General features: G+C 34.9%; 1 protein-coding gene and 1 long non-coding RNA gene across 3 annotated transcripts; both read left to right on the forward strand.

Moving 5' to 3' along the window:
- The first annotated feature begins 39562 nt into the window (after positions 1-39562).
- Positions 39563-42246, forward strand: LOC148762426 (uncharacterized). The gene is made up of 4 exons (XR_016026535.1): positions 39563-39660; positions 40309-40392; positions 41228-41293; positions 42032-42246. It is a non-coding gene; the product is annotated as an uncharacterized LOC148762426 (long non-coding RNA).
- Positions 42247-42491: 245 nt separating this feature from the next.
- On the forward strand, positions 42492-54392 carry LOC148762427 (uncharacterized). 2 transcript variants are annotated; one of them, XM_088806830.1, is made up of 3 exons: positions 42492-43418; positions 48345-48428; positions 54288-54392. In XM_088806830.1, exons 1-2 carry the CDS (start codon positions 42494-42496, stop codon positions 48392-48394), a joined length of 975 nt encoding a protein of 324 aa, XP_088662956.1. In that variant the 5' UTR covers positions 42492-42493; the 3' UTR covers positions 48395-48428; positions 54288-54392. The 2 variants fall into 2 exon arrangements, with proteins under 2 accessions (XP_088662956.1, XP_088662955.1); XM_088806829.1 differs by lacking the exon at positions 54288-54392 and adding an exon at positions 49470-49626.
- The last annotated feature ends 17697 nt before the right edge of the window (positions 54393-72089 follow it).

The following is a 72089-nucleotide window of genomic DNA, read 5'->3' on the forward strand; positions in this document are numbered from 1 at the left end:
TTTTCTCTTTCCTACGTCAGCAGCTCCTAGATCAGTTACCTCAAATAACCGACCCTCTCTCTATGTCCACCAATAACCCGAATATTCCCCTCTTTCGTTGACGGATCGGCGGTAACCCAAGCTCACCCAAACTCTAATAAAACTCCCTTTAAAGCAGCCGCACACCAACTAAAAATTCCCCAAAAGAAAACACAGCCACTTGCTTTCTCTCATTGTGAATTTTTTTGGTATTTTTTGGTATATTTTTTTTATTTGTGGATTGCGGTTGTTTTGGCTGTTAGAAGAGTAGAGAAAAAAAATTTGTTGTGGTATTCGGTTGCTAAAGGCTAGGTTTTTTTGATTGCCTATTCCCGATTTTTTGGCTCCGAATCCTCTCTAATTTTCTTGGCTCCGGATGAGTGCTATAGTGCCCCATTTATACTGAGTTAAAGGGGCCATGCTCCACTACTCTGCCAAACTCAAATTTTTCGCATTTGGCAAGGTAAGGGTAGCTCCTGGCAAGAAAGATGGTGCCTGGCAGGGTGCGTCCGCACCCTGCCAAACGTGCTACTACTTTTTTTAAAAATTTTATATTATAATTATTTTATGATTCCTAATTAATTAAAATTTTATTATTTATTATTTATTTTAGTGTCTACAGCTACCCCTCTTTGCGCATTTTGAAAATCTGAAATAGTGCAAAGACGTAGACACTGTTTTTAACTAAATTCTTTAATTCTCTTACCAAGGTTCTTTTTTTTTTCTTTTTTTTTTTTAAATGAGATTCCTTAAAGTTGAGGCGACGAAACTTTAAAAATAAACTCCTCAAAATTGAGGCTACGAAACTTTAAAAATGTGGCTCCTCAAAGTTGAGGCAACATGACTTTAAAAATGAAATCCTCAAAACTGAGGTAACGAGACTTTAAAAATGATCTCCTCAAAGCTGAGGCAACGAAACTTCTAAAATGAACTCCTCAAAGCTGAGGTTACGAAACCCTTTTTTCTTTTTTAAAATGGTGAAAAATAATCAATTCCTCATTTGAGGTTCTATGACTTTAAAGATAAATTTCCTTCTTTTTCAGTTGTTTTAAAACTTTGAACATGGCAATTTAAATATCCTAATTATCTTCATCAGTTTTTTTTGGGTGTTTTAAAGCCTTCTCTTTGATTAATAGGGGATGAACCGATCATGCTTTCGATCTCTCGTCTTCCCCAATTCATTGCTCACAACTGTTTTCTTCCTCTATCATATGCATGGTACAATCATTCTTCACATTTTTACTGTTCTCCATTCTGTTGCTATTTCCATTTCTTTCTCTCTTTTCTTAGTCATTTCTCTTTCTTTTTTATATTACCAGACTCCATTTCATTCTCCGTCAATTATGATCCTTTTTCAAAATACCGTAAACATTTCTTTACTTTATCGTGCTCTTTATTAAATATCATTCCAATTTTATGACAAATACAATGCAATGTACTCATATCTCCTTTTTTGGCAAAATGAAAATGATGACAATGTTGGGAGTAAAAAGGCTATTTTTCATTAGAAAAAATGGAAGTTTCTACAATCAGGCATAATGACAAGGAACAGGGGAAAATAAATTAATACAAAAGGGATATAGTTCTTTCTTAATGACTGTTCCGATAGATATTGACAGTAGTCTCGAAATTTTATCCTGAAACAAGCACAATTGTCAGCTCCCTTGTCTTTTGTCTGAACATCTCGGATCATGATTTTCACCCCTTCTGTGTTAAGCCTTTGTAGTACTTGGACCTCCTTCATGTCTAGACTGCCCTTTCGGGTTTTCGCCCTAAACACATCTCCCATATTCAAGCCGCCTTTTCAGGTTTTCAACTTGAAAATTTTTCTTTCTTTCTTTTTTTGTTATTTGATTTTTTATTTGATTTTTTTATGCAAAATATTTCTTGACAACATCGGTATTCACTGGGTTGGAAAACTCCCTTCTGTCCATCTCTACCAAAATTAGTGCTCCTCTTGAAAAAGCTTTCTTCACCACAAATGGTCCTTCCCAATTCGGCATTCATTTCTCTTGAGGATCCTGCAGGTTCGAAAGAATTCTTTTCAATACTAACTCTCCCTCTTGGAATTGACGAGGATGTACCTTCTTGCCATATGCCCTCATTATTCTCTTTTGATATAACTGCCCATGGCAAAGTGCCGTCAACCTTTTTTCTTCTATGAGATTCAATTGCTCATAACGAGCGTTAATCCATTCCGCTTCTTCCAACTGTATTTCTTTAAGGACCCTTAGGGAAGGGATTTCTACTTTAATTGGTAAAACTGCTTCCATCCCATATACCAAAAAGAACGGCATAGCTCCCGTGGAAATTCAGACTGTTGTGCGATAAGCATGCAAAGCAAATGGTAACTTCTCATGCCAATCTTTGTATACATCTGTCATCTTTTCAATTATCCTTTTGATGTTCTTGTTGGCTGCTTCTACCACTTCATTCATTTTTAGGAGATAAGGCACTGAATTGTGATGCTTGATCTTGAACTTGGCACAAACCTCTTTCATCATTGAACCATTGAGGTTACTAGCGTTATCTATGATGATCCTTTCCGGGAGACCATAGCGGCATATTATTTCTTTTTGAATGAACTTACATACCACTTTCTAGGTCACATTGGCATAGGATGCTGCTTCTACCCACTTAGTGAAGTAATCAATCGCCACTATAATAAATCGATGCCCATTTGATGCCTTCGGGGTTATTAACCTAATCACATCCATGCCTTACATTGAGAATGGCATGGTGATGTCAATACATTCAGTGAATTTGGAGGAATGTGGATTTTATCTGCGTATATCTGACACTTGTGACACTTTCGAGTGAAATCTATACAATCCATTTCCAAAGTGAAATCTATACAATCCATTTCCAACGTGAGCCAGTATTACCCTACTCTCATGACCTGTGTTGCCAACATATGCCTACTTGCATGTGCCCCACAAATTCCTTCGTGAACTTCCTCAACTATTCTCCGAGCTTCGGTTGAATCCACACATCTCAAAAGCACTTGATCCCTACTTCTTTTGTACAAGATGTCCCCATCCAAGAAGAAATTCATTGCCAACCTTCTAATGGTTTTCTTATCATTTTCTGAGCTTTGTTTCGAATATTGCTGAAACTTGAGATAATGCACAATATCATGGTACCATGGTTTCCCGTCTACTTCTTCCTCTACACTGGAGTAGTGTGCGGGGCACTCTCGAAGATTAATCATGATGGGTTGAATCTTGACATCGGTACCAACGTTGAACATTGCTGCCAGTGTGGCTAATGCATCAGCCATTTGATTCTCCTCTCGGGGTAAATGGGTGAAGCAAATCTTATCAAAATTTTCAATTAACTTTGAAACATTCTTATGATACCGGATTAACTTCGAGTCACGTGTCTCACATTCTCTTTGCAACTGATAAATGGCCAAAGCAGAATCCCCATACACTTCCAAAACGTGAATTTTCCTCTCGATTGTTGCTTGAAGACCGATGACACAAGCTTCATATTCAGCCACATTATTGGTGCAATAGAAGTTGAGTTTGGCTATGACGGGATAATGATCTCTTTTTGGTGATACTAACACGGCTCTTATGCCATGCCTTAAGGCGTTCGAAGCTCCATCAAAAAATATTTTCCAATTCTCTTTCTCCTCTGATTCCTCCTCATTTGTTTGACAAACTAACATCAGGTCCTCATTTGGGAACTCAAACTCCATTGGTTCATAATCCTCATCCACTCTTTCCACCAAAAAATTTACGATTGCACATCCTTTGATAGCTTTTTGGGACACATATACAATATAATATTCAGACAACAACATTTTCCATCTTGCCACTCTACCTGATAAGGATGGTTTCTCGAAGATGTATTTAATAGGATCCAACTTCGCAATAAGCCAAGTGGTATGATATAGCATGTATTATCTGAGTCGATGCACCGTCCATGCTAAAGCACAACACATCTTTTCTAACAAGGAATACTTGAACTCGTACTTAGTGAACTTTTTACTCAAGTAGTAAACTGCTCTTTCTTTCTTACCAGTTTCATCATGCTGTCCCAACACATATCCCACGGATCCTTCATTTACTGTCAGGTACAAAAAGAGGGGTCTCCCGACCACAGGTGGTACCAACACTGGCAGACTTAACAGATATTCTTTAACCTTGTCAAAAGCAACTTGGCACTCCTCGTTCCATGCCCCAAGATTGTGTTTGCGAAAGAGCTTAAAGATTGGGTCACATTTTTGTGTGAGTTGTGATATGAATCGGGCTATATAATTCAACCTTCCCAAGAATCCTTTAACTTTTTTCTGCATTTTGGGAGGAGGTAAATCACGGATTGCTTGAACCTTATCCAGGTCAACTTCTATTCCTCTTTCACTGACAACGAAACCGAGTAACTTTCCTGAAGTGACTCCAAAAGTGCACTTTGCCGGATTTAATCTGAGTTGAAACTTTTGAAACCTCTTAAATAACCTTTCAAGATTAGTCGCATGGTCCTCTGTTTTGTAAGCTTTTACAATCATATCATCCACATACACCTCAACCTCTCTGTGCATCATGTTATGGAAAAGAGTCACCATGGCTCGTTGATAAGTTACCCCAGCATCCTTCAAACTAAATGGCATTATCTTATAACAAAAGGTCCCCCACATAGTTATGAAGGTAGTTTTTTCTTTATCCTCTAGTGCCATCTTAATTTGGTTATACCCTGAAAAGCCATCCATAAAGGAAAACATGGAATGACAAGCAGTATTGTCAACGAGGGTGTCGATGTGGGGCAAAGGAAAATTATTTTTTGGGCTAGCTCTATTCAAATCTCGATAGTCCACACACATTCTTACTTTTTCATCTTTTTTAGGCACTAGGATAATAGTTGCAACCCATTCAGGGTACTTAGCTACTTCCAAGAATCTCGTGTCGAACTGGCTTTTCACCTCTTCCTTAATTTTTAATAGCATTTCAGGTTTCATTCTTCTCAACTTTTGGTTAATTGGTTTGCATTCGGGTTTCAAAGGCAGTTTATAGGCTACAATGTCTATATTAAGTCCTGGCATATCTTGATAGGACCATGCAAACAAATCTACATATTCATGAAATAGCTTTATTAGTTTTTCTTTTTCAGTCGGCACCAACATCGTACCAATTCTAACTTCTTTCTTATTTTCTTCATTTCCTAAATTAATCGTTTCAAGTGTCTCTTGATGTGGTACAATTTATCTCCCCTCCTGTTCTACTAGTCTTAATAAGTTCGGAGTTAAATCATAATCCTCCACGTTTTATGTATCGTCAAGTTCGCTGACACTTATACCTTTTTCAAAATTAACCTCAAAACCACTGTCACTATCATCTACGCATTCATTATTTGAAATCCTGGAAGGTAAAGGGAATTGAAAGATGTAGAGTTATTGTATAGATAAATAGTCAAAATAAAAGGATGAGATGACAAGAATGAAAATGGTGAATCATGAGGGGAGATATGATAAATGCACTACGCATGTCAATTTATTAGAATGATAAATGATAAAAAGCCCGATACATAAAATTTTCAATGCTCTTGGGCATAAGCACGGATGTTTAGTTTGCATTACTTTGAAATTGAATCACAAGTGACCAATAAACTCATGGTGGTCCAGTTGCTCAACTTCAGCTCAGGTGGTTCGAGGTATGTAGTAGGGATCCCCTCCACATTTCCTAGCTGCTCTTTATCTTCCTCCGTTACACATATTGATAAATCAGAAAAGGTTTCCCCTAATGCTGACACTGATTCTCAGCTCCTAACGGTGAGTGATTTAGGAAAAATGCAGCCTCCAGACCGAAATATCTCGTAGAGATAAGGATATATCATTCTATGATTTTTCAACATGTGCCCCTTAAAGCGAGCCAACCTTTCCCTTCTTCTTTCAGCTATCATTTCTTCTTTTCCTTCTTAGTCGGCCTATATCCCAAGCCAAACCTTTCTTCACTTTTGGTAGCATGTATTGGCCTTTTAATGCCTTGCAGCTCTTTTTCCAGTCCTGCCCTTGCTCGGTATCCTTTCCCTACTATCTGACTGACAGCCATCTTGGTGGTTTTGGAAAGCCTCAGAATAGGTGGTGTGGTTCCTTCTCCAACATATGTGGTATTAACAAACTCGAAGGATCGAAAGGAACATTCAAGCACTTCTTCCGTCGCTTCCACGTAAGGAGTATCCGCTGACTTGCTTATGAGTAAGTCCTCTTTCCCGTTAACACATACAATCTTCCCATCCACGATGAACTTGACTTTTTGGTGAAGCGATGAAGGTATGGCCCCAGCCAAGTGGATCCAAGGTCTTCCCAACAAATAATTGTATGAAGGAGCGATATCCATAACCTAAAATTCAGTGGTAAAGGTACACGGGTCGATTTCTATCGGTATCTCAATGTCTTCTACTACTTCTCTCCTCGTCCTATCAAAGGCTCTCACAATCATCTGGCTCTTTCTCATGTAAGACATATCGATGGGTAAGTGGGCCAAGGTCCTCATGGGCATCACATTCAAGGACGATCCGTTATCAAGCAGCACTTTTGTGATAGTATAGCCTTTACACTTGGTAGTGATGTGCAAGGCTTTGTAGTTTTCCCTACCTTCAGAAGGGATTTCTTCATCGCTCAAGGATATTATGTTACCCACTGAAATGTTCCCAATGATGTAGTCTAAATTTTCAACTAAAATGTCGTGATCCACATATGCTTGGTTCAAAATCTTCATCAAAGAATTCCTATGTGGTTCTGAGCTGAAGAGCAATGACAACAGTGAGATACGAGCAGGCAACCTGTTCAATTGCTCGACCACATTGTACTCACTGTGTTTGATGAACTTGAGAAACTCTGCAGCTTCTTTTTCCGTCACCGGTCCCTTTGAGCCATCTGTCGATTCCTAAGATTGCACTTTTTTTTCTCTTGGATTTTACTCTTTTTCTTTTCCCTTCTCCTTCCTGAGATTCTCTAATGCCTCTGGTGTATAACAACGTCCGCTGCGGGCAATTCCCCCAACACTAGTTATATTCGTAGCATTATCTTGAGATTCGGCCATCCATTTTCCCGCATTTAAAATTTGTACATTGCAATTGTAGTTTCACGGGACAGCTTTGTCATCTTTGTAGGGAAAAGGTTTAGGGACTTCGATGGTCATTTTGGCATGGGTTCTGTCTTCCACCGACTCTCTTCTTGGTTCATAGAAAATGGCTAAAGGTTTTATCTTCATTGAGTAAGTGGAATCTTTGGCCATCATGTTTACTGCTGGCCTTGAGGCTTCCACGTAGAATTCAATCCTTGATTCGTCCATCATCCTTTGCACTTCTTTTCGGAAAGAACTACAATCTCAAATTAAATGCCCCACACATTCTTTGTGATATAAACAATATGGTCCTTGGATATCTCCCGAGTCATTCACATCAGGACATTTCGACCAAACCTCGAGCATATCGACCTTTACCAAGGCTTCCAAGACCTTCTCCATGGGAGTTTTCACTTCCCGAATGCTCTTTTTAACATTCACCTCCCCTTCGATTGCATTTACCCCTGCCCTAGCAAGATTTGGCAGTGGGTTGTTGTTAACATTTTGTTCCAACTTCTTTTCAAAATTCAGGATTCTTGCCTTGATCAACCTTTGCACCTTATGTTTGAATGCTGTACAATTCTCGATCGAGTGACCTTCGATTCCATAATGATAATCACAATGGGCGGAAGTGTCATACCATCTTGGGAATTGAGGTTTTAATGGCTCTATGTATAAAGGTGCCACCAGATGGTTTGCAACTAACTGAGTGAAGAGTTCAGCATATGGGATTGGGATTGGGTCAAACTGCACTTTCTCTTACTTGTTTCACCATCCTCTTGATTCACCGACAGTATGGTTGTTTGAAGTTGTTGTTTTTTGTATGGTTGAAGTTATAACGGGTGTGAAAGTAGGTGGGTGGATATTTGTAAGGTAAGGTGTCCGTTGGATGGAAGCATATGGGTACAGGTTAGAAAAGGCATTTGGCATGGGTGGATATAGGTATGGACTTTGTGAAGCGTTATTCACAACTAGGTAATAGGGGTATGGTGGATATGGCTGGTAAGGGTTGTAGCTTCCTCCTTGGGATTGTCCTGAAGTAATGGCTTGGGCTTCTCTTTCTTTCTTCTTAAAAGTTCCCCATTTTTTCGTGTGTGCCACATCACCTCCTTCTATCTTCCCTTACTTAATGGCAATCTCTATCATTTTTCCTAAAATCACCATATCAGCGAAGTTCTTTGTGACGCTACCTGCCAATCGTTCATAGTAAGGGGCTCGCAGGGTGTTAACGAACATCACGGTGGTCTCTTTCTTAGTCAATGGTGGCTGAACTTGAGAAGCCATATTCCTCCATCTTTGAGCATATTCTTTGAAGCTTTTAGTGGGTTTCTTCTCCATGTTTTGTAAAGAAAGGTGATCCAGAGCCATATTTGTAACATGCTTATACTGAGCTATAAATGCCCGAGCAAAGTCTTTCCACTTGTGGATTTGATTGTGATCCAATTGGACGTACCACTTTGTTGTAGCACTAGTGAGGCTATCTTAGAAGCAATGTATTAAGAGCTTGTCAACATAGGCATATGCAGCCATCCTTCTGCAATACATGGTGATGTGTGTGATCGGGCACTTGGTTCCATCATACTTTTCAAAGTCTGAAACTTTGAATTTTGGGGGTATAACCACATTTGGAATGAGACAGAGTTCGATTGCATCCATAGAGCAATACATTCCCATTCCTTTTATCATGCGTAGTCTCTCCTCCAAAAGGTCAAATTTCTGGTGGGTATCGAGATTATCCTTTGATTCAACAGATCCACACTTGAGCTTCTCTTGTTCCTTCAAGTCGTCCATATCAGCTACAAAGATGGGATTTGAAGGACTTGCCCCTCAAATTGGCCTCTGTTGGGCATAAGTCGGTGGTGGCCTTGTAGGCATTGGCATCCCAAAGAACGGATATTGTCCTATCGATGGCATGGGGATAGACGCATTCCTTGCTGCTGGTGGTGTGAATCTTGGTGGATATACAGGGTTTGTATTGGCTTCTGTCTGTTGAACATCTTCTGGTGCACCAAAACTCCCCGCCACTCTCTTCCCTTTATCTGTGGACACCAACTCCAAAATTTTTGATAACTGACCCATAATCTCTTCTTGCTTCTTCTTGATCTTGTCCATTCTTTCCGAGTGTTCGTCCCCCATGATCTTAGAGTGAGCTCTTGTGTTATATCTATGTAGGGTTTGTTTCTCTGAAATTTTGTTCTTTACGGGCCAAATGGATAAGTTAGAATTTTATGTTGATGAATGCATTGTCATTTGTTATTATTTATATGAATCATGCAAGTATGATGCAAGTGAAATGTGTTTGAAAAGAAAAGAAAAATAGGAAAAATATTAGCCATCCAACATTTACCATAAGAAAATCCACATCCATAGAACTGAAATATCCGATTACATCATTGTCTAAAACCATTACATAATTACCAAAAGGAAAAACCAACTTTGTCATATTGGTCCCTAACCATCCTGAGGTGGTCGATCAACCGCTCACTCAATTCATCCCTTAGAAGAATCTCTCGCTTGAGTTCTTCGATATTGTTTGCCATTACTCGCGCTCTAAATGCCACTTCTCTCATCTGTCTCAGTATCCATCGCATTTCAGCTTCTTTCCTTTGAAGGCTTTATGTGCACGAATCATTTCTTTTCCTCATTTGGAAATACTCTTGCCTTACTGCTTCATACTGTGCCTTGTAGCCCTCAATGGCAGTTTCCATCAAGCCGTAGTCATTTCTCAACTCTTGGATAGTTTGTTTTTGTTTTCATACCTTGTGTTGCAAAGCATTGTTGACACTTTGGAGTTCTTGCATTCTAGCTATCAGAGAAGAATTTGCCACGTTCACTTCCTTAAACTTGCTTCGCCACTCATCCCGCTCTTCCAAAGCCATCCATACCTTTCATGCAGTCTCTTTCTTCACTTCTTCTAGCTCATCCTCATGTTTCTACTTCATATTCATCATCTCCTTTTCAAGTCTCTTTCTTGTCAACTCGTTCTCTAGCAAGACATCTTGAGGTTCTGGGTTTATGGGATGTTTTGATGGATTTCCTGGGGGGCATACGACATTTTTCACCCTTTGGTTTTGCCAAGTATCATATCCTATGGTGACTTCATCGGTAAACCTCCATTGATCCACTCGGCACGTTTTCTTCCAATCTTGTGCAATTTCTTCAATTTTCTTTAGCGTTTTCGGCTCTCCATATGTAAACTCTAACTAGTTGAGCTGGTGAGTCATGGGCATAAATTGCTCAAATCCGAACTGTCTCCATACCATTATCGGTGCATAGCTAATGGCTCTCTATGGTCCCATCAGTGGCACCCACGACTTGTCCCCACATTTGTACATCACTTGCATTCACGACATCCATGGAGCTCTCCAAGTCACTTTAACGCTCATTAACCTTCGGAGCCTCGCGACCCACTCTTCTTTCCTCTTGCAGTCGAGCCATTCACTTTCGCAGAACTCAAGGATAGGGTAACTCGTAGATAGATAAGGCTTTCGAAATTTGCTCTCTTTGCATTCGAAATGGCTTTTGATCCATATGGTTAAGAGTTAGGCACATCCGATGAATCGTCCCTTGCCTTTGCGCCAACAGAAATTTAAAGATATGAAGGTTTCAACTAAGATGGATGGGGCCGGGTTGATGCTCCTTGTCACCTGATCGAAGAAATCTATGACTGATACCTCCATATGATCTAGAACCTTTGGGAAAACCACTAAGCCATATATTGCCATCACGAAAGCTAGGAGACCTTGTTCATCCTCCATGTGTTTTTTAATATATCCGTTCAAGAAACTCCACGGAAGGCATTCTATGTCTCATTTCTTCTTTAGGTGCTGATCCACTTCTACCGTAGTCATTCTTAGCAACTTGGCCAACTTTCGCCGGTGTCCCATCTTCTGGGTCCTCCATTAGATCTTGTCAAGCTGCATGTGATCTATCAGGAGTAGAGAGGAGTACTCTTCTATGGTAGGGGTCATGTCCACCTTGTTAAAGACAAAGCAACGGTATGAAGGATCTAAAACTGAACGATGGCTTGGAGCACCTAGTTATCAACAGGTACATATAGGAGCCATGCAATGTGTCTATACTTGCTCTGAAAATTGTCTCGGTGAGAACGTCTCCATTATTCCCAAATTCCTATCATCTCTGTGAAGTCATTTTGCTGAAGGTTCAAGTGAACTCTCTCGGGTAAAGTTGGGATATGTCATTGGGTCAAACAGTCTCTTTTTTCTTGTTGAATCTGCCCCATCTGTAACTCTATCTCATAGTCATTTCTATATATGTTGAGTGGATTTGCTGATGACGATGCCATAGACGTAACCGGGATCTCTTAAGTTGGATGTTGTGTAGCCAATATTTCTCCTATATGCAATTACGATGTATGCGAATGAACATGTAAAATGCACATGACAAGCAAAATAAACTTAAGTTAGTATGGTAAAAAGAAAGAATGGAGTGTTAGAAATAATGAGAGAATAATAAGCAATATCATGGGTATTACTGTCTACTCCACGATACTTTATTATTTCGTGGCAAAATTTAAAATAGAGGGAGTGGAAGAAATTCCTTCATGTGTACCTATTTATAGGGTATACTCTCACGGGTATGGCCCTACCTAGGGTTAAGCTACTCACAATTTTCTATATGCCGAGTTGGGGTTACAAACGAAGCTAAAGGTTCTCAAATTGTTCCTCACTGTCGTCCACGCGGACTAGTAAGGCACCCCGATCCTCACCCATTACAGGCTTCAAACAGACTAGGTTCGATTTGAGTGGGAGTCTTTACTAGCCCGTGCGGAGGTTATCACCTCACGAGAGCGTAGCTACTAAACTCCCTCATAAAAATGGGCAATGCCCGGGTAGAGGGCTTATGCATGAATGCAAAAATGTGCCGTGTGTGTGAAGGAAAACATCTAGTTCGGAGTAACAATCTCACATCCCTCTATCCTAAATCCCCACAATTATTAAAAACAATAAAGTAACAAATGCGAAATAAACCAATGCACCAAACAAAATATGCAGAGCAAATTATTAACACTAAGGAAACATTGAATTATTTATAGCCTTGGATAACCTATTATTATTTAATGGTTCGACTCTCGACGTCCTCAGTGGAGTCGCCAACTATCGTAACCTGCGGGTCCGAGAACCCGACCTCCAGACGCGAGTGAAAACTCTAAAAAAATTAGGAGTCGCCACCAATTTTTTTTACTAGGTGTGATTGGCCACTTATTGACTCGATTCTAATCGATGAAGCCTTAAATTAATTTTAAGCCCACCGAAAAGAACCTTAAACTGGTTTACATTTTTTGAGATCTAGGTTCGGGAGTACGGTTACTCCCAGAGAAGGATTAGCACCCACGAAATGCCTGTTCCATGAACGGTACCATTTCTAGATTATCCTATTAGGCTTTATTTTTTAAGTTCATTTTATTTCCTTAGTTATGATTCACTTGGTTTATATCCAATTTTATTAAAATGAAATGCAAATGAGAGACATGATGAAATGCATGGCATGAGAAAAAAATGTCGAACGAATAACCTTTTATCGAGGATATTTTCCCGAATCCGCCCATCATACTGGTGGGATTCGGGGTATTCTCTCACCTAGAGAACTATCTGAGAAATTCACCTTCGTAAATTCAATGAATAATTCCCATCATCGGGGTTATCGTACGTTTTTCTTTTAAAAAAAAAATAATGTTTTCGTGAATATGAACCTATTACGAGCAAAAACCTTTTATTAAAGATGTTTCCCAAGCCCTCCCATCATTCTGGTGGGACTCAGGGCATCCTTTCACCTAGGGAGCTTTCCGAGAGAAACTCGCATTCGCAAGATCTTCGAAAAAAATCCCATCATCGGGACTTAACTCGTAAGCAAAAATACCAATATGTCATGATATGCATGGTGCAATATATGTTAGGCTTATGAAGCTTATATTTATTTTATTTTTATTTTGATTATTATATTTATTATTATTATATTTTCTATTTTTTATTCTTCTATATTTTTTATTTTATATATTTTTTATTTTTTTCCTAACTCATTTTTCATTCTTATTTTACCTATATAAATTCACTTAATTATGTATTTTATGATTATGTCTAACATTTTAATTCTTCCTACATTTCACATTCTTTCTTAACCATATTCTAAATCTAACTATATACTCCCTTTTCTATGTGTATATTAAATAAATCCATTCATACCACTAAATGCTTATTTTTCCATGTACAATGTCCCTCTAAACCTATTTACTATATTATTATTATTTAATTAAATGTTCATTTATTTTCCTACATATTTTTATTCTTGGATCTATTTTTATAACTAAATAACCTTTCTACCTAATTTTGCTATTATTTATTACATAATCAAATATATATATTCTTATATTTTTGTCTTATCCCACTTCTTGTATATAAAGTTGTAATTTTATTTCCCTAAAAATAACTAAAATAGATAAATAAATAAAACAAAATTAAAAAAAAACATTCAAAATAGGCATCAAAGATTCAAACCCAATAACTATAGAGCCTAGAACATACCAAGGTCGGGCTTGGGCTAGCCCAAAACTAAACCCACGAATGCCCACAATAGCTCAAGAAGCCCACTTCTCCTCCAGTTAAAGCGCACCATTTAATGCCTTGCTTCAGCTACCCTTTGTGCGCCAAAACGGCACCGTTTGGAAGGATTGGTTAAGTCTATTGATGAGTCTCAAAACGACATCGTTTTGAACCTCTCAAACCCTAACTATAAAATCTTCTTTTTCTCTCCTCTTTCCATTTTCTCTCTTTTGCCTATCTCTCTAGTCGCTAGTTTCTCTTCCTTCTCTCTAAAAACTCCCACTTTTTTTTCAACCCAAACAATCCCGTTTACCCCCACCGGCAGCACCTTTCCCCAAGCCTGCAGCGTCACCGATACCCCTTTTTCTCTTTCTTGCGTCTACAGCTCCCAAATCGATTACCCTAAATAACCGACCTTTTCTCTATGCCTACCAGTAACCCGAATCTTCCCCTCTCTCGTTAACCGATCGACGGTAACCCAAGCTCACCCAAACTCTAATAAAACTCCCTTAAAGCAACCGCACACCAACTAAAAATTCCCCAAAAGAAAACACAGCCACTTGCTTTCTCTCATTGTGAATTTTTTTGGTATTTTTTGGTATATGTTTTTGATCTGTGGATTGCGGTTGTTTTGGCTGTTAGAAGAGTAGAGAAAAAATTTTGTTGTGGTATTCGACTACTAAAGGCTAGGTTTTTTTGATTGCCTATTCCCGATTTTTTGGCTCCGAATCCTCTTTAATTTTCTTGGCTCCAGATGAGTGCTACAATGCCCCCTTTATACTGAGTTGAAGGGGGCACACTCCATTACTCTGCCAGACGCAAATTTTTCACGTCTGGCAAGGTGAGGGTGGCGCTTGGCAAGAAATATGGTGCTTGGCAGGGTGCATCCGCACCTTGCCAAACATACTACTACTTTTTTTTTTAATTTTAAATTTTTTTTAATTTTATATTATAATTATTTTATGATTCCTAATTAATTAAAATTTTATTATTTATTATATATATATTTTTAGTGTCTACAATATGCCTTTGATATCGCTGCTTCATTATTTCAATGTATCGATATTGATGCTATTGGTTTAGGCCACAACGAAATTTCATAAAATAAATCTCAACCATTCTGCTTCTTGGGTGGTAGATGCTAAGGCTATAAATTCAGCTGTCATGGTGGAGTCTGCTCAACAAGATTGTTTCTTAGAACCCCAAGAAATAACATCCCCACCAATTGTAAAATCCAACCAGTCATAAAGTTATGATCCATTTTATTCGAGTTCTAACTAGCATTGTTATATCTTTATAAAACCAAAGGAAAATCTAAATAACAAATGTCATAATTCATTGTACTCTTTAAATACCTTAGAACTCTATGAACAACATACCAATGATCTTGTGAGACCTTGTCAAGCTCGATTAAAAGACGATATTGTACCGAATGGTACAACTAAGTTAAATCGAGCCTTGAACTAGTTCAAATAGAAATTCTAAGAGAAAATTGAAAATTTTGAAAACCCACAGAATGGCTTAAAATAGTGATTTGGAGTTCAAGGTCCAGTTTGGAGTCCATCAGGAAAATTGACCGATTAGGGACAAAACGATCATTTTACCATTTCATGATTAAATGGAGATTTTTAGCCAAGATTTGATCACATTTGACTAAGAGTAATTATATGAAATATAATTATGATTATTGGAGTATAAAATGATGTTTAGCAGTGAAAAAAAATTATGATTTCTGGTATTTTTAGAGCACAAGGGCAAAATGGTAATTTTGCCACTAGAGGACTAAACAAAAATTTTTTATAAAATGAGTTTTTTGCCCCATTTGGTTAATATTGATCAATGTTAGTGTTATTTGAGGTTGAAAAGTAGAAATAATTTAATTCCGGTACATTTCGAAGTATAGGGGCAAAATCGTAATTTTTTTACCTCGGGGGCAAATCGGTAAATTTTTCACCCCAGCACTTGTCAAGGCCATGGGATTTTATTCATCCTGTAAATGGATAAACATGAGAAATGTGTGGTGGAGAGAGATTGCTTAATGGCTAAGTATGACACATGGACCAATGGAATGGTGACATGTGTCAAAATCTCATCCATTCATTATTTTCTTTATAAAAGGCATAAAAATCAGCCCATTTCTCCCATAGTGATCAGCCAAACCAAAAGAGAAGAGAAACCAAGGAAGAACAAGCCCTAGGTGGGAAAAAATCAAAGAAAAAGTGTTGGAATTCAAGGAAACAAGCTAAGTAAGTTCAAATTTCTTTAATTGTCCTTGATACCTAGCTTACCCATGCTTTTGTTCTTGATTTTCATGGTTGAATATTGAGTTATCATGATGAATTCAATTCTGAAAAATGGGTATGGAAGAGGAATTGTTGTTGGAATAATTTGATTTTAGACTATGTTAGTGTTTAGGGATAGTTAAGCATGGTTATGAACAAAAACACAAAAGAAATATTCAATTTCTCTAAGGTTCCTTGTTGGTCGAACCATGAGGGCTGAATATCAATGGGGGATTGTTTTTATTTCAAGGAAAATGGCTTGGAAAATGATGAATTAAGGTGAAACGGTTATGTAGAAAAATTTTTGGTGCTAGTGCACCAAATGACCGAATTTTTCTATAAGGAACTGTGAGGGTTCTAATACTGAATTTGGCTTTATTTAAATGGTATGTGGTAAATTAAGGTATTAAAGGAGAAATGGATTAATTTGGAGTGAAATTGGATGCATTGGCTAATTTATCGAATAAAAAATCGACTTAGGCCACTACCGGGTCTAGATGGCTACCCGTGCATTTTTCATTTCATATCATATATATATATCGAGCCTGAAATAGCTTATGACTGTTAGACACAATTTAATTGGAATATTTGTCATGGATTATGGCTAGGTGGTGAGCCATTGCATACAGGTAAAGGACTATACCCGCAAACTGAAAATAGGAGTATTTCTACTCCTAATACCGGTGAGTGGACTTGCATTTCAAACTTGTTTTGGGGAATATGAAAGATTCTATCCAACTTGTCTTAGAAAATGTACCTTGGGAACAAGCTTTTAGTAAAATGATTTTATATTGTGAAAATGTGCTATACAATGGTTTATGTGTTATCACAATATGATAAAATGCATGATATGCATTGGATGCTTCTTTGCATGTTGATTTGGGCCCGGCTATATGTGAGTGGGAGTGCACATAAGCCGTTGCTGACCCGGCTATGTGCGAGTAAGAGTGCATATAAGCCGTTGCTGACCCGGCTATGTGCGAGTAGGAGTGCACATAAGCCCTTGCTGACCCGGTTATGTACGAGTAGGAGTGCACATAAGTCGTTGCTGACCCGGCTATGTGCGAGTAGGAGTGCACATAAGCCGTTGCTGACCTGGCTATGTGTGAGTAGGAGTGCACATAAACCGTTGCTGACCCGGCTATATGCGCATAAGCCGTTGCATATGAGATGATGATGATGGGATGATGTGCATGATGATGATGATGGGATGGTGTGCATGTTGATGATGGGTATATGGTTGTAAATGCAAATATGTAAGCATTTGTTTTGTTGAAATTTGAAAGTTTACATGTGTTACATGTTGCTATTGTTATCTTAGCAGGATGACTTGTTTTAAGGGAAAAAGGAGACTTTTTCCTTGATGTTCTGGTTCTCGTTGCAACGAGAATGAAGTTCGCTACAGCGAGAAACTTTCTGTCCATTTTGCTAACTTATGGGTTTTTGTCATATTTCCCATTTCTTTGGTACCATAGTTGAGCATGGATTTTTGTAAAGTGATTTACTCATGTGGGGTTTACATGAAGGGTTTAAAGGAGCTAAAACAATTGCATGGTTTTGAGAAAATGAATGCATCATGATTTCGATAAACATTCCTTATGGTATGCTTGTTCCTATCTTCTCACTCACTGAGTATTGTACTCACGTTTTATAAAAATTCATGTTTTCAGATCAGGTGATTGTTGGACCCTAGATCGAGGAGTCCCCATAGTGCATCTCTTGAGTATGTGTCTGACATTCGATAGTAATCTCTTTTATTGTAAATGTCTCCGCTGGAAGTCATGGGTCCTTTTGTATTGTGAATACAATCTAACAATTTGAATATGTGTATGCAATGTAAATTGCTAAATACATGACTGGTATAGTCCATGTATATTATTATCGATAATGCCATTGTGTTTTGGCTATGTTCACACCCGAAAAAAGGTGTGTGTGTATGCATGATATGATAAATTTGTTAAGCAAAGGTAAATGGATAGGCTTGCTTGGGCTTAGTGAACTATGCTCATTGAGCTCATGCGCCGGTCATGGCTCGAGAAATTGGGTCGTGACAGATCTTTACTTGGATTATTTGTAAACCAGCTTAGTATCTCAACCGCAAAAGCAATGTCTGGCCTTGTATACACCATACCATACATTAACCATCCAATCACCCTTGCATATTCATTTTGTGCTATTGGCTTGTCTTTGTTAGGTACTAGCCTTAGATCAGAATCATATGATGTAAATATTGACGTACAATCTAGCTTAGCATATTTTATTACAATCTTTTGAATGTAATGAGATTGAAATAATGTTAAGTCATTATTGTTTTTTATTATCCTTATAGACCAAGAATAACATCTAACACACCCATATCTTTAATGTCAAAATTCTTTGATAAGAACTTTTTTGTGTCATCCACTTGTTCAAAGTCAGTACCAAGTATTAACTTGTCATCCACATATAGACAAATGATGACACCTTTACGAATATGAAACTTACTATAGACACACTTGTCAGATTGATTTATCTTGTACTCACTAGCTAGCACAACTTCATCAAACTTTGATGACATTATTTAGGTGCTTGTTCTAATCCATACAAGGACTTTACAAGCTTACAAGTATTCCCATTTTCCTCAATTGACACCATTGTACCCTAATGTACAATTAGAATGTCAAATTAACAAATCAAGGTATGTATTCAATCACGCACCATTGTACCTTTATTGCACAATGGGAATGTCATGTCAAAGATATTGAATATTATGTTGTACCATTATACCTTTGATGTTAAATAAGAATGCACCATATACTAAGATATTAAATTTACATATTAACACCATTATACCTTCATGTATAATAAGAATGTCATATGTCCATTTGTCTCATGGACCTTGATGGTATTTAAATATTGACATAATTATACCTTAATGTATAACAGAAATGCCACATGTCCATGCTTTGTGACTTCCATCACATGGACCTTCATCAACTTAAGATGGTTAGCTTTAAGATCTTTATCTTTCTCTTCTTGTTTTTTCATTTTATCTTCAATGCAACAATCTTTTTTTATACGAAGATGATTACCAAGGTCCTCGAGAAACATTTTCTCTTTCTTATGCTTTAGAATTTTCTTAATGTTTCTCCATGATAGAAGAAATATGCCAATTATGGAAGACACAACAATAACCTCATCCATATCAAGACCATATATGAATATAACAAAATCCTTCTCTTCAACCAATATAAATTATCTAAGCATAGCAAATATAATATCATGTATATCAAATAAGGAAAAAAAAAAACTTAACTTGTAATCTGATGAGGAACCATTTTGTCACTTTCCTTATCAGCATCAAATTGGTCCAACTTTTGCCTACAAATAAAGTTCCCTCCTTCAAAACGGTCTAGCTTGACGATATTGGTATATCTCTTTTAAGGAAGCCATTGAATTCCAACACCACGAAAATAAGTCTTAAAATTATTGGTGCAAATGAGGCTTAGATGGAATTTAAAGAACTGGCAAAATTGACTTCAAAGCGAGCTTTTCAATAGACGTTATCTTTGATACTTATTTCTGCCCCTCTTCCACTACTCGGTATGTAAAAAGGAAATTATGCTAATAGCTTTAAGGATACAGTGAAGCTAACATCTAACTTCATCTTTGCATTTTACGATAGTAGACCGTTAGATACATTTGAGAGTTTGTAAAATTGTTCGACTTTAAAGCCTACTTTTTACAGCAAGTAGATTATAAGGAATTTAGATTCCTTTGATAGGTGATGAGAACTCAAGTGTTTATGTATATTTTCAAAACATAACACTTCTCTTTCTCTTGATTTTTTTGGCTCTTATTTTATTTTATTTTTTTATGTGTCAAAATGGTTGACAACAAGTCCTTTCTATAAGCTTGCAAGTTTCTCTTATCAAGGTCACAACCCTTTCATCAAGGCACTTATTTGTCTTAAAGATACCTTTACATTTTGTAAGGTACAATCCTTGGATAAAAATATTATTTTAATAATTACCTTATGAAATGACAACCATTCATTCTATAAAATATAATCTTTGAGCCATAATATGAAAAGATAACATTTTATATCCAAAATTTTGAGCTATGGTGTTTTCCTTGTTGTCTCATAATCTTTAGATTTAAAGGTGTTTTTCTAATATGTAACATTACCAAGAGACATAACCATTCACATAAGAAACCCATCTACAATTCAATAGCTACACTATGTCATTCTATATGACATAACTTTTGAATTAAGATAACTTTTCATTATGTGACATAACCTTTTAACTAAGATAACTTTCATTATATGAGACAACCTTTTATTTTGAAAATACACTAACATTTTATTGATTTTTTATGGAACCACATAGCTTTTAAAAAAAAAAATCTTGTAGATCTTTGGAAGTCTTTTTCATTGTTTTCAATGGGATTGTTAGCTACTTAGGTTTTTGATGTTTTTGTGTTAATATGGTCAAAGGTAGGTTTTTGATTGAAGAGTTTTAAGGTGTCAAAGACATTACAGTTTGAAGTTCTTGTTGAGTAATTTTGAATAATATAATGATTAATATTTGCTACTAATCTTTTTCGTTAATTCCATCCACAATCAAGATGAGATTCTATTGTTTGCAAAATACATATGTGCAAATTAGGATTCAATTGTTTTCTTTATCTTTTAGGCCATTGAAGTGTTCTTTTCTTTTTATTATACTCTTGACTTTTATAAAATATAAACTCTCGATGATAAGAAAGAAACCTTGAAGTTTTTATACCTGTGATTGAATGTCATCTTTGATCAAATTTTACATTGATTTGTTAATTTATTTATTTTGTGCGTTTTTTGTTTTTAATTTTACAACTTGATAAAATAATTTGATTCTATTAAGGGTCAATGGATGATTTGATTGTAATTGTAATTTTTACATGAAATTAAACATAATTTTATTTAAAACTTAATTTGAATTTAGACAATAGAATTCTGTTGTGAGAAAAAAAAATGAAATTCTTAAAGAAAAATCTAGATTGATCTAGATAATTTCAAGAAATAATTCATTGGCACTTTCTTTTTCCCCTCACATCAGTGTACAATATTCTTTAGTCGGTTACCGAAAAGGCCAAAATTGAAAGTAATATTGTAGTGTGATGAAAAACTAAATTATATATTTATGGAGTAGCTATCATGGAAAATGACTCTTGAGATTATTGCTCCCCCAATAAATCCAAAGAAAGATATGCAAAGATTAAATTCCATGGGTCAAGGCTGTCACCCTTGCTTTGTTTGAAACGATCCTCGTCCAATTTCATTGGGAGCTAACTTCACATTTATTGCTCTTTAATATATATATATATATATATATATATATATATATATATATATATAGTTTTTTATTATTTAATAATTGCCCATCTTTGAATTGGACAATTACTAGTAAAATATTAAGGAAATAATTAGCCTTGGCCATGAGCCATGATGGGACATTCCTACAATATTTGTGAATATTGAAAACTTGAAAAAAATGTTTATATTGTTTTTTTGTCTTTGAACACTTATGAATGAGAAATCTACATAGAAATTAATTTTAATTGTTATATAATGCTTGATAGGGAATCCAAAATATACTATTCTTTTTGGAATTGGGTCATGAGGCATATGTGAGTGATTACTATGCATAAACCATTAATTAGTTTACTATATAAAATGTTAACACAATAACCAAAATTTTTCTTGAGGTCAAACGTTTTTTACTGGTCTACATTTTTACCTCAAAAAACATTCCTATCAAATAGAGAAAAACCTTTACATCTCTTACTGTAACATCCTCATTGCATTGGCTCTTTTCACTTATAAAAGAGAAGAACTCACTTTAGTACGAGCTTTCATCGACCTAAGAATTTTTCATGAGAGGTCCTACATCAATGAAGATTAGACAAAGTCTCTTATCAATTATCATGAGTTAATATTTTCAACTTAAATATTAAGAAAGACCTTTACTTAAAAGTGAAAGACTCATCCCATCTCTTTCTAATATGAAATTTGTGACACAAATGCATGCTGCAAAATTTTTTTTCTTTCGTTGGTCTATAATGGAATTTGGCTTTCATCTTCTCATTTTCTATCATCTCAACCAAACAAAGTGGTGTAGAAGATTTCCCATAACCTGTTTTTGTTAGAATAATCAGCAACGCTAAATTTATTGCTTTAAGTCAACAAAAACCCTAAACATTTTTTTAAAATATTGAATTGACAGAAATTGAATTAAGATTTTCTTTTTCTAAGATAGAGTTTAATATTCTAAGCAAATATATATTTTTTGATACTGGTGAAATTCCATTAGAATTGAGCTACATAAAGAAAAAAGGTTAATTCTTTCTCATTTCCTCTCATTCCAAAGATTTGAATTTAATATATATTTCTCAAGTTCGAACAATTGAAATAAAAAATACTCTTAACTATTAAAAGAATCTCATCATTTTTTGTTGTTGTGAAAAGTAAGTGCTTTAGGTTTAAAAAAAAAAAGTAGTTAAATTGCCTTTCCATAATGGCACCATGTATCACTAAAGAAAAAAAGCCAAAATTGGTTTGACAATATATTTGGAAAAAAACAACATCATTATATAACACTTTACATCAAACCACACCAACTTGCACATTCAAATGTTGCTATAGCTTATGCACTCCACTGTAAAGTGTCAAACCTTCACACTAATAATGTAACTAATTAAGGATGTCTTAATTTTGCTTTTCTTATACTTCTTACTTATTTAATGTATTATTTTAAATTAGATTCTATACACACTAATTGGTGAGCCCAACAAACTCACCAAACAAACCCCATGCTCATTGCAAGCATGCTAGATTCCTTCTTTTGTATGCTAAACCAAGATCGACACTTATTTAGTTTCATGATAATTGTCTTATTTATCAATGACTTTTACTGGTTTTTTTTTTTTCCAAAATTGACAACTCTTCCTCTTTTAAGTGTTCGATCGAAGACAGTCTTTTTTTTTTCTGATTATGAGACGAATCTATTTTTTTATCTCGATTGAAGGATAAGGAAGCTGCACAATCATGTTTATTATTTCTTATGTAATGATCTATTCTCATGTATTAAGCTAAACCCCTAATTATTTGGTGTTCATCTCCAATTATAATCTAATCCATAATCATATGAGTTTAATGAGAATATTGCATTAGGGTTCATAAAATAACATATTAATCAATGCTAATTAGTAAGAAGCACTTGTTAACAAAGTTTAAAAAAAGAAAAACTCCCCATCATAAAGCACCAATAAAAAGGTGAATACACTAATGAATTTTCCCATATTTTCCACATAAATTATTGAAAAAGAAAGAAAGAAGAGTTAGCGAAGTTCACAAGAATTTTCTTATTTATAGAATAAGAACTTCACAATATTGGACAATTAATAAAAGACAAAAGGACTATGAGAGTAGAACCAAGCCATGAAGCCATTAACAAAGGTGGATAGCACAGGATCTTTCGCTACACCCAAAAAATGCCAGAAAATGTTTTATATATAAATGCTAGAAAAGGTTTGTTGGCACCAATTAAGAAAAGCACCAAAGTGGGCCCGCAAAAAAATTGACAAAATGACAGCAACTTTTTTAAAATTACAATATAACGACGAATAAAAAAACGCCACGTGTTGAAGAAAACAATTCCTGATTCGATGGGATGTCATTGCTTGATGACCGCACTGTAGAGAAAAATTAGCCGTTATTCGCGACGACTCGACACCTCTTTTTTTCTTTAATTTAAAAGTCTTATGGCAAGTTCCGAGTTGTAATAAATAAAATAAAATTATCCTAACATCTATGCTTTATATTTTTTTTCTTTTCGTCTTGAAATTTAAAGAATAATATTTTTAAAAAATTTTAAATTATTTTTATTTTTTATTACGTTTAAATAACTTTTTAAATTAAATAAATATTTATGACATTGACATATAAGATAAAAAATATCACATAATTATATCATTATATTATATTAACACACTATGTTTTTATGTATTACAATAAATCAAAATATCACTTGATATAAAATAAAAATAATATTTTGATTTAATTATAATAGTTAGTTGATATTTAATTATAAAAACTTTTTTTGTCTAAAATAAAATATAAGGATTAAATTAGATATAAAAGAAATAAAAATTTATTTAAAATTTTTAAAATAATTTAGTCATATTTTTAAGTATTATGTCAAATTTAAAATATGCAACATGTCTTGGTTTGGGTTGTATTAATTGACAATTATAATTATAAAAAGAAAAATTATTTTGTTTATTAAGACTTTTTTATATATATAGATATGAACAATGTATGGAACTCATCAAAATTTGAACATAAGATTTCAATAATCTTTCTCATAGTAGTATATGAAAATAAAATTTCAATGAGGATATTTAGCAAATGACCTTCCAATACCTCATTCATTGTCTTTTACTTATATATATATATATAAATCAAAATATTATTAAAGAAGGTGCTACATGGTCTAAAACTAAAAGTAAATGACAAAAATAATGACATTGAGTATAAATAATATAAAATTTAACGTCTCAAATTTGAATTATCAAAGTAATACTTTTTAAAATTCATAATAAAATAATTAAAATGAGAAAATAAAAACCCCCGAGAGCAGCTGTTTATGAGTCAGAAATTCCCTGAAATTATCCCCTCTAGCATTTGAAACATGAGTTGATTGGTTCTTATGCAAAACATATAGACTTTTTTAATCTTTTTTGTTTGGTTTGAGTTCTTTGTTATCTAGTCGTGCTTATTTGTCCTTACGCTGTGCTTATACGAACAACAAGAGAGGGCAAATCATCCAAGCTTTTTGTCAAAAAAGATGCGATTAAGACGTTGAAAAAAAGTTTCAATAATATTTAATTATTATTTTCCTCAAAAGTAAATCCAACAAGCATGTCCTCCAAACAAAACTTTAATTTTATTTCTTTTTAAATTATAAATTCCTTTGCCCAAAATTCTTTCCAAGGGGTATATGCTTTGCCGCACCCCACAAGTTCTTTAAGTTGGTGGGGTGGGTCATTGCCACGTGTCATTCTCATGCTTGGGTTGATTAGCTAATCATCAACTTTGACTAATCCAATCGTGATTAAGCCACAGATTTTTATTATTTTTTATATTATTTTCTCTCTTCAAAAGGAAAAGTTTAAGGAGCAAAAACTTGAAAACGTGAGAGAGCTATATATATATATATAATAAATTTAAAATTTTACATGATGGATGATTAAATAATAATAGTATAAGATAATAAATTTATTTGTTTTAAATTTTATAAATATAAATAATAATAAAAAAAAATTGTTGCCACTATATATATATATATATACACATGCACATGATTTAACTTTTTAAATAATCCACTGACACCTAAACACATTTTACTCTTGGGTCCAAACAAGAGAGGACAAGAGACTCAAATACGAAGGATGCGTGATTAATTTGTTGGGTGAATGGGTGAATAGACGGCACAGCAATTCTCTCTTTCATAACGTCTAGGAAGAAACGAGAGCAGAAAATGCTTGGCGTTATGAGTGTGGAAAGCAATGGAAAAAATCCATGGCTGCAATTGTTGTGAAGAGAAATATATGAATGTCTTTTTCTAAGGCAGAAAGGGCGTTGAAAGCAACGCCAAATTCCAAAGATAAAACCAAATGTGCGAATTAATTGCACCATATATAATCGGACAAAGTTGAAGGGCAGCCACAAAACAAAAACAAAAACAAAACACGCGTGAAGAATGCTCATGACAGGAGATCACACGCCCAAACCGACCGCGATTAATATTTTCTTTTTTTATTTTTATTTTAGAATAAAAAAATATAGCAAAATAAAGAAACAAAAGTGCTGAGCTATTGCATTGCCGCCAAACTGCAAAAAGTCACACACATATATATATATGCAGTCAGCAACAATCCAATTGATTGATATTAATTTATAGCGACGCACACAGCTTACGTTATAAAATAATTATAATATTTTTACATAAAGATTTTTGAGTTACGTAGTTAAATTTATCTCTCTTCCATTTCATATAATTTCGTCCAAATTTATTATGATGTTTTAAAATTTTTTAAATTATTTATAAAAATTTAAATAAATATTTATTTTTTAACCGATCTTTGGTTTTTTTTATTTTGAGTTAAATAGATATTATAATTAATAATTATCTAATTATCATTAGTCAAAACACTTATTATTATTTTTTTATATCATGTGGTGTTGTTGTGGAAGAAGAAAATGTTATGTGATCATGTTATTATGTCACATTATTATCCGTTACTATATTTTAGTTAACATGTCATATTAATAAAAAGTGACATAATTTTAAAAAGAAACACGATGTGATATAAAATGACAAGTGATATTTATTACTAATAATTAATTAACTTTTAGAAAAGAAAACTTATTTGACCCGTAATAAAAAAATTAAAATTTATTTAAATACTTTTTAATAATTTAAGAATTTTTTAAAATAATATGCCTTTAAATTTTACCGACTGATTATATGCCCAAAACACGTTGGTTTTGTAAAATCTATATATCATATCTCGTATAATAGTTTAATTACTTTTATGTTCTCCTTACAACAACTCTATTAGATTTCAGTCTCTTTGTGGCAGCTTGCAGATGGTCCGAAAGCATATGATCAGATGTCAAAGGAATGAACTAAAATAGGGCAAGCATGTCGACACATGTATAATGTTTGAATTATTTCCGTGCTTTGCAGCACTACAAATTTTCGAATTTCGATTCAGCAGACCTAAAAGATAAGATGATCCAGGTATGCTGTTGTTGTTGCAGTATTGCATCATCAAGATAGCATCAAATATTAGAGATCGACTATGACTTCAGCCCCGGCCCTTCACCCATATCCATCTTCTGATGCTGATTAGATACACAGACCAAACCCTGAATTAGGAGTTAGGCCAATTCAAGAGATGGCATCTCTCAACAATGGCGGATTAACTTATGATCATTGCTATTATTTTCAATGAATTAAAAAGTCACTGAAAATGTAGTCGACAATTTCTTGTTTCAATGGCAATATGGAGATCTCATCTTGATCAACAAAGAAAAGAAAAGAATTACTTATTGATTAAAGTGAACTGACTATTAGAGAAAAAAAAAAGTATTGAAGATAAAAATAAGGGTTATTGATTTGCATGCATTTTGAATTTACTTATAGTACAAATATAAGATTGGGTAGATTGTTACAAAAATATACATCTTATCATGTTAACTTATCTCAAAATACGTTGAGTTTTTGAAAAAGTGAAGTAATTTCTCTAATTCTGTATACATCCTCGATGATTATTGAGTTTAAAATTTTAAATCAAAAAGAAGTAAAATATCCTAAATTTTCTCTTGTAACTAACTAGGGTCCTCGGATCAAAAGTTGTAAGGAGGTTGCTATGGAGCAAAAAGAAAAGGAATCAAAAACAATTCAAGTGGCCTCAAGTAACCAAACATTACAATAATATCTTCTGGGTTGAATTATTATTATTTTGCTTTTAGAATTCTGGTTGATATTTGACACGTAAATCAGCAGCTGGGGAAAAAGCTACTGCTTTTGGTTGAAGAAGGAATGATGGGTTTGGATTTTTGACTATGAATATGGCAGGCCATTATGATAATAAGCCATTAGTGGGGAGCTGGGGAAGGCTAATGAGGGCCACACATCAACTCCCACTTTGAATTTCCCCCTTTTTTTTTTTTTTTCTCTCAGGTGGGATTGTAGGGGAATCCCAGGAAACTGATATGCTGACCTTCATACAGGACTAATACACATTTCTCTTTTGGCTACATTTCAGGTCAACTTAGGGGCACTCTGTGCCCTGTCAAACTTCCACCATCACAACTTTAAAGCAAGCAAGCAACCACATTGCCTCCTCTATGTTTGAATATACTTGCAGAAGGTACTAGCATTTTGCAGATGATAGAGAGATAAAGAGGGTCTTATATGTCTAGCAGATTATTGATGATCTTTTGCTCATTTTTCAACATTCCATATATTCCAGAGGTTTATTAATTTGAAACAAAGACTTGAGAATTTGCTCAGATCGAATTGTCGGGCAGACAAAATGATACTAGTTATTTCCAGCTGGTTCCTTCAATCCACTAAACGTTTGCTTCATTGGTCATGAAAAGCCACTGTTTTGAATTGAGAGAAGGGACACAACCTTGACAGAAATGAACAAAAGGATGAAGCACGTTAGGGCCACTCGCTGCCCTACCAAGTGAGTGGAATCAGTAAGGTAACATGTTTATTCAATTTTTGAGGACATGAATGGTTAATTTGTTTGCTTGAAAACCCAGATCAAACAACACATGATGGAAATGGTCGTAAAATCAGGAATTTATTACCTTGGCTTACACCCAAAACCAGCCAAGTTATCCTCTGATGTGACCGAAAGCAATTTTTTTGGAATCAAATTAAATGAAAGAAAAAGGGTTGCTACTGATCAGTCTGAAAGGAAACAAGTCAAAACTAGGAAACATCATTGATGAAGTCACACGTGTTTTGAGTCAGCATCACTTTAGCAAAAGCTTAGTCTAGTGGAAATCAAATTTCTCATCGACCAATTTCTTGAAAATTGTAATGTAAATGACATGGTCATCACACACAAATTGTCAATCTTTAATACCAGCTGAGGCTTGAGGGCTTAATATCTATTGGTTTTGAAGGTAACAATACCATTTCAGTTGATATCAGTCAATTAATCTAGATGTCACTCATAAAGAAATCCTTTTACTTTCTAGATTGCGCAATTAATTGGATTGTATAGTAACTATTAGGAAAGTGAAAGGAAAAGGAAAAGACGTTATTCAAACAGTTATTTCTCGAATAAAGAATGATATATACAAAATATGTATCAACTTAGGCACGTTGTTAAGGGAGAAGAACATGTGAAGCTAATGTTAAGGTAATGTTTGCGCATGCTTTAGTCATCTTTCCTTCTCCAGCTAGGGTTCTGGAAAGGGAGAAAATGTGTGTCAAATTCCTCAAAGCCCATTCAAAGGGTCAATTGTTGTTCCTGGGTCTAATTACGGTAACGCATTTGTTTTTGTATTGGGCCAACTTACTAGACGTTTTGAAATGGAGCCCTTTAGGTTGTATGCGGACTATAGCCCATTTTATGTCCACAGGCTAGGCTAGATAAGTAATCAAGAATGAACTCAACCTTGGGTTTTTAATACCAACAATAATATAACAGCAATGTGTTTTTGTACATTGCAACAATAATTAAAAAATAAATTCAATCATAACTGACATCATTAGAAAGATAATAGTTCAATTAAACGAAGTTAGATAAAAAATATTTGGTTCAATAATTATGCTATTGGATCAAACTCTAGTAACTCAAAAGTCTTGAAATTGGTTTTGTTATAATCTCTTTTGGTTTCTTATACTTACAACTAACGTATTGGTGAATTTTAAGAAGGAGATTGATACTTGATGAAAGTAAAAAATTAATCAGAGTCATTATGTAAATTCTTAAGGGAGAAAAAAAATATTAAAGTGGATATTATATCAAAGGCTTCAAGCTTAATCAATCGCGAGCTTATGAGACCCTTTCAACAGTGTGAGAAACATGTAGCACTCAAGGCAAATGCCACACATGCTTGAAATCAAGGACTAAATATTCTTGACAGCTACCACCAATATCTTACATGGTGTGTTGTTGCAACAAGATGTATTCCCCGTATATAAGAGGGGAAGCACTTCTCTTAAAAGGTATGACCTCCCTCTCTCATTACTCAATTCTCTCCTTTTCATCCCTTTTAACTAACTTAATTTGTGAAGACAAAATCACCTGAAAATGTTTAAGTGTGTAAAACCTCAACTTTTCATTAAAGGATAGAATGGGAAAACTTTAGGTGGGCTTGTAAATTTTTTGTTTTGAACCCATATCTTGAGGTTTTACCTTTGAAAAATCTTGTGATTTAAGTTACCAAGTTGATTTGATAAGTGATAGAGAGAGGAGTCAAAATGGATGTCTTTTAAGTGGATTTTACATTTTGGAAAATTGCTGTCAAAACCGTTTTCTTTCTTTGCCACCACTCCCTTTGTGTGAAAGAGAAAAATTGCTTATGAAGCAATTTTCAAGAGAGGTTCGGCTAAGATTGTGAAAAAGAAGAAAATGACAATTATTGTCCTCTTTGCTAGCACAAAGTATAGTTAAAAACTCCTTCTTTTGTTGAAGGTTCAAGTACAATTGTGTGTACTACCATTGGAGGCCAAGCACTTGATTGGCTAAGGTTTTTGCTCCTTGTGGTGCTCGCGGGATTGCTTCGGAAAGTGCCATCGTGATTACTAAATTACATGGCAAGGTAACTTTCTAAACAATAATTTATTTTGTGCTTTTATGTGTTAAATATCACCAAGGTGATCCATAGGTGGAGGCATATTTTGTTGTTTAGTTATAAAGTTTTTAATTTTCCTTCCGCTGCATATGAGCTCCCTCTCTCATTACTCAATTCTCTCCTTTTCATCCCTTTTAACTAACTTAATTTGTGAAGACAAAATCACCTGAAAATGTTTAAGTGTGTAAAACCTCAACTTTTCATTAAAGGATAGAATGGGAAAACTTTAGGTGAGCTTGTAAATTTTTTGTTTTGAACCCATATCTTGAGGTTTTACCTTTGAAAAATCTTGTGATTTAAGTTACCAAGTTGATTTGATAAGTGATAGAGAGAGGAGTCAAAATGGATGTCTTTTAAGTGGATTTTACATTTTGGAATAGAAGTATCGATACCTATGAACAAGTTATGATACTTGCTACTTATAAAACTTTTAAAAAGGATTTTGAAGAATAAGTATCAATACCTCATCCAAAGGTATCGATACTTGAAATCTAGAAACAAAAGTAGCAATACTTTTTCTTCAAGTATTGATAATTGTTGTTGTTTACACAAAAATAAAATGGGCAAAACAATACTGGCACGTTTTCAAAAATAACTTTAAAAGATAATATGTTTTTGAAAACAACCTCCACATAATTTTAATTGTTTTTGCTCTAAAGAAAGGGTTGCATGAGGTGGTGTTTTGATCGTGTGCTAGTCGACAAATCGATTGAGGTGGGTAGATGTGAGGTTTTAAATTATTTTCTTATATATAAAACTAAGTATGAAACTTAAGATTCTTAGTGTACGTGTAAAGTAGCGTAATAGTAGTGACGTGGACCAAGGGTATTTTCATCCTTTCTCTTAGTAAGTTTTAGCAAATGTTTTAAAATCAAATCTAAAGATATGTCCTTATGAAGATCCATTTTATATTTTATCAAAACAAATTTGAGATTTAAAGAAGAGAAATTTGTAGGAAAAATGTGAACAGTTTACCGAGAGCAATTTTGTATTTTTATTTTGTGGGCTTAAACCTAATACTTTAAACCCAAAAATTTTCAAAGTTTATGTTTTTGGAAATTTGTTCCATTACTATTTAAATACATTTGAAGACTAAAAGAAAGAAAACACAAAAAATGGGTGTTTTGATAGAAAGGGTCAAATAGTCTTCTCTTTCGTGAGTTTTAGCATAAAATTTTTCCAATCAAATCTAATTGTTTTCTTTGAAACCTACCTTCGATATTTATTGGGTTCAATTACGATGTATGAAGGAAACAATAATAAATAAAAATAAAATGTAAAAAGGGAATATTTTGACCTTTGACCTTTGTTGACTTGGACCATTCTTTTTTTCTCTTTTTCTCCTTAGTGGTCGGACATCACTCCCCCCAAAAGGCATTTGTTCCCTTGTTTTTCTTCTTCAACACGAGACCACCTTCCTTCTCAAAATAAAATCACGTTTTTTCCTTTCTTTTCTTCGTCTTTCATTCTTTTACTTTAAATCTCCATTCTTCTTTCTTGTTTACTAAACTAGCAACTCTCAACCCCATTTATTTCTTTGCTTGTCGAACATAAGGAGAGAGAAAATAATTTTTCTCTTCATCCTTGTTTTTTTCTACACTACCATTTTTAAATTTACCAAGGTTATAGACTTTAAACCCTTCAATTTTAAGCAAGATAAGGTGAGATTTTCAGCTTTTAAACTTTCAAATTTATGGGGTTTATAAATTCAGAACTTATTTTGATTTTTTAGGTTTTCTTTTTCTTGAAAATATTAGGTTTTGATGATTTTTACATTTCCAAGCTCACCAAGGTAATGCTTTTCTCTAAATTTTGAATATGTAAATGGGTGTGGAAAATGTATGAAAATGTTGAAGGAGATTCTAGATTCAAGGATGGGGTAAAAAGAGAATATTGAGATGATAAATATATTTTAGTTATCTTTGATGAATGTATGTGAAAATGGGTTTCAAGGAAATACCTAAGCCATGAAAAATGGGTATTAGATGTTTAATACATGTGTTAGTGTAGAAGTTTCAAAGAGAAAAATATATGAAGAGAGGGGCGAATTAGTATTTAAAAATTTCTTTGAAAATTTAAGTATAAAAACTAAAACTTTTTTACCCAAAAATATTTTCTAGTATCTAAAACAAGCTTTTAACAATAAATTATTAAGCTTGAAAATAATATACTAAAGAAAAATATTTTTCTAAGTTAAATGCTAGCTATGAATAATAAAGTGAAAATATTTTTTCAAGTGTAAAACAATAAATCAATATGAAGCTATTTTCCTAAGACAAAAGCAAACAATGAATAATAATGCAAAAAATTAAGAAGAGACACAAGGATTTTATTATGGTTCGGCTTTTTTGATACCTACATCCATTCCCTTGGCAACTTCCAATCCTCTAAAAGGATTTTTCCTTTTTAACAATATCAAGAAATAACCCTTACACTAGCTTTTTATGAGATCAAGAAATAACCTTTACACAATCCACGAAGAGATTCTTACTTTTAAATGGGATCAAGTGGTAACCCTTACAACGGCTTTTTTATGGGATAAAATGATAACTTTTACAACAATGGTTTTTCAAAGGCTTAACCACAAACCCACAAATAGCTTTTCAAGGTTAAGTTAAAACTTTTACAAGATGAGTAGAAGGTATAGCAAGAATGACTCTACAAAGGTTGGATGCCAAAGATTTTAGCTTGGGTATAGTGAGAGAAGAAATATCAGCAAAATGAAGCAAGTATTCAACTTTTGTAAGCTTGGTGGAAGATTAAAATGAAGCTAAAGAGTGAGGATAAGCTTTTAGAGGTCTCTAGGGTTTGAAGCTTTGGTTTGGGTCTTATCTTGCTTCTAAATAGCTCAAATGCGGTTATTTATAACTAGTTTGAAGTTTAGAACTATTAGACACAAGTTTGAATCAAATCTGACTGTTGTTGAAGCTTGATGGTCAACTACAACTCTTTTAGGGTCGACTACGTTCTTCAAACTTCTCAAACTAGGCTCCATAGTTAAGTATAACTGCCTTTTATTTGATTCAACTCTCGAAAGTGTGTTTTTTACAAGTCTGAGCTGCTATAGTTGGCTATGCCTCCTCTATAGGCTACTATGTTTGTGTAGAGCCAACTATTTCATGCTTTTGACTTGTCAAGGTCGACTATACTTGGGCTAGGGTTGACTATGTCTATTTAAAACTTCATTTTGTTGAACTTTCTGGAATAGGGTTGATTATAGACACTTCCAGGTCAACTATGACTTTATATTCTTCAAGTTTTGCATTCTTTTTGCCTTTGGATTGACTCGAGCTTCTTTAGGATCAACTCTTGACTTGTGTCTTTAGGTTTTCTTAGTTTTTTGGCACTTTTATTCAACTATTTCTTCCTTGCCTTGTTCTTACAATCAAATAATAATTCAAGGCATATTTGCTTTTATTTTCTTAGCTAAATATGCATTGTTTGAAAACCTATAAGATGTTTTCTAATGATCCATGGCTTTTCAAACAAATATATAACCTTATGGGATTCAAAATATATTTGAGACAATTTCAAATGCTTGACATTAAGTTCAATATAACATGTGATTTTTATCAAATCAAAATATGATTTAACTCAAAGTTAACAATCTCTCTCTTTTTTATATGAAAAAAAAATAAGCATATTGCATTTGAAATTTCTTGAAACCTCCCTCTAACTTAATTAATCTCTTACATGAGCATATTGCATTTAAAATTTCTTGAAACCTCCCCATAACTTAATCAATCTCTATGTCACGCCCCAGAATTCCCATCGGGCTTGTGACAACCGCCGCGACGTCCCGATAGGTACTCATTACCCCGAATGTCGATCGAAATCCTGCAAGGCTTAGCATCAGCTTCCGCATCTCCTCGGTGAGCGACAGTTATTAAATCTCGCATTTCAAGAAATCATAAGTCGTTTCCAACTCAAAACAATAAAATATTATTTTCTAGCTCACAAGGGCATTTTCATCATTTTTTTTGAAAATTTTGAAATCCGTAAAAATGTAATATGTAAGTGGAAACACATATTTCATGATTTAAATTAAATTTTGAAGTCTTAAACATTCGTTTAAAGTAAAATTATAGCTATTTGAATATAATAAAAACATTAAATACAATATTTTATTTTCTTAAAACACAATATTTTCAAAGTCTTCCTAATATAACTTTTGTAGCTTAAGAGTAAAATAAATTTATTCATATAGTAATAAAGATAATTAAAGTATGAAATTTCGTTTACAGTGACACGTGGGCCCCTAATTGACCAAGAAGGTGTAGGGCTACGAACCCTTACTTTCTAGGATGCACTCCGAGATTAATTCCCGTCTTAATCAACTATCAACAAACTGTCCTGAGCTTGAAAAATGGATAGGGAGAGTGGTGAGATTAAATAATCCCAGTGAGTAAATAATTACTATCAAAAGCATCTAAAACTGAGTAGTTGGAGACAATATAAAAACGTTATATCTCAATAATGTTCATAACACAAAATTCGTTTCAATCTATACCAAACAATTTCTTTTCATCAAAATTTTTCAACTTATGAATTTCTTAAACTTGGCCCCTGCCAGAATCATTCTCGCGGGTACCTTCATCAAGGTATCTCACTGAGACCGCCAAGGCTGTTCAATGACCCATACCCATAAACATGTTTTCACATCTGACACACAGCCATTCCTTGACGTTGGCTGAGTCTCACTCTCACGTGATGGCCCGAACGTGAGGTGCACTCAAATCATACCTCAGGAGATAGTTCACCCAACATCTCCCCCCGGAGGTAAGTATATAATTGGGTTACCGTGCCCCTCTCATAGGCAGTCCACGGTAACCCCCACCACTGCAGTGACCGTTTAATATACCACCAGACCCATAAAATTTTCAGTAGTATAATATGGTGAATAAAATTTAATCCAGTATACCGAGACCAATTCAAAATTGTTCATATATTTCATGCTAACCCCAAAAATTTAGCCATCATGCTACCATAGTGTCATAAGCCCCAATTTCAATAACATATAAAATCATAAATTTCAACACAGTCTCCATATACTCAATTTTCCTAAAACAATATTTGATTTTAAAACCAGTATAAATCTCATTTTTATTAAAAAATATTTTAATTGGAAAACATAATATTTTATAATTTAAACTCACCATTCAATAAAAGCATCAAACAAGTATAATTACTCTAGATATTTAAAACAATAAATTGTCCACTCATAGTTCTAGGAGTCGATGTACTCCTAATCCCAGTCTTCAAGCACAATCCCTGTACTTTTACCAGTGTAATTTGCTCACCACCTATCCATAATGTACAATACATAATTCACCACATCAATGCTTGACCATTATAAAATCAATTCAGGCTCGATATATATGCATGATATGATATACAACTTATCCGACTACCGTTTAAATGCGGTGCTGACCTAATTCGGCCTATTATCTCCAATTTAACTCCAAATCAATTCTTCTCACTTTTTACACTCCAATTATACTTAAATTACCTTAGTGACTGTGAATGAGATTCAATTTATCGGTCTCGATAGAAAATTACAAAAATACCCCTAGTGGGTAAAAATCATATTTTTGCTCCGAAAATTCCCATTATTTTTTCTAGGCTCATAATTCATCATTATTCATCATAATTCCTCAAATAAACATCAAGATCATTAGCCAATATTCCCCTAGAAAATTCGGCCAATAATGGTAATGGAGGAAAATAAATTCTTTTCTTGTTGTTTTGTTCCTAAATATGTTAAACTAACTAAAAACACTAACATAACTTAAAATCAAATTAATCTAACAACTTTCTCTCTCCTAACCCATTTTGATCAGCCATCAATTCATCATGAAAATATGTAATTTAAGCATGGAAAATAAAGAGAAATGCTTAAGGAAGATAGATTTCAAGCTTAAGTTAAAAAATCCTACCTTTTTCACTTGTTTTCCTTGATTTTCCACACTTTTTCTCTTGAAATTCCTCACCTAGGGTTTGTTCTTCCTCTCTTTCTCTCTCTTCCTTGCTTGGCCGAATATTTGGAGAGTAAAGGGCTGATTTATGCTATTTTTTAGTTAAATAATAAAATATCCTAAGCTTGACACATGGCATTTTCTTATTGGTCCATTTTTAAAACTTTTAAAATTTTAAACCTTTTATCTCCACCACATGATTAGTCAAAGGTCAAAAATGAGGCTAAAGGAAGACCTTGTGCTGGACAAATGTTCTGGGGGTGCAAAAATACCGTTTTGCCCCCGGGGTGGTAAAATTATCATTTCACTCTTGTACTTCAAATTATACCAGAATTAAAATTTTTCACTTCTAAACCTCAAATCATACTCCAATAAGTCAAATGGGGCCAAAAAATCTTTTCTAAAACTTCCCATTTTGTCCCCAAGTGGTAAATGATCATTTTGCCCCTAGATAGTGAAAATTTCGGTTTGACTCCAAATTGATCCTCGAACTCCAAATCACCATTTTAAGTCATCCTTGGACCATGAAACTCTTAATTTCACCTTAAAATTTCTATTTGAACTCGTTCGAGGCTTAATCGACTTAATGATACCATTAGGGGCAATATCATCTTTTAACGATTTTCTCAAACTTCTTAAATATGTAACCGTTCTATTGAGCATGTAAATGACGTCGTAATTATTTTATAAAACAGGGTTTGACACTCGATGCCCTTATTGAAAATATTTAAGTGTAAATGAAAAAGGTGTAAGAAATAAATATGAACTTTGAAAATCTTCCCCTCAATTTATGCATGAAGTTCAGAAATATTTTCAAGACAAATTTAGCTAATATAAAAGCATTTCAATGTGCTTATAAACCTTTTCCCCTTTTTGTTATATAAAAAAGGTTAAGAACTGTGAACTTTAAACACTTAAACTCAAAAGATAATGGTTAGTGATAATCATCAAGTATAAATAAGCATTAAGTCCAATAATGATCTCTAACCATCAAAGCAAAACTTTGAGATATATTTCCATACAAATATTCAATCAATGGATCATGAAATATATCCAATCATCATAGTATGAGAACTATAAATCAATTTATATATTCCCAATCAATATATAATCAAGCAAAGCATAGGGAAATATACTCATTTAGCACATCCAAAGATCAATACATATAGATATTTTCAACCAAGATATATTTCCATGGAGGATATTTAGTCAAGACATTATGGAATATATCAATATATTGTAAACAAATCAAGATATATCTCCATTTCATATATTTCCATGTAAGTAAAAAAGGAGTATATCATTCAATAATCAACCAAGAATGCCACACATGGATGTACAGTTATAAACAGAGTGTGAACATTTTATCTTTTAAGTTCAAGCTGGATCTGCATATATGTAGACAAGTATAGTCAAATATAAAGCATTTATAAGTCTACCTATAATGTGAATATGATTTAGTGATATGTGTGCAACTTTATATGCTAGTAGTAAGTTCATATATTCATTCAACTAAATAATCAAGTAATCATGCAATTATCTAAAAACAAACAAATTTAATACATAACCAATCATGCAAATATATTTACAAATTTATATACAAACAAGTATAGTAAAAAGCATAGCAATCACATTCAAGCATGAATGTGAGTCATTATTAAGCATAAATTTAATATGGTGTTTAAGAGATATTACCAATAGAGATGAACACCACTTATTGAGATTTTACTTAGATCATTGTTGAAGATTTTAAGTGGTCAAGAATCATAGGATAATGTCAATGGCCATCTCCCCTTTAAGCATTCACTAGATCAATTCCAATAGGAAGAAAGGATTAAATGGTTAATCATATTAAAGCATAATATTACTTTCCCTTAGATAGATCATAAGGTAGATATGGGGACAATTAATGATCATATGGTAAACGACTGTTTAAATAGAATGTTCAACATGTCAATCTCATACTCATATATTCAAGGAGCTAATAAAGCATGAGTATTTAAATAAATATTCTATATATGCTTCAAATACTCATAAGTTCAAGAAGTTTGTGCACATTTGGTCCAATGCATGCCCAAGATATCATTTCGCATTAAGCACCCTTCTTAATTTTCATCATGCATTATCCAAGCACTATCAATCAAGCATTTTAAAGAAATTCTTTAAATTATATAAGAATGACAATTTAAGAGAGAATTTCCTCAACAATGGCATATCATCATGAAAATATAATCATTTAGCCCTTTTTGGCAATCTCTTTTCAATAATATTTTCAAGTAAGCATTTCAAAAAGAGTTTTCCTAATTGTATATAAGACTATCAAGTCAAGGAGAAGTTTTCTCATCAAGACAATATCATTATCAATGATGCATTGCCAAGTCATTTTGCACTTGTTGTAATCATAAATAAGAAAATATTATGAACAAGCAAGCACAAGCATGATTACAAAAGAATTTTGGCTATCTTCACTAGTCATGATTCCAATTCGTTCCACAAAATGCATGCTTGATTTCAATCGAAAACATGGGCACATGCAAAAAGATGATCAATAAAGTTCAAGATACATGCTATTTCTCAATGTTTCTGTAAAGCCCGACCTTATAAAATACTATTCATGACATACATGTGATGATAGCATGATTGCATGCTAGGAGAGTCCCGAAAAATTTACAAAAGTCGGTATTGTACCTATAGGTACAACAAAGTTTATTTAATCCTCGAACTAGATCAAATAGGAATTTTAAGGTGAGATTAAGAGTTTCACAGTTCATGGATGACTTAAAATGGTAATTTGGAGTTTGAGGATCAATTTGGAGTCAAATCGAAATTTTCACTAACTAGGGGTAAAATGGTCATTTGCCACTTAGGGACAAAATGGGAATTTTAGAAAAGATTTTTTTGACCCCATTTGACTTATTGGAGTATAATTTGACTTATTGGAGTATGATTTGAGGTTTAGAAGTGAAAAATTTTAATTTCGGTATAATTTGGAGTATAGGGGTAAAATGGTAATTTTGCCACCTTAGGGGCAAAATTGTAATTTTCCACCACCAGGATATTTTTTCCAGCACATGGTCTTCCTTTGTCTTCATCTTTGACCCTTAACTAAACATGTGGTGGAGATAAAATATTTAAATGTTTAAAATTTTAAAAACGGGCCAATGACATGATGCCATGTGTCATGCCTTTATTAATTTATTATTTTCCTTTTTAAAAGGCACAAAATCAGCCCATCTTCCACCCCATGGCCGGCCAAACCAGCAAGAAGAGAGAGAAAACAAAAACAAAACCCTAGAGAGAGAAAATCAAAGAAAAAGTGTGAATTTTCAAGGAAATTAAGTGAAAAAGGTGAGTTTTTTCTATTAAGCTTGAGTTTTCTTATTCCCAAGCATTTCTCTTTATTTTCCATGATTAAATTACATGTTTTCATGATGAATTCAATTCTGAAAAAATGGGTTAGGAGAGAGAAAGTTGTTGGATTTATTTGATTTTAATTTATGTTAGTGTTTTTAGTTAGTTTAGCATATTTAGAAACAAAACAACAAGAAAAGAATTTATTTTCTCCCCCAACCATTAATGGCTGAATTTACCATGTAGTGAGTGAGGATGAGTTTGATTTTATTCTAGGAGAATTGGTTAAGGAATGATGAATTATGAGCCTAGAAAAATAATGGGAATTTTCAGAGCAAAAATACGAATTTTTACCCACTAGGGGTATTTTCGTAATTTGCTGTTGGGACTGATAATTTGCACCACACTGAGGGACATTAAGTTAATTTGGGTGCAATTGAGGTATAGAAACTGAAAAGAATTAAATTGGAGTTTAAACGGACCCGTTAGGAATTTAATCGGGTGATAAGACGAATTAGGCCAATACCGGGTTTAGATAGTTACCAGTGCATTTTTGCATTCCATATCATGCATTGGTAGTCTAAATTAGTTTAATTTTGATTTAGTACCAACTTGGTGAAACTCTCGATTTTGTACTGTGTCAAGGTGGTGAGTCCTCCGATAAAGGCAAGGAAATTGCATCCGAGGACCAGTAGACAGAGTGCTTCGAAAGTCTGCATTCTAGACATTGTGAGTAAACTTACTGTCATTTTAATTATCTAGGGTGGTTTTTAGATGCTTTCATGAATTCTATGGAAAAATAAATTTAAAAAGATAAATTTGCATGTTTTATGAATAAATGAGTTTCAATGAAATTAAATTATAAATTGTTTTGAAATTAATAGTGATTTTGAAAAATAGAGTACACGGAGACTGTTAATTGTGGCAATTTGATTGTTTAAATTAACTGGCTTATGATAAATCGAGCATGATTGGCTAGTTGGCAATTGTATTGAAATGCGAATTGTTTGGTTACCTTGAAAAACTACGAATTACAAAATTGCCATATCATGTTATTGAGTTTTATTATATGGTGGATTATATATTAATTAATCACTGCAGTAGGGGGTTTCTGTGGACCAGCCTTTTAGAGGGGCATGGTAAACCCCATTATATTCTTACCTCGAACGGAGAGGGGCGTAGGGTATCTCCTGGGGTAAAGTTTAGGGTTCACTTCACGCTAAACCACCACGTGAGGGGGAACTCAGCCAACGCCAAGGAACGGCTATGTTTTCAAAACAAAAACATGATTTATGTGAAATGTGAATTTTAATAGCCTTGGCGGTCTCGGTAGGATGCCTCGGCCAAGGTGTCCCCGAGAATGGATTTATGGCACAAGCTTAGATTTTTATGAGATTCATAAGCCTTTTTACGTATTTTGAACGAGATGTGTTCTAATTGTATAACCCAGTTTATGATGATTTACTTTATTGTCTCCATGTACTCAACTCTAGATGTTTATGATGATGTCTGTTTACTCATTGGGATTTTATAATCTCACCACCCTCCTTTCCACCCATTTCAGGTTCAATATAGACTGTAGATAGCTGATCTCATCGAGGACTACAGTGGGATCTGCATTTTCCAAACCGTAGGTTCACAGTCCTCTTTACTTTTGTTTATTCGGGGGCACTATTGTTATTGTAAATTAAATTAAATATTTTGGCTTACTGTATTTAAGTATGTATAAATTTATTTAGCTTTTACGCTATAAAAATTATTCACGTATAACTCTATAAATATTGTTTTATAAGAAAATAGGATATTTTACTTAATATTTCTTTTATTCTCTTATTATATTCAAATAACCATAATTTCGTTTTAAATGAAGATTTTAGACTTTTAAACTCATTTTGAATATGAATTATGTGTTTTGTACTTGTATATTACGTTTTAGCCAATTTCAAAATTTTTGAGAAAAATGACCAAAATATCCCTGTGAGACGAAAAATAATATTTTATTTGTTTAAAGTTGAAAACAACTTAAAATCTTTTATAACACGATATTTGACAATGGTTGCTCACAAGGGAACAAAGAAACTGATAGTAAAACCTTGCGGGGTTTCGAGTTGACATTTCGGGCAATAAGTGTCTACCGGAACACCGCGACGGTTGTCACGGGCTCGAGGGGAGTACCGGGTCGTGACAATTCGATTGGTATCAGAGCTTTTGGTTTTAAAGATCAAAGTTTTTAGTTTTAAGGTTGTTTTAAAAATTTACAATATCAGTGTGGCCCTGGATTAAGTTAAGTTAGGTTAGGTTGAATAGAATGCATGCATTTGCATATAGAGCCTAAGGTTACCTTAACTTGCTCGTATTTTTTTTATAGATTATAATGCCTCCTCGACGCGGACGCTCACCTCTCACTAGATCGGTTGGGAGGGGAAGAGGTCGTTCCCAACGTCATCAGTCAGATACAGTAGAGGAGGAATTAGCTGCATCTACCATTCGGGCAGCACCTGCTGCTGAGCAGGCCGATAGTCCTCCACATCCTCCATCTCCTCAGCCACCTACTGGTATTCCCGCCATGCCTACTGAGGCAGCACAGGCATTGGCAGCTTTTTTTGCAGCAATGGCTGGTCAAGCTCAGACTGGTCAAGTTCCACCTGTAGTGCCTCCAGCTACTCCTTTAGTTCCACCACCAATACAGGATGTATCCATTTCCAAGAAGCTGAAGGAGGCTAGGAAATTGGATTGTGTATCTTTCACTGGTGAGTTGGATGCCACTGTGGCAAAGGACTGGATTAATCAAGTGTCCGAGACTCTCTCTGATATAGGATTAGATGATGACATGAAGTTGATGGTGGCTACGAGATTATTAGAGAAGAGGGCTCGTACTTGGTGGAATTCGGTGAAGTTTCGTTCCGCTACTCCTCAGACATGGTCCAATTTTCTCAGGGAATTCGATGGTCAGTATTTCACTTATTTCCATCAAAAAGAAAAGAAGAAAGAATTTCTGAGTTTGAAACAGGGAAATCTAACTGTAGAGGAGTACGAGACTCGTTTTAACGAGTTGATGTTATATGTGCCGGATCTGGTGAAATTTGAGCAGGATCAGGCCAGCTATTTCGAGGAAGGGCTCCGTAATGAGATTAGAGAGCGAATGACAGTGATTGGTAGGGAGCCACATAAGGAGGTGGTACAGATGGCTTTACGGGCTGAGAAGCTCGCGGCTGAGAATAGAAGGATTCGGACTGAGTTTGCAAAAAGGAAGAATCCTGGTATGTCTTCCAGTCAGCCAGTAAAAAGAGGCAAGGACTCAGCGACTTCAGGGAGCACTACTTCTGTTTCCGTGACATCTCCTCGACCTCCATTTCCACCATCACAGCAGAGACCTTCGAGGTTTAGCAGATCTGCTATGACTGGTTCTGGGAAGAGTCTCGGAGGTTCTGACAGATGCAGAAATTGTGAGAATTATCATAGTGGGCTATGTAGAGGGCCAACAAGATGTTTCCAATGTGGACAGACGGGTCACATTAGGAGTAATTGCCCACAATTAGGACGAGCCACTGTAGCTGCATCATCTCCACCAGCTCGCACTGATATACAGAGGAGAGATTCTTCTGGGTTACCACCGAGACAAGGAGTAGCCATACGGTCTGGTGTGGAGAGTAATACCTCGTCACATCCACCTTCGAGACCACAGACTCGTACCGCGACAAGAGTTTTTGCAGTGACAGAAGATGAGGCACGAGTCCGACTTGGAGCAGTGACAGGTACTATGTCTTTATTTGATAAAGATGCTTATGTTTTGATAGATTCTGGCTCAGATAGATCTTATGTGAGTACGACATTTGCATCAATTGTTGATAGAAACCTGTCACCATTAGAGGGAGAAATTGTAGTGCATACCCCTCTAGGAGAACAGTTGATTAGAAATACTTGTTATAGAGACTGTGGGGTAAGGGTAGGTGAGGAAGAATTTAGGGGTGACTTAATTCCTCTAGAGATCTTGGATTTTGATTTAATATTAGGTATGGACTGGTTAACTGCACATCGGGCGAACGTGGATTGTTTCCGAAAAGAAGTTGTTCTTCGAAATTCGGAGGGAGCAGAGATTGTGTTTGTAGGGGAACGTCGAGTATTACCATCTTGTGTAATCTCGGCCATCAAAGCTTCAAAATTAGTGCAAAAAGGGTATCCGACTTATTTGGCATACGTGATCGATACTTCAAAGGGGGAACCTAAGTTAGAGGATGTCCCAATAGTAAGTGAGTTTCCTGATGTATTTCCTGATGATTTACCGGGACTACCTCCTAATCGAGAGCTTGAGTTCCCTATTGATTTACTTTCGGGTACCGCACCTATTTCTATTCCTCCATATAGAATGGCTCCAGCAGAGTTGAAGGAACTGAAAGCCCAGTTGCAAGATTTGGTGGATAAAGGTTTCATTCGCCCTAGCATTTCTCCTTGGGGAGCACCAATCCTATTTGTAAAGAAGAAGGATGGCACTCTTCGATTGTGTATTGATTACCGTCAGCTGAACCGAGTGACCATCAAGAACAAATACCCTTTAACCCGGATAGATGATCTTTTTGATCAATTACGAGATGCTATGGTATTCTCTAAGATTGATTTGAGATCTGGGTACTATCAATTGAGGATTAAGGAGCAGGATGTACCCAAGACTGCCTTCAGGACGCGTTATGGGCATTATGAGTTTTTGGTGATGCCGTTTGGTTTGACTAATGCCCCGACAGTTTTTATGGATCTTATGAACAGGGTGTTCCATCCATACTTGGATAAGTTTGTGATAGTATTCATCGATGACATCCTTGTTTATTCGAAGAATGATGATGAACATGCTGCCCATTTGCGCATTGTGTTGCAAACTTTGCGCGAGACACAACTCTATGCCAAGTTCTCTAAATGTGAATTATGGTTGAAGGAAGTGGTTTTCTTGGGACATGTGGTGTCCGGAGCTGGAATTTATGTCGATCCCAAGAAGATTGAGGCAATCTTGCAATGGGGGCAACCGAGAACGGTAACTGAGATTCGTAGTTTCCTTGGCTTAGCCGGTTATTACTGGAGATTTGTTCAGGGATTTTCTTTGATAGCAGCTCCTCTGACTCATTTGACTCGTAAAGGAGTTAAGTATGAGTGGGATGATGTTTGTGAGAATCGATTTCAGGAGCTAAAGAACCGGTTAACCTCCGCTCCCGTTTTAACACTTCCTGTTAGTGGAAAAGAATTTGTGGTATACAGCGATGCATCTAAGTTGGGATTAGGGTGTGTGTTGATGCAGGATGAGAAAGTAATAGCTTATGCTTCCCGACAGTTGAAGAAGCACGAGACGAATTACCCTACTCATGACTTGGAGTTAGCAGCAGTAGTATTCGCATTGAAGATTTGGAGACATTATTTATATGGTGAGCGTTGTCGGATTTTTTCTGATCATAAAAGTTTGAAGTATTTGCTCACCCAGAAATAGCTTAACTTGAGACAGAGACGATGGTTGGAGTTGATTAAGGATTATGACTTAGTGATTGATTATCATCCGGGAAAAAGCAAATGTTGTAGCAGATGCCTTAAGCGTAAATCCTCATCGTCGTTAGCAACACTTCAAAGTTCTTATTTTCCGATGTTACTTGATATGAAATCTCTAGGGATCCAGTTGAATAATGGTGAGGATGGAACCCTACTTGCTAATTTCGTCGTGAGACCTTCATTGTTGAATCAGATAAGAGAATTGCAGAAATCTGATGATTGGTTGAAACAGGAAGTTCAAAAGCTGCAAGATGGAGAAGCTAGTGAGTTTAGACTCAGCGATGATGGTACTTTGATGCTTAGAGACCGAATTTGTGTTCCTAAGGATGATCAGTTGAGACGAGCTATTTTGGAGAAAGCTCATTTTTCCGCCTACGCTTTACATCCCGGAAGCACCAAGATGTATCGGACTATTAAAGAAAGTTATTGGTGGCCGGGTATGAAACGAGACATAGTAGAGTTTGTAGCGAAATGTCTCACATGCCAACAGATCAAGGCGGATCATCAAAAACTGTCAAGTACTCTTCAACCTTTACCGATTCCTGAATGAAAGTGGGAACATGTGACTATGGACTTTGTATTGGGTTTTTCGCGGACACAAAGTGGGAAGGATGCTATTTGGGTGATTGTGGATAGATTGACTAAGTCCGCCCATTTCTTGGCTATCCATAGCACGTATTCTATTGAGAGGCTGGCAAGACTTTATATAGATGAGATTGTGAGATTACACGGAGTCCCAGTTTCTATTGTGTCAGATCGAGACCCTCGATTTACTTCTCGATTTTGGCCGAAATTTCAGGAAGCTCTTGGAACTAAATTGAGATTTAGTACTGCCTTTCATCCACAGACAGATGGTCAATCTGAGAGAACTATTCAGACCATGGAGGATATGTTACGGGCTTGTGTCATAGACTTTATCGGGAGTTGGGACAGACACTTGCCATTGGTGGAGTTTGCTTATAATAATAGTTTTCAGTCTAGTATTGGGATGGCACCATACGAGGCTTTGTATGGAAGGAAATGCCGAACTCCGCTCTGTAGGGATGAAGTAGGTGAGAGGAAATTGATGAATGTGGAATTGATTGATTTGACAAACGATAAGGTGAAAGTTATCCGAGAGCGATTAAAGATAGCTCAAGATAGGCAGAAGAATTATTCGGATAAACGAAGGAAAGATTTGGAGTTTGAAGTCGACGATAAAGTTTTTCTTAAGGTTTCTCCTTGGAAAGGTAATAATTTGAAATTTCCAAGTATTAAATCTTATTTGATTATACTATTGTGATAATTTGTGGTATTTATTGGATGATGAAAGGTGTGATTCGATTCGCGAAGAGGGGAAAGCTCAATCCAAGATACATTGGACCTTTTCGTATCATTGAAAGGATTGGGCCAGTGGCTTACAGACTTGAATTACCCCCAGAGTTAGATCGAATTCATAATGTCTTCCATGTCTCGATGTTGAAAAAGTATGTTCCCGATCCCTCTCACATTTTAGAGACACCTCCCATTGAGTTGCATGAGGATTTGAAGTTCGAGGTGCAGCCTGTACGTATTCTAGATCGAAAGGATCGAGTGCTAAGGAACAAGAGCATTCCAATGGTGAAAGTATTGTGGAAGAATGCTCGAATGGAGGAGATGACGTGGGAAGTCGAGAGCCAGATGAGAAACCAATATCCACATCTTTTATTCGAATCAGGTAAGTGAAATTTTGAGGTCAAAATTTTATTTTAACGGGGGTAGTGCTGTAAAGCCCAACCTTATAAAATACTATTCATGACATACATGTGATGATAGCATGATTGCATGCTAGGAGAGTCCTGAAAAATTTACAAAAGTCGGTATTGTACCTAGAGGTACAACAAAGTTTATTTAATCCTCGAACTAGATCAAATAGGAATTTTAAGGTGAGATTAAGAGTTTCACAGTTCATGGATGACTTAAAATGGTAATTTGGAGTTTGAGGATCAATTTGGAGTCAAATCGAAATTTTCACTAACTAGGGGTAAAATGGTCATTTGCCACTTAGGGACAAAATGGGAATTTTAGAAAAGATTTTTTTGACCCCATTTGACTTATTGGAGTATAATTTGACTTATTGGAGTATGATTTGAGGTTTAGAAGTGAAAAATTTTAATTTCGGTATAATTTGGAGTATAGGGGTAAAATGGTAATTTTGCCACCTTAGGGGCAAAATTGTAATTTTCCACCACCAGGATATTTTTTCCAGCACATGGTCTTCCTTTGTCTTCATCTTTGACCCTTAACTAAACATGTGGTGGAGATAAAATATTTAAATGTTTAAAATTTTAAAAACGGGCCAATGACATGATGCCATGTGTCATGCCTTTATTAATTTATTATTTTCCTTTTTAAAAGGCACAAAATCAGCCCATCTTCCACCCCATGGCCGGCCAAACCAGCAAGAAGAGAGAGAAAACAAAAACAAAACCCTAGAGAGAGAAAATCAAAGAAAAAGTGTGAATTTTCAAGGAAATTAAGTGAAAAAGGTGAGTTTTTTCTATTAAGCTTGAGTTTTCTTATTCCCAAGCATTTCTCTTTATTTTCCATGATTAAATTACATGTTTTCATGATGAATTCAATTCTGAAAAAATGGGTTAGGAGAGAGAAAGTTGTTGGATTTATTTGATTTTAATTTATGTTAGTGTTTTTAGTTAGTTTAGCATATTTAGAAACAAAACAACAAGAAAAGAATTTATTTTCTCCCCCAACCATTAATGGCTGAATTTACCATGTAGTGAGTGAGGATGAGTTTGATTTTATTCTAGGAGAATTGGTTAAGGAATGATGAATTATGAGCCTAGAAAAATAATGGGAATTTTCAGAGCAAAAATACGAATTTTTACCCACTAGGGGTATTTTCGTAATTTGCTGTTGGGACTGATAATTTGCACCACACTGAGGGACATTAAGTTAATTTGGGTGCAATTGAGGTATAGAAACTGAAAAGAATTAAATTGGAGTTTAAACGGACCCGTTAGGAATTTAATCGGGTGATAAGACGAATTAGGCCAATACCGGGTTTAGATAGTTACCAGTGCATTTTTGCATTCCATATCATGCATTGGTAGTCTAAATTAGTTTAATTTTGATTTAGTACCAACTTGGTGAAACTCTCGATTTTGTACTGTGTCAAGGTGGTGAGTCCTCCGATAAAGGCAAGGAAATTGCATCCGAGGACCAGTAGACAGAGTGCTTCGAAAGTCTGCATTCTAGACATTGTGAGTAAACTTACTGTCATTTTAATTATCTAGGGTGGTTTTTAGATGCTTTCATGAATTCTATGGAAAAATAAATTTAAAAAGATAAATTTTCATGTTTTATGAATAAATGAGTTTCAATGAAATTAAATTATAAATTGTTTTGAAATTAATAGTGATTTTGAAAAATAGAGTACACGGAGACTGTTAATTGTGGCAATTTGATTGTTTAAATTAACTGGCTTATGATAAATCGAGCATGATTGGCTAGTTGGCAATTGTATTGAAATGCGAATTGTTTGGTTACCTTGAAAAACTACGAATTACAAAATTGCCATATCATGTTATTGAGTTTTATTATATGGTGGATTATATATTAATTAATCACTGCAGTAGGGGGTTTCTGTGGACCAGCCTTTTAGAGGGGCATGGTAAACCCCATTATATTCTTACCTCGAACGGAGAGGCGCGTAGGGTATCTCCTGGGGTAAAGTTTAGGGTTCACTTCACGCTAAACCACCACGTGAGGGGGAACTCAGCCAACGCCAAGGAACGGCTATGTTTTCAAAACAAAAACATGATTTATGTGAAATGTGAATTTTAATAGCCTTGGCGGTCTCGGTAGGATGCCTCGGCCAAGGTGTCCCCGAGAATGGATTTATGGCACAAGCCTAGATTTTTATGAGATTCATAAGCCTTTTTACGTATTTTGAACGAGATGTGTTCTAATTGTATAACCCAGTTTATGATGATTTACTTTATTGTCTCCATGTACTCAACTCTAGATGTTTATGATGATGTCTGTTTACTCATGTGATTTGTGACTTAAGAACTTTGGGACTTTGAAATATGAATATATCAACATTTCATAAAAAAGATACGTTTGATTTTGAGCACGTGCATGAATAGCTTTATGCTTTAAAAAAAATTACATGGTTTCAAACTAAAATAGCATGGTTTGTTAAATACTCTTCCGTTAATGCTCGTTTCCTTCATCATCCCTCACTAGGTATTATGTACTCACTCTTTTTTTCTTATAAATTTCATGTTTTTGGTTTTTAGATCTCGAGTTAGATAAAGCTTAGCTTTGAGGTAAATCTTCTTTCAGCAACTTGGGTAGTTATTTACAAGCATTCACTAGCTATACCAACACCACTTAGCTGGGATCTGTTGTCTTGTTTTGTTTGTCTAGTTTGTCGTGTCCCTTTTTTGTTGTTCATAGATATGGGCATCACTATGTTCATATGTGTTGAAAGGTTGCAAAGTTATACTATGAATACATGAAACAATAGTTTGGTACATGGTTATGATGAATGGAATATAAGGTGTGTTTGAGTTATGGATGATGAATTTGTACATATGAATGATATGAATGTCATGCAAATATGCACAGGTTTGTAGGCTTGCGTGGGCCTTGTGGGCTACGTCCATTTGGCCTTCGCATTGGTCATGATCTGGTAATAAGACGTGACATAAGTTGTTTCTAAGGTGTCCTAAATTTGTTTTTCATTTTCACACATAAACACTTTATTAAAACTCACTAGCTCTTAAAGCATAAAGAAAAGTATTATAAGCTTTGCAATTTATTTGAATTAATTTCTTGTCTTTATCATCCCATTTTTTCCTAGAATTAATCATTATTTTGCCATATACCTCGTTACTTGGAAAATGTGGATCATTTAGTATGACATTCCAAACATCTAATTCCATAGATTGAATAAACATTTCCATACGTTTCTTTCAATAAGATTAGTTAACATTATAGCTTTCAAAGTGATCCCATGTTTTGAAATGACAGAAGAAAATGATCAAAATTTCATTTGTTTTGAAATATCAAGTCTAGGCATCTCTTAGCACTTTCAAATGAGTTTGAAAAGTAGAACTGTCACGACCCAAACCCAAGGTTTTGTGATCGGCGTACGAGTTGACAGGTGATGCCTGCGAGACCTAAACAAGCCTTAAAAATTTCAAATCATACACACATAGCCAAGTTTTTCTGAATCCACATATACATATAATATTTACATTTAAATACATCAACGTTTCCCTTTCGCACATAATTTATACACAATATTTAATACATTATCCATAAGGCCATACATTGACCAACAAAGTGGGTTCGTAGTTAACAACCTTTAACACAAGTTCAAATGGCACGTTGTGCCTACATACACAATAGCTAAACCAAACTCCAAATGCAGAAGCTCATGACAAACTCAGCGGAGTGGACATATCAGGATGGGGACTTAACAGATCCCAAAATTGGTTGGTCAATGGATGACCCTTGTCACATAATCCTATGACCTATTTATCTACACATGGTACAATAAAATGGATGAGTCATCTAATACTCAGTGAGGGGTGTAGATATATGAAACATATATATATATATATATATATATATATATATATTAGACAAATATATATTCACTATATATGCAACTAAATATTCTAGAAAACATATCCAATATTAGGGGTATATCAATCATCCTTGAAGAGTCTTCACAAGTAGTGTATATCACTAGGCTTATCGTTAAAGCCATTCAAAGTTATTCTCCATAGGCATACCTTAGTCATCGAAGTATCATAAAAAAATCAAATCGAATTTATATAAGCCTATCCATGGCTATGTCATATCACTCACAAATTCAATAACAATCATAGAATGGTCTTCCCCTAAACATCATCAAATCACGCATAGTGCTAATCGACGGAGTCAAATCACTTTCAAGGCTAAGCTACTAGTGGAGAATCAAATCACACATGTGCCAAGGCAATAAGCGGAGAATCAGAGTCATCATCTAGAGTAATCTCCCAATAGGTGACATCACTCGAAGTAGTCTCAGACGGGTGGCATCATAAATAGAGTCATCATCCAGAGTAATCTCAACAAATGGCCTTAAAGCCTTGGAAGCAAGAATCACAAGCGGGTCTAAACCACTATCGCTGAAATACCCCATACTTTGATATGATGATAAATAAAGCTTATCGGATGCTAATTGAGGCCAATTATAATGTTTAAATGTGATGGAAGACAAAAGGAGTAGTTTAGGATAAAATGATCAGCACGCGATAAAATAATAATAAAATAATAATATTTTATCATAGGAGAATTTGTAAGATAAAAGGGTAGTTCGGAAGTCAATTGAGACATAATAAGGTATTTTAGGTACCAAGGAGACAAGATAAAATTTTTAGAATAAAATAATATTAAAATATTAATATTTAGCTGGATGTCGAAATCAGTCATGAAGAAGGATCATATGGTTGATCCAAGTGGGGGAGAAGAAATACAAGTGAATTTTTGTAGAAATAAGCGACAAAAGTGAAATACGCATGTTTTGTTAAGTCGAACCAACGCGGATAAGTAAATATTTAAATATTGTGGTAATACCGCGTTGAGGTGTAATTTTTATATTTCGGTGGTACACGCACCGAGAAAGGAAGTTAGATGAAAATTTAAATTTTTAGACATATTAAAAGGATCGAATTTAACACATAAAAGTTAAAGGATATGTAGTGGAATTAGCGAGAGAAATAAAATGAACATAGAGTAAAATAATAATAGTATGCAAAAATAAAATAAAATATAAAAATATATATTAGAAGACCAACATGGGTAGCCGCCCATGTGGTCAATAAAACGAGTCAAAGACTCTTTACTTGGTTAAATGGAAGGGGCCGACCATGTGGAGCAAAAAGATGAAGGAAGAAAAAATTTTTGGAGGGGTTGGTCATGTGGAACAATGTGGAAGGTTCATGAAAGAATAAAATATGTATATATATATATATATATATATAATTGAATAAGCTAAGTAAAGAAGACAAAGAAGAAGAGAGAGGTCGGTTGTAAGAGAGAGTAAAAGAGAAACAAAAGAGCAAAGGAGAGAAAGAAGAAAAAAAAGAGCCGAGAGAGAAAGAAAAAAAAAAGGAAAAGAGAGCTGAGTTAAGGGGCCGATTTTGACAACATTTAAGAAGGAAAAGAGAGCCATTTAATGGCTGATTTTGGAGGCTGAAAAGAACTATTTTTCTGCTGATTTTGGGGGCCAAAAAGTGCAAAATTTTACAGCAAAATTTGAAGGTTGTAAGGTGCTATTTTAGTGGTTAATTGTTGTTGTTTTGGCTACTGATTTTTGGAGAGAAAAGTGCAGCTTAGCTGCTGAATTTTTGAGAAAAAATAGAGCAGCTTAGCTACTGATTTTGGAGCCAATATAAGCAGCTTTAGCTGCTGAAAAATTTAAAGATAAAAAGCAAGAAAATGTGGCTGGTGGAGAGAGGAAGAGAGTGAAACGATTTGTGCACGTGAAGAGAAGAAAAAGAAAGATAACAAGGGCTACTGGACGGTGGAAGAAAGAAAGAAAAGAAAAGAAAAGAAAAGAAAAGAAAAGAAAATAACAAGAAAGGAAAATGGGCATGGCCCAACAAGCAAGAAAAATGGACATGGTCCAATAAAGGAAGAATGGGCATGGTCTAATCAAAAAGAAATGGGAGAAGTCCATAAATAAGGACCCAAAAACACCAAAGGAAGAAAAGTCCAAAAGAAAAGGAAAGTGGAAACTTGGGCCAACCTAGCTTAATTGGGTAAAATTCTTTACTCTTCTCCATGACTTATTGTGAAATTGGACTATATGGAGGCTAGCTTATTTTATTTAATTATGCATTGATTAGTTGGTGATATGAAATAAATCTAAGTTGCTTAGAAGGTTGAAATAGGCACTTAGTACCATAAATAAGTTACCGGTGTTAATAATCTAAAGAATTACGTGCACGAAGGATGCAATTAATTATAGTAAAAAAATATATTAAGATGTGAATTACGTGAGTGGATTTATAATAGAATGAGAGAGAGAAGTGGAATTGATGCACTAAATATATTGGATTCAAATTGTTGTTAGGAAAGTTGTTGTGGGAGTGCGTTGAACGAAGTATAGGATTGGCAATTAGGAATAATTGTACGCATATACGAATCAATAGTGATGTAGAAATCCCGCTATTGTGAGGTGAGTAACCTTACCATCATTTTAATTATCTAAAGTATGTTTTTATTCGGTTTTGGCGAAATTTTATGAAAATGAGCTTTAATAGTAAATCTTTGTATTTTACAAACAAAATGTGCTTACATGAAAAGATTTTATAAATTATCTTGAAATTAAAAATTGATTTTGAAAAACAGAGTAATTGGAAACCATTTATTATGCTGTAAAATTTATGATTTGAATCGAATGGCTTATGACAATATTTGCATGAATGGTTGAATTGCTAAATGTGATGAAAATGCATGAATTATTGATTTTCCTTGAGAGGCTGTAAAATAAAATAATTGCCATGTCATGCTATTGCAAATTTTATTGAATTGGTGGATTATATATTAATTAATCACTGCAGTAGAGGGTTTCTGGGGACCAGCCTTTTAGAGGGGCACGGTAAACCCCATTATATTCTTACCTCGAACGGAGAGGCGAGTAAGATATCTCCTGGGGTAAAGCTTAGGGTTCACTTCACGTCAAACCACCACGTGATGGGGAACTCAGCCAACGCCAAGGAACGACTATGTTTTTAAAACGAAATAAAAATATGTTTTACGTGTATACGAAATTTTTAATAGCCTTGGTGGGCTCGAGTGTACGCCTCTGATCAAGGTGTCATCGAGTACTATTTGATGGCATGAGCCAAATGTTTATGAAAGTCATAAGCCTTAATGAGAAATTAAATGAAATACAACCATTTGCATAGGTTGGGATAAATTTTCAAATTGTTAAATACGTAATATGATGGGATATTTTGATTGTCTCATTTTACTCGGCTTTAGCTGATTTAAATGATGTTTGTTTACTCACTGGGATTTTATAATCTCACCACCCTCATTTCTACCTATTTCAGGCTCAGAGTAGGCTGTAGATAACTGATTCCATCGAGGGCTTCCATTGGACTTGCTTCCTCCAAACTGTAGGTTCACAGTTTTCCTTGTAGTTATTTGTGGGTCCACTTAATATTGTAAATTTAAATTAATTTAAATACTCTAGTTTATTGCGTTACAGTATGAATGAATTTATTTTGTTTTTACGTTTTAAAAAGTATTTACGTATAACTCTCAAAATTACTGTTTATATAAGAAAATAAAATATTTTATTGAATATTTTGTTTTATCATCTTACTATATTCAAATAATTATAATTTCATTTTAAATAAAGGTTTTAGATATTTAAACTTATTTTTGATTATGAATAAGGAGTTTTGTACTCGTACACTATATTTTAACTGGTTTCGAGAATTGTGAGAAAAAATGATCAAAATGCCCCTGTGAGACAAAATTTTTTTTTTTTATTGTTTGATTTGGAATTAGGTTATAACCTATCAAAACATGTCATTTTACAACTGTTGATCACAGGGGAGGTGAGAAAACTGATATTAAAGCCTTACGAGGTTCCGATTGGTATTCCTGACGATGAATGTTTATCGGGAGATCGCGGCAGTTGTCACGGGCTCGATGAGAGTACCGGGTCGTGACAAGTCGCTGCTTACTACCATCCTTGCAGGCACACATAATCTTAGGGCATAGGACTCCACTCAACCTTAAATCATATCAATGTTTGGTATTCTCAGCATCAGAGGAACACATATCCACAATGAAGCCATCATGCTGTAGATATCTCATATTCCACATTCAACACAAAGGATTACTTTTATGGACTCTAAGCATCTCTAGCTCAATATCTCATTTAAGAGTCCTTAACTTTTCAAGACATCAAATATTTCTAACCCTCCATGGGGTTCTGTGTCTAGAGTGAACTACTCCTAGACGTTCATCATATCCACTAGACCTCCTAGTCTAAGCTCAAATAATATAGACCACTATGTGGCTTCCACTAAGGCACACAATACACAACACATATAATTCACATATATATTTTGTTCTCTACCCTTGGCACATTCATCTAGGCAACTATATATATATATATAAATTATTCAATGCGTTATGTATCACATGCATTTCAAATAAAACTCACTCATAATGACAATTGAAGGTGCGTTCCACCGCCAAGCTCCAGTTACTAGCCTCCAAGCATCGTTCAACTCACTAACAAGTTAGGTAGCTCCAATTTCCCCTTAAACACATCAAAACATCCAAATAATACTTATTTCCTAGCTTTTGAAAATATCCAGTTTTTTAAGAATAACCCAATTCAATATGTTAGCTCAAATCCTTCAACAATGGGCTAAATCCTTACCTTAGTGGCTGGGTTGTTTAAATCTTAGCTCCAAACCCTCAACAAATTCAAGGGAGAAAATCTCACCAAAGGTGGACCAAATTGATGTTAAGTTATTAACCGATTAAATTTGAAAATCAATTGGTAAAAATGCTTAATCTTACTTCTAGAAGTGTTTCCCGAGCTCCAATCTACTCTAAATAGCTCTAAAAATGGATTTGGGAAGTTAAGGTTCAGGGTTTGAGAGAGAGAGGGTTTGTCTTTTGTTTGGGTTAAAATGACAGTCCTTATCCCTTTTTATTTTTGTGCTTACTGAGTGATCTATCGATAGATGAGGATCTATCGATTGATCCCTTTAAAAATTTTTAGGCATAACCTTCATCTATCACTATACTCAAGGAATTTATCGATAGAATGTGCCCCAGCTCCCTTTTTTAATTTTCCCCGTTTGGCTATCTATCGATAAATTCACAAAATCTATTGATAAATGTTTCTCTCACTTTGGTTTCCATTAATTTTGTATAGTTATCTATTGATAGATTCTTTAGATCTATCGATATATTCCATCTAGATCACTTCATTTCATTCCCAGGTGGACATCTATCAATAGTCAAGGTGAATGTATCGATAAATGTTCATCCAAATTGCCTTCCTAAGCCTTTTATCTTGCATCTATCGATAGATAATGCCCAGATTTCCTATTTTCACTTTTTTAAGTTTCCAAACTCGCGCCCTTAAGCACTTAATCCATTTCAATCTAACAAATCACTTCAAACATTTGTCTAACTCAAATTCCCACACTTATACAAAAATATAATATCAAACTTAGATCAATATCTTAAACTTTAAAATTCGTCACATGTTTCCATAAAATGTGCCAAATGTCATAGTATAGGCTTCGCACATTTAACATATTCATCATATCATCAAAAGTCCTTAAATACACACAATATATTTAAAAATCATTCTTTATGGACGTAAACATATCCTCAATTGACTTAGTCTACACCACATAGTTCATATCAAAATCGACGGTGTTACAAGAACAATGAAAAATGACTTTGGAAAAAGCATTATGGTCAAACTCAATCTATCGATACATTCTTGAAATGTATCGATAGAAGTGCAACAAAATGTTTGCTACCTTAAAAGTATTGATTTATTTTCAATAGAATACTCACTACCTCAAAAGTATTGATACATTAACAAATGTATCAATACATTTCCAACAAAATGTTCAAACCCTTGCAGCCAAGATCAAAAGTATCAATACATCCCAAAATGTGTCAATACATTTTAGCAGGGATTCAAAAATAAAAGCCGCAATGTATCGACACATTCAAACATGTATCAATACAATATGGTCATTAGAGCCTTATATGAAAAGAAAAATGACTATTTTCACATTAAATATTCCTTCAACAACCTCAGAAGCTTCGGCAACTATAAATACGCATTCCCACCACATTTATGAAGGTTGGAAGACTTTGAAACACAACTCTAAGAGAAGATTTCAACTTAAATCATTCAATACTCTTTGCACTCTTCTTCTAGCATTTAAGTCTTCTATTGTATCATTTATTGAGCCTTCATTCTTAATTCTTTTCTTCATCAAATATTGTACTTAGTCTACTACTCAGCCTTTAAGAGGCATTCTAGCTGCACTTATATTTCTTTCATTGTATCCGCTTGAGTGGTTAGACCTTAACCAATTGAAAATGTAGCATTTGAGTGGTTATAGCTTAACCAAGATAACAGATAAAGTAATTGTGCTTTAACCATAAAAAGGCATTGTATTGAAAGGTTGTGCTTGATCCACAAAAGGCATTGTATTGAATCTTTTTCTAATAGTGGATTTTAAACTCCTTAGTAAACCTAGGGGAGAAGACGTATGCAAGGAGGCCAAGCCTTTATAAAAACTATTATGTTGATTTTTCTCTCTCACTCCTTCAATCTCATTTGTGTTTCTAACTTTTTTTATTTGATAAGAAATCAATTATCTTTTTTATTCTCAAAAAGGGGATTTAACTTGAAGGGACTTTATTTTCTTGAAATTAAAAAGAGAATTTTCAAAACATTTAAAATATTCCAATTCATCCCTTCTTGGAATTATTCACATTGTGCTTATTACACTAAAAATTAGTCCACACACATATGTGTGCACCAAGTCTAGAACGTTTGGCATTCTATTACCTTTTGCCTTGAAGGGCCCTTTTGTCACGACCCGGAACCTCCCTTGGGCACATGACAACCGCCACGACGTCTTGATTGACACTCATTGCCCGAAATGCCAATCGAAACCCCGTAAGGCTTACATATTAGTTTCTTGCCTTTTCTGTGAGCAATAGTTTTTAAACATTTCGTTTTAAACAATTGCCAGTCGTTTCCGGCTCAAGTAAATCTAAAGACAAAAATATAGCATTTTTATATAAAACAATATTTATAGAAACACGTGTAAGTAAAATAAATTCATACATATAATAATTTACAAAGTTATAATGTACAATAATAATTACAATGACAAGTGGCCCATGAATACACCAAGTACTGGTGATAGTAGCCTACTGTCTGTGAGGTAGAGATGTCAATTGGAATCCTTGACAAAATAGGGTATCTACAAGCTACCACAGACCTGAAATGTTTGGAAAGAAGGTGGGTGAGATTTTGCAATCCCAATGAGTGAACAGACATTATCATAAATATCTAAAGGCAAGTAACATGGAGGCAAGTTTAAACACAAATTACAAACCATTTCATAAGGTTTTCAATTTATTCCTTAAACCCTAAAATATTTGTAATTTACCAAAATAGTTGTTAAGGCTTATGACTTTTATTAAAACAAGGTTCAAGCCAAAACTAATCCTCGGGGATACCTTCGCTGAGGCATTTAACCGAGTCCGCCAAGGTAGTTATGATATTTACATATGAAACACATTTTTATTTTTCAAACAAGTCGTTCCTTGGCGTTGACCGAGTTACAAATTCACGTGCGGGTTTTACGTGAAGTGAGCTCTAATACTACCCCGACAGTTACCCTCCTCGCCTCTACTACCGGAGTAACTATATAACCGGGTTTACCGTGCCCCTCTAATAGGCAGTCCATGGAAACCCATCACTGCAGTGACTAAACCCACCAATTTTAATAAAATTTTGACAGTATAACGTGGCTTTTATTTATTTACCCAGCCTGCATAGTAAAAATAGCTTACATAAATACCCAATGCAATTTATCAAATATAGCCACCTATACTCATATTTCATAAGCCATTCATAGGAAAATATATATTTCAAAATAATTGTCAGCCTCCAATTACTCAATTTCATAATCAACACAATATATTTTTATTTGTCACATTTATTTCTAAAACATCAAAAATCCCGTTTTAATCTCGTTTTCATTTCATAAAATATATAAAGAGCATTTAAAAATAAACTCTAGATAATTTACAATAATAATAAGTTTACTCACCGTTTGTACAAATTAACTGATTTTTTTAGGTGCCCCGATCACTGTTCGTCGGGTACGACTTCCTTGCCTTTACCGGAAGGCTCTCATCCTAAACACATTGCAAAATTTACCCAATTCACCACATTGATGTTCAATCTCTATATAATTGACTTAAATCCTATACTAATGCATGGTATGAAATGCAATAGCCTAAAACGGCTTAAACGTGGTATTAACCTAGTTTTGGCACTTTACCCGTTAATATGCTAACGCGCTCCATTTAGTTCTAAATTGTCTCATTTTCTCCACAACATTTCTAACCTTTAAATATCAGCCAATAACCTTCTAAAATCACCAAAATCAGTGCACTTTCCTCCTTGGAAAATTCGGTCAAAAATGGCACATTTACTCGGTTAATTTTCCACTTTGTTTTTCTATCACATTTAACCATTTTTCATCCTTTTCTCTTCAGTTCTCTTAGAATAAAAATCAATTCATCATCATTGTACATCAATGCATATTCAGCCAAGGGTGGGTATTGTGAAAATTTCATGCTTTCTTGCCCAATTTAATTTCTATACACATTTAACTAACTAAAACTACCAATTTAAATAAAAATCAAAACCTAAAAATTTCAAATTCCTCCCCCATGAATTTCGGCCAGCCCTTGGATTCACTTTTTGATCTCTCTCCTCAAGCATGCTAAATGGAAACAAAAGTATAGGAAAGGTAGAAATCAAGCTAAAGTCAAAAAATCTTACCGTTAGACGTGTAAACGGGAGAAAAACGCGATTTCCCCTTTGAATTTTCTAGTTTTCCTTTGTTTTTCTCTTTTCTTCCTTTCCTCTCTATTTTCTCTCTTGTTCTTTCCTTATGGCCGGCCAGCACTTAATATGGGGTTTAAATGGGCTGACTTTTCATTAAAATAATATTAAACCATTTTAAAAAATGCCATATGTCACTTTCCCATTGGTCCGTTTTTAAAAGTTCATCCTTTAAACTTCAATTTTTCACCACTTAACATACCATAGTTATTCATACCAAAAATAAATAAATCCTATGATTTTGACAAGTTTTGGGTGGTGAAAATTACTGTTTTGACCTTGGGATGACAAAATTACCGTTTTGCCTTTATGTTCTAAAAATTACCGAAATTGAAAATTTTCACTTCTTATCATTAAATTATACTCCAAATAGTTAATCTTGGTCAAAAATTTCACTCCATGATCAAATTATTATCTTAGGTGGCAAAATGATGATTTTGCCCCTGAACATCAAAATTTCTAATTTTTCCCCAAATGAACCCTTGAACTCCGAACAATCATTTTTAGTCATTCCTGGACTGTAAAATATTAAATTTCATCCTACGATTCCTATTTGAACTAGTTCGAGGTTAAATCAACTCAAGTGTACCGTTAGGTTCAATACTGAGTTTCGTCTATTCTTAGAGACTTTCCTAAAGTAATAACATGTTACTCAGTACATGTATGTCATGACATGTATTTATAAGGTCGGGTTTGACAATTCTACCCCCCTAAAAATAAAATTTTGACCTCAAAATTTCACTTACCAGATTCGACAAATAGATGTGGGTATTGGTTCCTCATCTAATGCTCTACTTCCCGTGTCATTTCCCCCATTCGAGCACTTTTCCACAATACTTTGACCATTGAAATACTTTTGTTCCTCAGTACTTGATCTTTTCGATCCAAGATACTCACAAGTTGTACCTAGAACTTCAAATCATCATGCAACTCGATCGGAGGTGCTTCGAGGATGTGAGAGGGATTTGGTACATATTTCTTAAGCATGGAGACATGGAAAACGTTGTGGATCCGATCTAACTCTGGAGGTAGTTCTAGTCTATATGCCACTGGCCCAATTCTTTCAATAATACGAAAAGGTCCAATGAATCTCGAATTGAGCTTTCCTCGCTTTGCAAACTGGATCACACCTTTCATTATCCAACAAGATATCATAATTTACCACAATAATATAATCAAATAAAACTTAATACCACAAAGCATTCAGATTATTACCTTTCTAAGGAGAAACCTTAAAAAAAACTCTATCATCGATCTCAAACTCCAAGTCTTTTTTCCGTTTATTTGCATAGCTCTTCTGCCTATCTTGGGCTACCTTTAGCCTTTCTCGTATAACCTTGATCTTGTCATTAGTTAAATCGATCAATTCCACACTAACTAACTTTCTTTCACCCACTTCATCCTAACAAAATGGAGTACGACATTTCCTTCCATACTAATGCTAGACTGGAAGCTGTTGTTGTAAGCAAATTTCACTAACTGCAAGTGTCTATCCCAACTCCCAAGAAAATCCATGACACAAGCCCTTAACATATCCTCCATAGTTTGGATAGTCCTCTTTGACTGACCATCCTTCTGTGGGTGAAAAGCAGTGCTAAATTTCAATTTGGCCAGAATCGAGAAGTGAATCGAGGATCTAGGTCTGACACTATAAAAACGGGAACTCCATGTAGCCTCACAGTCTCATCTATATAGAGCTGAGCCAGCTTCTCAATATAGTATGTATTATGGACTGCTAAAAAATGAGCAGACTTAGTCAACCGATCTACGATCACCCAAATTGCATCCTTTCCCCTTTGTGTCCGCGACAGTCCCAAAACAAAATCCATAGTTACATGCTCCCATTTCCACTCAGGAATAGGTAAAGATTGAAGTGTACCTACTGGCCTCTGATGCTCCACCTTAACTTGCTGACATACGAGACACTTTGCTACGAATTCTGCTACATCTCGTTTCATACCCGACCACCAATAATTCTCCCTGATAGTCCTATACATCTTGGTGCTTTCGGGATGTAATGCATAAGCAGATGAATGGGCTTCTTCCATGATCGCCTGTCTCAACTGGTTTCCCTCAGGAACACAAAATCGGTCTCTAAACATCAAGACGTTATCCTCTCTGAGTCTAAACTCACTAACTCCCCCATTGGTCAATTTTTGAATTTTTTTTCTTAACTCATCATCAGACCTCTGAATGTCCTTGATCTGATTAAGTAACGAAGGTCGCACAATGAAGTTTGCCAATAATGATCCATCCTCACCATTTCTCAACTAGACCCCAAGAGATTTCATCTCTAATAATGCTGGAAAATAACAACTCTGAAGTGTGGCTAAAGACGATGAAGACTTACGACTTAAGGCATCAGCTACAACGTTCGCCTTTCTCGGATAATAGTCTATCACCAAGTCATAATCTTTTATCAACTCCAACTATCGCCTTTGTCTCAAATTAAGCTCCTTCTGAGTGAGCAAATATTTTAAACTCTTGTGATCCGTAAATATCCGACAATGCTCACCATACAAGTAATGCCTCTAGATTTTTAAAGCAAACACCACTACTACTAACTCTAAATCATGGGTAGGGTAATTTGCTTCATGCTTCTTCAACTGTTGGGAAGCATAAGCTATTACTTTCTCATCTTGCATCAACACACACCCTAACCCCAACTTAGATGCATCACTGTACACCGCAAATCCCTTACCACTAGTAGGAAGTGTTAAAACGGGAGCGGAGGTTAACCGATTCTTTAGCTCCTGAAATCGATTCTCACAAACATCATCCCACTCAAACTTAACTCCTTTACGAGTTAGACGGGTCAAAGGAGCTGCTATTAAGGAAAACCCTTGAACAAACCTCTGATAATAACCGACTAATCTGAGGAAACTACGAATCTCCGTCACTGTCTTAGGTTGGTCCCATTGTAAAATTGCCTCTATCTTATTAGGATCAACATATATTCTAGCTCCCGATACTACGTGTCCCAAGAATACCACTTCTTGTAACCAAAACTCACACTTCGAAAACTTTACATACAACTGTCTTTCCCGCAAAGTCTGTAATACTATACGTAAGTGGGCAGCGTGCTCATCATTATCTCTCGAGTAAACCAGGATGTCATCAATGAACACAATAACAAACTTGTCCAAGTAAGGGTGGAACACCTTGTTCATGAGATCCATAAAAGCTGCCGGTGCGTTAGTTAACCCGAAAGGCATGACCAAGAACTCATAATGACCGTACCGAGTCCTGAACGCTGTCTTAGGTACATCCTGTTCTTTAATCCTCAATTGATGATACCCAGACCTCAAATCAACCTTAGAAAACACTGTAGCTCCTTGTAATTGATCGAAAAGATCATTAATCCTCTGTAACGGATACTTGTTCTTAATGGTCATTCTGTTAAGCTGTCGGTAATCTATACATAACCGAAGTGTACCATCTTTCTTTTTCATAAATAAAATCGGTGCTCCCCACGGAGATATACTAGGGCGTATAAAACCCTTGTCCACTAACTCTTACAATTGTACTTTCAACTCCTTCAACTCTGCCGAAGCCATTCTATATGGAGGAATAGAGATAGGGGCAGTACCCGAAAATAAATCAATGGTGAATTCTAACTCACGATCAGGAGGAAGTCCCGGTAATTCATCAAGAAATACATCGGGAAACTCACTTACTATGGGGATATTCTTTAACTAAGGTTCCTCTCTCGATATATCAATCACGTGAGCCAAGTATGCCGGACATCCCTTTCGTACCAATTTCAAAGCTTTGAGGGCTGAGATTACACAATATGGTAATACTCGATGCTCCCCCGTAAATACAACTTCTGCTCCCTCTAAACTCTGGAGAATCACTTCTTTCTTAAAGCAATCAACTTTTTCTCGATGAGTGGACAACCAATCCATACCCAAGATCAAATCAAAGTCTCGTATTTCCAAAGGGATTAAATCACCCATAAATTTTTCTTCCCCAACTTTAATACCATAGTCTCTATAATACGTATTTCTTACTAACCGCTAGCCTAGATGAGTATGCACTACAATCTCTTCCTCTAATGGTGACAGGTTCCTATTTAAGAATGATGCAAATGATATGCTCACGTATGATCTATCGGAGCCTGAATCTATCAAAACATGTGCATCTCTATCAAACACACTCATAGTACCTGTCACTGTGCTAGGTCGAACTCAGGCTTCATCCTCAGTCACTACAAAAACCCTGGTCAAAATCTGGGGCTGCGGTTTGGAAGATGGCTACTTTGGGGTATTACTCTCCATGCCTGACCGTATCACTAGGCCCTGTTTGGACTGTGATCTCGAAGTGTCTCTCCGTGATATACTAGGACGAGTCGAAGGAGTAGAAGTAGCTACTGTACCTCGTCTCAATTGAAGACAATCTCTCTTGATATGCCCATGTTGGTCGCATTGAAAACACTTCACAAGTTGTCTACATGACCCAACATGAAATCCTCCGCAATTACAGCATCTGTCCAATCCTCCTGAAGTCCTCCCCTAACTACTCATCACTGGTCGAACAAATTTAGAAGATCTCCGCTGTGACTGCTGAGATGGAGGTCTAGTGGATGCCACAGACGCTGAGGTAGTACTTCCTGCAGCAGATGTCGAATCTCTGCCTCTCTTTGAAGACTGACCCGGGAATGTAGGTGGATTCCTTCTCTTTGCGAACTCAGCTCGGATCCGTCTATTCTCAATGGTGAGCTTCGCAGCCCGTAAGGCCATCTGCACAACTTCCTTATACGACTCCTTGCCAGTCACTATCATACGCTTCCGTATCTCATTACGGACTCCTTCCTCAAAGTAGTTTACCTAGTCTTGCTCCAATCTCACCAACTCAGATACATAAAGCATCAACTCGTTAAAACGAGTTTCATACTCCTCAATGGTCATGTTTCCTTGTTTCAAGCTCAAAAATTTCCTTTTTTTCTCTTTCTGATCAAAATAGGTGTAGTACTGACCATCAAACTCTCGGAGAAAATTCATCCAAATCAGGGGTATAGGAGAGTGAGACTTTACTGAATTCCACCAGGTACGGGCTCTATTCTCAAACAACCGTGTAGCCACCTTCAATTTCATCTCATCATCTAATCCCATATCTGCCAGTGTCTCCGATACCTGAATAACCTAATCTGTAAAACCCGACCCAATAAATACATGTCATAACATACATGCACTGAGTAGCATGTTATTATGCTAAGAAAGTCCCTAAGAATATACGAAACCCGGTATTGTACCAAACGGTACACTTGAATTGATTTAACCTCGAACTAGTTCAAATAGGAATCGTAGGATGAAATTTAATATTTTACAATCAAGGAATGACTAAAAATGATTGTTCGAAGTTCGAGGGTTCATTTGGGGAAAAATTGAAAACTTTGATGTTTAGGGGCAAAATCGTAATTTTTCCACTCGTGGACAAAATTTGAGATTTTGAGAGAATTTAGATCACATTTGACAAATTGGATAATGGTATGAGTATAAGGGATGAAAAATATGTCTATGGGCAATTTTTCAGTTTTTGAAGTAAAAATATAATTTTTGACTTTTACGGGGGCAAAAGTGTAAATTTCAAAACTCAAAAGCGTAAATTTCAAAACTTACTCCACCAAGACTTTGGATAAGTTTGAGAATTTTATCTAAGCTATGGATATGTGGGACAAGTGTATGGTGAAAATTTGGAAATAAATGGATGAAATTTTAAAAACGGCCAATGGGAAAGTGACACATGGCATTTTTAATGGTTTAATATTATTTTAATGAAAAGTCAGCCCATTTAAACCCCATTTTAAGTGATGGCCGGCCATAAGGAAGAACAAGAGAGGAAATAGAGAGGAAAGGAAGAAAAGAAAGAAAACAAAGGGAAACTAGAAAAATTCAAAGGGGAATTCGCGTTTTTCGCCCGTTTACGCCTCTAACGGTAAGATTTTTCGACTTTAGCTTGATTTCTACCTTTCCTATGCCTTTGTTTCCATTTAGCATGCTTGAGGAGAGAGATCTAAAAGTGACATCAAGGGCTGGATGAATATCAAGGGAGAAGAAATTGAAATTTTTAGGTTTTGATTTTTAGTTAAATTGATAGTTTTAGTTAGTTTCATCACATTAATGCTAAATCACTATATATTTGACTTAAATCCTATACTAATGCATGGTATGAAATGCAATAGCCAAAAATGACTTAAACGCGGTATTAACCTATTTTTGGCACTTTAGCCGATAAATTGCTAACGCACTCCATTTTAGCTCTAAATTATCCCATTCTCTCTCCAACATTTCTAACCATTAATTATCAGCCAATATTCCTCTAAAATCACCAAAATCCGCTCACTCTCTTTCTTGGAAAATTCAGCCAAAAATGGGACATTAACTCGGTTAATTTTCCACTTTGTTTTTCTATCACATTTAACCATTTTTCATCATTTTTACTTCATTTCTCTTAGAATAAAAATCAGATTATCATCATTGTACCTCATTGTAGATTCGGCCAAGGGTAGGTATTATGAAAATTTAATGCTTTCTTGCCCAATTTAATTTCTAAACACATTTAACTAACTAAAACTATCAATTTAACTACAAATCAAAACCTAAAAATTTTAATTTCTTCCCCCTTGAAATTCGTCCAGCCCTTGATGTCACTTTTAGATCTCTCTCCTCAAGCATGCTAAATGGAAACAAAGGCATAGGAAAGGTAGAAATCAAGCTAAAGTCGAAAAATCTTACCGTTAGAGGCGTAAACAGGCGAAAAACGTGAATTCCCCTTTGAATTTTTCTAGTTTCCCTTTGTTTTCTTTCTTTTCTTCCTTTCCTCTCTATTTCCTCTCTTGTTCTTCCTTATGGCCGGCCATCACTTAAAATGGGATCGTACCCGACGAGTAGTTATCGGGGTACTTAGAAAGCTTTTAGTTTGTACAAACGATGAGTAAACTTATTATTATTGTAAATTATCTAGAGTTTATTTTTAAATGCTCTTTATGTATTTTATGAAATGAAAACGAGATTAAAATGAGATTTTTGATGTTTTAGAAATAAATGTGACAAATAAAGATATATTGTATTGATTATGAAATTAAGTAATTGGAGGCTGTTAACTGTCTTGAAAATTATATATTTTCTTATGAATGGCTTATGAGATATGAGTATATGTGGCTATATTTTGTAAGTGTATTGGGAAATTTATGTAAGCTGTTTTTACTATGCAGGCTGGATAAATAAATAAAAGCCACGTTATACTGTAGAAATTTTATTAAAATTGATGGATTAGTCACTACAGTGACGGGTTTTCGTGGACTGCCTATTAGAGGGGCACGGTAAACTCGGTTATATAGTTACTTCGATTGTAGAAGCGAGGAGGGTAACTCTTGGGGTAGTATTAGAGCTCACTTCATGTCGAACCCCCACGTGAATGTGTAACTCGGCCAATGCCAAGGAACGGCTTGTTTTAAAAATAAAAATGTGTTTCATATGTAAATGTTATAACAACCTTGGCGGACTCGGTTAGATGCCTCGGCCAAGGTATCCCCGAGGATTTGTTTTGGCTTGAGCCTTGTTTTTAATAAAAGACATAAGCCTTAACAACTGTTTTGGTAAATTACAAATATTTTATGGTTTAAGAAATAAATTGAAAACATTATAAAATGGTTTGTAATTTGTTGTTTAAACTTATCTCCATTTTACTCGCCTTTAGATATTTATGATAATGTTTGTTTACTCATTGGGATTGCAAAAATCTCACCCACCTCCTTTCCAAACATTTTAGGTCTGTGGTAGCTTGTAGATACCCTATTTTGTCGAGGATTTCAGTTGACATCTCTACCACACAGACAGTAGGTTTTTAGCACCAACACTTGGTGTATTTTGGGCCACTTGTCATTGTAACCATTATTGTACATTATAACTTAGTAAATTTTTGTATGTATGAATTTATTTTACTTACACATTACAAAAGATTTCTTACACGTGTTTCTATAAATATTGTTTTATATAAAAATGTTCTATTTTAATCAATATTTTGAATAGTGTTATTTGTCTATAAATCCTTTTTAAAAAATTTAAATTATCTTTGGATTTATTTGAGCCGGAAACGACCGATAATTGTTTAAAATGGAATGTTTAACAACGATTGTTCATAGGAAAGAAAAGAAACTGATATTTAAGCCTTGCGGGGTCCCGGTTGACATCCGGGTAATGAGTGTCAATCGGGACGTCGCGGCTGTTGTCATGGGCCCGAGGGAGGTTTCAGGTCGTGACACAATCCTTAGCTGCGGTCACATCCAAGTCACGAGTAAACGAGACGCAACCTAACTATCTAGCTTCCTTCAATTTCCTAGAAATGGAGACGTCCGGTGTTTGGGGTGGAATATGAGGGGCTAGTACTAGGGCTGTTACAGGGGAAACAGCAGGTGGAATTGGACCAGCCTGAGCCTGGCCCGCAAGAGCAACGAGAAAAGCCACTAATGCCTGAGCTGCCTTGGGTGTCATGGCAGATACGCCAAGAGTAGCAACAGGTGGTGGAGGAGGTACAGGAATGTCCGTAGACTCAGTAGTAGGAACTGCTCTAAAAGAAGACACAGTCGACTCTTCTTCTATGGAATCCGACAGACTCTGTCTGGGGCGACCTCTTCCCCTACCGGTAGATCTAGTGATAGGTGGTAGCTCACGTCGAGGAGGCATAATGATCTACAAGAAGAACGGAATTAGTTTAGACTACTTAAGACTCTATATGCAACTACATGCAACTAACTAATCTTAACTAGGCCACACTGACATTGTAAATTATTTTAAAATAACTTTAAATCCAAGAACTTTAAAAATCAAAAACTTTTTTTTAAAACCATAAGCTTTTAAACCGAAAGCTCTGATACCAATTGAATTGTCATGACCCGAAACCTCCCTCGGGCACATGACAACCGCCGCGACGTCCCGATTGACACTCATTGCCCAGAATGCCAATCGAAACCCCGTAAGGCTTACATATTAGTTTCTTGCCTTTTCTGTGAGCAATCGATTTTAAACATTCCGTTTTAAACAATTGCCATTCGTTTTCGGCTCAAGTAAATCTAAAGACAAAAATATAGCATTCTTATATAAAACAATATTTATAGAAACACGTGTAAGTAAAATAAAGTCATACATATAATAATTTACAAAGTTATAATGTACAATAATAATTACAATGACAAGTGGCCCATGAATACACCAAGTACTGGTGATAGTAACCTACTGTCTGTGAGGTAGAGATGTCAACTGGAATCCTCGACAAAATAGGGTATCTACAAGCTACCACAGACCTGAAATGTTTGGAAAGGAGATGGGTGAGATTTTACAATCCCAATGAGTGAACAGACATTATCATAAATATCTAAAGGCAAGTAACATGGAGGCAAGTTTAAACACAAATTACAAACCATTTCATAAGGTTTTCAATTTATTCCTTAAACCCTAAAATATTTGTAATTTACCAAAATAGTTGTTAAGGCTTATAACTTTTATAAAAACAAGGCTCAAGCCAAAACTAATCCTCGGGGATACCTTGGCTGAGGCATCTAACCGAGTCCGCCAAGGTAGTTATGATATTTACATATGAAACATATTTTTATTTTTCAAACAAGTCGTTCCTTGGCGTTGGCCGAGTTACACATTCACGTGGGGGTTCGACGTGAAGTGAGCTCTAATACTACCCTGGCAGTTACCCTCCTCGCCTCTACTATCAGAGTAACTATATAACCGAGTTTACCGTGCCCCTCTAATAGGCAGTCCACGAAAACCCGTCATTGCAATGACTAAACCCACCAATTTTAATAAAATTTCGACAGTATAACGTGGTTTTTATTTATTTACCCAACCTACATAGTAAAAACAACTTACATAAATTCCCAATGCAATTTATCAAATATAGCCACCTATACTCATATTTCATAAGCCATTCATAGGAAAATATATATTTCAAAATAATTATCAGCCTTCAATTACTCAATTTCATAATCAACACAATATATTTTTATTTGTCACATTTATTTCTAAAACATCAAAAATCTCGTTTTAATCTCGTTTTCATTTCATAAAATACATAAAGAGCATTTAAAAATAAACTCTAGATAATTTACAATAATAATAAGTTTACTCACCGTTTGTACAAATTAACTGATTTTTTTAGGTGCCCCAATCACTGCTTGTCGGGTACGACTTCCTTGCCTTTACCGGAAGGCTCTCCTCCTAAACACATTGCAAAATTTACCCAATTCACCACATGGATGTTAAATCTCTATATAATTGACTTAAATCCTATACTAATGCATGGTATGAAATGCAATAGCCTAAAACGGCTTAAACGTGGTGTTAACCTATTTTTGGCATTTTACTCGTTAAATTACTAACGCGCTCCATTTTAGCTCTAAATTGTCCCATTTTCTCCACAACATTTCTAACCATTAAATATCAGCCAATAACCTTCTAAAATCACCAAAATCAGCTCACTTTCCTCCTTGGAAAATTCAATCAAAAATGGGACATTTACTCGGTTAATTTTTCACTTTATTTTTCTATCACATTTAACCATTTTTCATCATTTTCTCTTCAGTTCTCTTAGAATAAAAATCAGTTCATCATCATTGTACATCAATGCATATTCAGCCAAGGGTGGGTATTGTGAAAATTTCATGCTTTCTTGCCCAATTTAATTTCTATACACATTTAACTAACTAAAACTACCAATTTAACTAAAAATCAAAACCTAAAAATTTCAAATTCCTCCCCCATGAATTTCGGCCAGCCCTTGGATTCACTTTTTGATCTCTCTCCTCAAGCATGCTAAATGGAAACAAAGGCATAGGAGAGGTAGAAATCAAGCTAAAGTCGAAAAATCTTACCGTTAGACGCGTAAACGGGCGAAAAACGTGATTTTCCCTTTGAATTTTCTAGTTTTCCTTTGTTTTTCTCTTTTCTTCCTTTCCTCTCTATTTTCTCTCTTGTTCTTTCCTTATGGCCGGCCAGCACTTAATATGGGGTTTAAATGGGCTGACTTTTCATTAAAATAATACTAAACCATTAAAAATTACCATGTGTCACTTTCCCATTTGTCTGTTTTTAAAATTTCATCCTTTAAACTTCAATTTTTCACCACTTAACATACCATAGTTATTCATACCAAAAGTAAATAAATCCTATGATTTTTGACAAGTTTTGGGTGGTGAAAATTACAGTTTTGATCTCGGGACGACAAAATTATCGTTTTGCCCCTATGTTTCGAAAATTACCGGCATTGAAATTTTTCACTTCCTATCATTAAATTATACTCCAAATAGTTAATCTTGGTCAAAAATTTCACTCCATGACCAAATTATTATCTTAGGTAGCAAAATGACGATTTTACCCCTAAACATCAAAATTTTCAATTTTTCCCCAAATGAACCCTCAAACTCCGAACAATCATTTTTAGTCATTCCTGGACTGTAAAATATTAAATTTCATTATACGATTCCTATTTGAACTAGTTCGAGGTTAAATCAACTCAAGTGTACCATTAGGTTCAATACTGGGTTTCGTCTATTCTTAAGGACTTTCCTAATGTAATAACATGTTACTCAGTGCATGTATGTCATGACATGTATTTATAGGGTCGGGTTTGACACCTTTGGTCATTTGTCCTTCAATACAATACTCACATATTGGCAGAGGACCTTTAACCATGTCTGGTAGAGTACTATCCTTTATAAGTCTATTGAGTCTATTTTAATTGATGTGACCTAAACGCAGATGCTAGAGATAATTTTGATTTATGCTAGATTTTTTGACTCTTTCAGTTTTAAATTGTGTTGCTTTTACATCATTGGTAAAATAAGTCGTAGGCTTAAGGAAATAAAGATTATATCTAACAATTTCAGAACAAATAAAATCCTTATTCGAATAAATTGTGACTGTGTCATCAAAATAAACAGAATAACATGACTTTATTAAATAAAAATTAGAAATTAAATTTCTATAAGTCTCTGAAATGTAATAACATTTTCCAAAACTAAGCTATGACCATAAGGAAATTGAAGAATAATGGTTCCCACTGCTAATGCTGAAACGAAGATGCCATATGCCATCCTCGTTCAAAACTGCCCTTTACTCTATTTTCCCTTTTGTTGAAACCCTTGCAAAGAGTTACAAACATGGTTAGTGGCTCCAGAATCTGCTATCCAAAT

The sequence above is a fragment of the Theobroma cacao genome, chromosome 5, assembly GCF_053813885.1.
Source record: "Theobroma cacao isolate CCN51 chromosome 5, ASM5381388v1, whole genome shotgun sequence".
Classification (NCBI taxonomy): Eukaryota; Viridiplantae; Streptophyta; class Magnoliopsida; order Malvales; family Malvaceae; genus Theobroma; species Theobroma cacao.

Excerpts from the sequence above, each read along its gene's own strand:
- LOC148762427 (XM_088806830.1), top strand. The coding sequence starts at position 42,494 with ATGAAGTTGATGGTGGCTACGAGATTATTAGAGAAGAGGGCTCGTACT. Across the intron at positions 43,419-48,344 it reads CCGACTTGGAGCAGTGACAG|GTGGTGAGTCCTCCGATAAA; the intron begins GTACTATGTCTT and ends TACTGTGTCAAG.